Genomic DNA, 72,089 nt, shown 5'->3' on the forward strand with positions numbered 1-72,089 from the left:
AGTATCAGTCATTTTCAGTAAGAATTATATCCCTAAATCTCTCTTCATTTGCATGACTCTTCAAAATATATAAAGACATTTACAGCCTTTAATGTCTAAAATTTTATGTTGCTATTATTCATATTTGTTTGATGGTAAAAATTTAGATATTATTAGAGCATTGCAACTTAATTATTCTATTATTCCTTTGCCCACTAGATCTAGGGTCAAGGTTTTCTTCTACTTTTTTTTTTTTTAATTTTGGTTTTGGTGGGGTTTTTTTTTGTTTTGTTTAAAGTTTTTTGAAATTTTTAGTGTCTAAGACTGTATACTGCTCTCATTAATAGATCACCTTCATTGGCCATCTTCTCAAAATAAGCATGGTAGTGCACTGTGAAATACACCAGGTAATTTCAGTCTTCAGGATGTTCTTCCCTTCTTTCAGATAGGTTTTAGGTCCTGATCCATTACTTTCAATCTTAGGACTAACCTAAATTAAGAGCTTACTCCCTGTATAATTAATGGAAAGAGGCTGAAATATATATATTAACAATGAGCTGCATTTCAGATGTCTATTAACTCTTAGAGGTATTTATCTATGTCTAGTAAAGAGAGGAAGGGAGCGAATGGTGTCTTTTTTTCCTAATATAAATGCCTTGGATAATTGTCTGGGCAGGATGACCAAGTAATTCCTTTACTTTCAAGACAAGCAAAAAGTTAGACATTAATTAAAGGCACCCATTTCTCAGAAGATAGGTTCACTGCATATCTATCACATCAAGCAGAAATGCAATTATTTAAATCCACAGAACAAATATTATTTAAATTCATGGACAAAATTATTAATGCTTTTCCTGGTTGTAGTTTAATACTTGTTTGAAGTGTCTTTAAAATTCAGTTTGGAGGGGCAATATACATACATTGTTTTCTTGTGAATATAGGCTTTTGCTCTCCCCACCTCTAGACAATCTAATTTAAAAAAATTAAAGAGACTCAATACTAAGATCTGTGGAAATTATATACTTAATATATGTGTAATAAGTGGTAGGACTATAGTGTGTGGGTCTGTGCTGAACAGGATTCTGTGCATTCTTACAGAACTTGACTTCTCATCACCAGTAATGACAATTATGTAGCTCTGATAAGGAGAGGATATTCTAAATATGTAACAAGCTTAATTTATAAGCATTTTCATGTATGCTTAAAATAGACAAAATAATTGGAATGACATTTGTATAAATAAGAATGAGGATGAAGCCTTAGAAGGAAGTATTTATGGAATAAAATATAGATTAGAGAAGTAAGGTTTCAATATATATTCTATGGCGGTTATTACATACCATTAAAAATGAAGGTTATACAGATTCATTTTTTGCTCAACAAATATTGGAAGGTTAGTTTTAGCTCTACATTGAAACAAAAACTTTCCTATCTTTAGAAGAGGACCCTAATTCATGTTTCTACTTGCTTTGACCAAAACTCCCACATTCAAACAGCCAGCAAATTTAGAGTTAAGCCTCATCTGGAATGTGAAGCAGTCAAGATTCAAATCCTTACTTTTGTGTATAAACTCTCCTGCTCTACTCACTTCACCCTGAATAAATATGGTTTGGGAGTTTGGAAGTAAGTTACTACATCATCAGTGTTACTACAGTTCGTTTCCACTATTTCAATATTTTAAAGCTTTAAACTAACAACAATTTTAAAAAGAAAGAACATTTGCATGATGAAAATCTCTTCAATTTATCAACTCTGTGCTTCTAACCCATCCAGTTTGCAGGAATTCTGTCTGCCACAATGCTTTATATTTGTGCACGTATATTATATATACATTTCTATGTGCTACACAGATATACACATGTGCCTACACATGTGTGCAGCCATACAAACATATACATATGCACACACTGAGAGGTCTTGTGACCTTTCTGGATGGAGTTCGGCACCAGCAAAGAGGCATTGGGCAGCTGATGCTGAATGTTAGCTTATTTTATGGCCTAAGTTTTAGTGATAAAGGTGGAATAAAAATAAGCAGACTATTCTACATTTCAGTCATGAGTTTTAGTTGGCATTAATTAAATCAACTTCAAGACAGCACGTCATGTAGGGAACCCCCCCATTTAAATAATTATTCCATGTTTGTCAAACACATTAGTTCTGGTAGAAAGCCAAATTCACAAAGAGGAGATACAGACCAGGTAAGTGTCACTCTTAAGTGCTCCTAATTGTTTTGCAGTAATTATTGTGAGCTTTTATTATGCAAATGTTAATAGTAGTGCAGCTTTCTTCACTAAGAAGCAGTACCAACATGCTTCCAGAATGAACATGGCTTTTACACTAACAAATCTCCTAACGAAAACATGAAAAATATGTAGAAGTGTCCCGAAATGCTCTGGAGTCAATAAGTCTTCCTACACAACTTCAAAGTAAATGATTTTTCATTTAGTAAAGCCAGAAAGTAATTTTCTCTAAACGTTGTTTTGTTTATTACAGAAACAATAAACTTTTGTTATATTTTTGTTTCATTAGTTAGTGAAACATTGTGTGGAAACTGTAAAATATTGAGGCTTGGTATATTCTTGACAGACTTACATTTCCATAATAATGGAACTCCCTTCTTTTCCAGCTTGAGGCTTAGAAAATAAAAAAGCCTCTTGCATGCTCTTTTATTTCTGAAATTTTACTTCATATTGAAAAAGTATAGAGGATAGAAGATATATTCAACTGGGTTTTGTTACCAGGATCATGACTTCTACCACCCTGTGAAGTATTGCAACATCTTCATTTAAACAGCTTGCCAATGCACTGAAAAGGTACATGTTAAATTATTGCTTTCCCAGCTATTAGTCCAGGATTCCTACACAAAAAAGAAGTACTTTTAGGATCAAGAAGTTAGAACTGAAATTGTTGGATGCATGGAGACCTTTCATACCTGTAGATAACCAGTGAAACAATTTGGTCACAGCTTTCTGAGGGTTAAGATTTGGTAGGGTATGATGAATCCATTAGCCTAGGCATGTTCTATTTCAGCAATCTGGGGAATGCAATTCTTTTGGGCAACTAGAAGAAAACAGCTATGTTTTGTTTTGTTCCTTTAAATTAATGATGTGTTCTAGTCTTTCAGAACTGATCAGATATTTTAAAAATGGTAGAATCCTTCAATGCTAAAAGAGATTAAACCATTGCCATTTATCAAAACAAGGCTGTGACTCAGCAAAGAGATTAGCACAAAGAGAACACAATATTGATAGAAAATCTCTACTAAGTTTCAAGAGAATAGTGATTATTCAAATTCAATAACTTTTGAGCACAATTTGAATGAGTTATACCTAAGTTAAGATAGTATTAGTGTTCAGTGATTTTCTGTATTCAGTACAAGAGAGGAAAATGTGGCAGCCTAATGACTTGCCAGCATCTAGAGGGACTCATTTTCATGAGTTCCATAAATGATATTCAAAATTCAAGAATTTAAATCATGCTTAAATCAACCCAGGATAATTATGCTATTTTTCTTTTCTAGCAAAAGTCCTCATATAATTTAGCAGACATATTTTAATTTGTTTAACTGGTATTTACATTCAGATTTTTTTTCTTCAGTATCCTTTCTCCAAAAAATCTTGGTTTAAATCTTGGTTTAAAACAGCAGGGATTGGTAATTTCACTGGGAAAAGTTGCTGTGTAATACTGAACAAGTGCAGAAAGACTGCCAAAACATGTATTTCCCTAAAGTTGTATTATTCTACTTCAGAAATGTCTAGGTTTAACCTTTGTTGGCTTTGCAACCTCTGGTTTGTGGTAGTTAGGGGGCCACAGAGGCAGCTTCTGTGAGAAGCTCCTGGGAGCTTCCACCATGCCTGGCAGAGCCAATCCCTGATGGCTCTGAAGATGGACATGCTGCTAGCCAAAGCTGGACCAATGAGAGCGGTTGGTAACGCCTCTGTGATAACATATTTAAGAAAGAAATCAAAACAAAGTGCCCAGTTTTTTTTCTAGTCAGACAGGAGGAGGAGGTGAGAACATGTGAGGGAAGCAACCGAGACCCCAAGGTCAGTGGAGAAGGAGGGGAGGAGCTGCTCCCGGTGCCGCAGCCGAGATTCCTCTGCAGGCTGTGGTAAGACCATGGTGAAGCAGCTGTGCCCCTGCAGCCCGTGCTGATCCATGGGGGATGCAGAGATCCACGAGGGATGCAGAGATCCACCTGCAGCCCGTGGAGGAGGTGCTCACACCGGAGTGGGTGGATGCCTGGAGGAGGCTGTGACCCAGTGGGAGACCCATGGAGAGAGAGGGTTCCTGTCTCCAGGCTGGAGTAGCCTGTCCTTGGAGCACTGCACCCTGTGGAAGAGTGACCCACACCACAGCAACTTTAGGAGGCCTTTGTGCCCATGGGAGGGACTTATGTTGCAGCAATTTTGGGAGGTCTCCTGCTCGTGAGAGTGGACCTGCTCTGGAGAGGTTCACGGAGAACTCTCTCCTGTGGGAGAGACCCCATGGTGTAGCAGAGGGAGGACTCTCCCTGCGCAGGGGGAGAACACCTCGGGTGATGAACTGACCAAACCCCCATGCCCTGTCTCCCTGCACTGTCGGTGCGAAGGAGGAAGGGGTTGGGGGAAAAAGGTGTTTTTAAGAGCTTATGTTACTTCTGATTATCCTTCTCCGAATTTCTAAGTAATAAATTCACTTTTTACTTCTAAGTTGAACTTGTTTTGCCCTTGGAGTGTTTTCTCCCTGTCCTTATCTCACCTCATGAAGTCTTCATTAAATTTTTCTCTCCTCTGCCCAGCTGTGGCAGGGGTGGGGGGGGGGGATAGGTGAGTGAGCAGCTTTCATAGGTGCCTGGAGTTTGGCCAGTGTCAAACCATGAAACAACCTAAAGAAGGGTCTGTAACCCTTCTCTTTCAGTTCTGTAGCTCTTCCCATGGAGACTCTTCTCTCCTGGCATGCACTTTTGTCTGCTGCATGCAAAGAGACTCTTTGCAAGCCATGTACGTACACACAGTGTAAAAATACGGTAGTTCTGCATGTGTCTGATGTGTATAATAGATAGATGCAGTGACAGGTTAAGCATTAATGTACTTATCAGTTCTGAGACTCTTGTGTGATCTCTGCTGGCCAGTAAGTGGCCATTCATACCAGGAGTGTCACCTCCTGTAATCCTGGAAGCATCTGACCTTTGATCTTGCTGATTCATTGTGTTTGAATTTTCTGCTTTTTCCTTAAGGGGATATATTTTCCACATCTGTGTTTTTCCCTTGTGGTTCCCTGAGCTGCCAACTATTGTCATTGCAACAATTTCTCTTCTGCCTGTGATATTACTTATTTCATGTGGCTCGCATTCATGTACTCCCAAAGCTTAGCAGCAGCCTTGTTGTTAAGACTCAGCCAAGGTCACCCAGCTATGCTGCACCAAAGTAGTTCTGGGGTCAAAAAGCTCGACTCAGAGGCTGTGGTCTATCTATAGTGTAATTTATCTAACTGCTTACATTATAATAACATTTCAAGTAACTTACAAATCAGCTGTCTTAAATTAAAATTCTGTAAATATTTCATTCTGTAGTCTTTATCAGATATGACAAAGAATTTTATTTATAGGCTATACTCCTGAATTATAAATCTATCTCTGAGAAAGAGAAACCCTTATGATGCTTGGAATATATATGAATTTATATATATATATTTTTTTTTTTTTTTACAAATCCTTCTGATTTTGGAGGAAAGATTCAGTTACTTTCCTGACATCCACAGGAACAGAAAATTATATGCTTGTAGCACATCTTAAATGTAAACATATTTGAAGATTTTGGGAGCAAGTGTTACAGGACAGTACAATTGCTGTATTTGCTGAGCATTTTGCGCTTTACTGAGGGGGATGGGAAAGCACAAGGAGCACATTGCATTTTGTAACACTACTTGCTTTTCCTAATGGTGATTTATAGACCTGATTGGTCCAGACACTGTCTCTATCATAAGAGGAGGGGAAAAATTCCTAATGAAGACAGTGGAGGGAATCAACTGTTTCATACCCTTGAGGTCAATGTATAGGTGTAAAAATCAGGTGCACAGAAGAAAATAAAGAAAGAACAGAAGACTAGCCAGCTAAATTTTGGAATATGGAATAGAGAGGCATGCTGGAGTGTGAAAAGTAAAATGGACAGAGAAATAAACTTTGAACAGAGTGGAAACAGCAGCACTAAATCAACAGTATGAGTTATGCAATAACAATATTCTACTTTCCACAATGAGAAATCCTGTAAGTATTTATATCATGACAAAACATTGGATCTAAACCACTGTGTTCAGACACTTTTTCCTCTCTATGATATAATTCTTCAATGGGATTTAGCATGTGTCAGGCTGTGATTACATATGCTTGTTTATTTTCAGTGAGCACCAAACTTCCAGCCAAAGTTTTTTGTTTTATTCTGAAAATAAATGAGTCTCTGTGACATTGGTGTGAGTCTGGCACTTGTACCCATTCTGTCATAACAGACTGCACAGATTTCCATTTCAGCCCTTGGCAAAAGAATCTGTGTGCCCAGTTCTCACTGATCTGTATGCATGTCAGGCATTTAGGGATGTTTCATGGGCTGAGAAAGTTGAGAAATGAGAATGACAGATTTGTTTCTTTCATTTTTCAATAGTGTTTTCCTTTTGTTTCTGTGATGAACTTAGTAATAGGAACTCTGGGTTAGTACTTACTAACTTCTAATTATATTATGTAAAACCAACATGCAACACAGAAATGTCTTTATGAAGGAGGAAAGAGGATATCTGCAGTGGGAAAGATGCATGTCATTTATTGTTCAAAGAGCACTTTTCAAGTAGAAATTTGATTTTTCTCTCTTGGCATGGTGTAGAAATATATGAACAGGATTTGTCTTGATAGAAAATTGGATTGTGCTGCAGAGGTGCATTGCAATGATAGCACATGGGCAGTAGGTCATACTACAGCCAGTTTAAAACAAATGAAGCCCAGCAACAACTAAACGAAATCCTGGAATGTGTGCAGTGTTTGTCTCAGCACAGTCACCATTATTGGTCTGCACAACTAAATGTCTGTAGTCTCACAATTCCATCACATGCCAATGAATTAAGCCAAAACACACTTTACTTCAATTCAACCCAAGCCTCTAAGGGGCCAGTTGCCTTGGGTAGATGAAGCTGTTATCTAGAGTAAGAAAACAGCAGGAATTAAATCTTGTATCTGTCTTTTGTGTTTGTTTTCAAGAAAACTGACTTAACCTCCTTTTGTCACAGGTGATGAGCTGAACTGCACTCACTGAGGTGCAAGAAGAAACATTAATAATAATGTAGTGCCTGGCAGGGTCATAAGCCCGGTCTTAACCCCAAAAAAGAGCAAACAATGAACTTAATACTAGCAGTCCTTGACTGTAAACAGATATTCTTATGCTGTTAATTCAGGTATGTTCTCATTAGATCTCTCTATAAAATTCTATATAAAATTTAGGGTTATCTGTTCATTTGCCAGACACCTAAATTTACATCTTCATAAATAGTTTAAAAATTAATTCTGTTAAGAATACTCACATTGCACTTCCTGACTGCTGTAATCATTCCATAATGTCTTTCTGAGCATCTAATGAAAAGATTAGGACACTTTCCCTTCGATCTCTGTAAGTCACAGATTGCTCTCAATTTTTTTTTTGTGCTGTAGATTTTAACAAATAATTTGTAGCAAAAGGTCTTGTAAAAGTAATAAAATAAAAATCCTATGCTGATTTTTTTAATAATTACATCATACACAAAGAAAAGCTGTACATTTAGTCAGAGTATTTTTAAAAATATTCTTAATGAAAAAAATAACATTATGATCTGTGCATTTGGGAATACTTTTCATTATTCATTTAAGAAGACAGCATTAGGTTTATGAATGTCTCCGTAAAGAGAGACAATTACCTTTCCAGGTTTATTCTTCTCAGGTTCTGTTCAGCTTAAGTAATACAATTCAGTTATGACCAAAAAACCCAAACAAAAACTAAAAAATACCCAACCTAAAGAACATTTTGAATTGTTCACAAAAGTGCAGAGTAAATTTAAGAGAAGAGAAAGTATGGGACAGCTATTTTTTTCCCTATGGAATAGAAATATCTCCAGTGTCTAAAATTTGGGGTGAAAATATCAATTTTATTGTAATTGTATTAATCTATTTTTTTCAGTTTGTGGGATCTTTTAAAAGGCCAAAAATAAAATTAATATATAATAAGAACTAGATTTATAAAACAGAAATTTACAATCACAGTATACCTTTTGAATCCTTTTTCTGTAAGAAGCAATATCAGAATGGTTTTATGGGTCGCTTTGGATCTGTTTCCGCTCTGTGATTTCAGCTTGTGACTTCTGATTCATGAATGAATATATTTATGAATCCAATTATAGATCATGGAGAGCTGCAGCTCAGCAACTCAAAAAAAAAAAAAAAAAATTTGTCCCTGCAGATATGTAGGTATGAGATAAAGATATATAATGCTCATACAGATCTATAGTGGATTATGCAGAATTATTGCTCTGTAGGAGAAGCATTGTAGCAATAGATTTTTCATGTTCTGAATATTACAAGTTTCTTTGTCTCCTCAATTTTTTTTTCTGTTGTTCAATTCTCACTAGAATCTGCTTCTACTTTGCCCTGAGCTTCCCCCTGTCCATGACTACCTGTTGTTTATTCTACATTTATTTGTCTATAGAACATGTAGTAGAAAAATATTTTGTGTTGAATTACACAAAATGCAGTAATCACCATATAACAAGATCATTTTTTTTTTAATGAAGGAAGGTTTTGTCTTGGTAATTTCAATCGTGTATGATAAGTATTCATTATTTTAAAAGAGTAATTTCTTGACATCACTGAATAATGCCTGTGGCTATAACATTCTCTGACCTTGGAAACCAGTCATGCCCACTAAAAAGGTTACCACAGTCCTGTAAAAGGACTGTTCCTTTGACAGGTCAAATACATCACTTTGAAAGTCTGATTTGAAATAATTCAACAAAATTTATTAAATCAACCATTCAAATTTTTAAAAACGGTTTCTTAGCTTTAAAAAAATCCAAAGAGTGTTAAAATCCTGATGATCCATGAATTCCCTATTTTTTCAAAAATTTTAGTTCAGATGTTAAGTTCTTTTTTCCCTAAAATACCTAGTCATAAATGCCTCTTTCAGTATTATCAGACTGACATCCTTTTGGTTTGTTGCAGTTAGATATTCTTTGATCATGAAGGCTCTTATTGCATTATTAAACAAAAGTACTGGAGCCCTGAGGTAGGGACATGGGAAATTCAACTGGAAGCAGTTTCCATAAACTCCTACTTGATTAAGTTATTTCTGAACGATTTGTTAAAGCCCATTAAATGGAAACATTTGGGCATCACATACTTGTGTGATGTCTGACTTGGCTAATTATGTCTTCAGGCCTCAAAGGCTTAGCTCAGCGCAAGTGTGATGCTCCTCTGATGAACAAGTCAAAAGCAAAAGTGTAGAAAAAGGAATTCTGACTCTCTGCCTGCTCCTGCTCCTTTGCTCCCAGATTTCTTATTGTATCAGTCAGGGACAAGTTGTTTCTCAAAGGCTTTCTGTGTCCAAGTGGTCTCAATCAGCATTTTGTGATGAATGTACCTGTCAGTTTGATACCCACAGCCATCTTATCAAAACCAGTCATGCATGCATAAACCAAATGCAGGACGATGGCAATATTTTGAATTCACAACAAGAACCTATAGGCTTTTGTTGCAGTAAAGAAAATTAATTTTAAAGTATTTAATTACTATTTGTCCTCAATATTAATTAGAGAAATACAGATATCAAAGTTCACAGAATGTGTAGGTATGTGTGTGTATTACATATTGGGTAAAGTGTTGTATCTGTTAAAATAAAAAAAAAAACCCCAGCATAATCTTCATACAGGCAAAAATGCTGGGTCTCTGTGAGGTGACTATATATTTTCATGTAGCTAAAAAAAAATCTCATAATTTTAGTTGGTTTTGCAACAGTCATTTTGGCACTGACAAACATGCAAGCTTAAGAGGGAATTGAAAACACCAAGGCTGAGGTGTCAGAAAATAATTGCTTCATAAAACTGAAGTTTATTTCTCAGAGGTCCCAGCTTTTCTTAAAACAGACCTATCCTTGTTTGCTAGAGGAGACTTAATCTTTTAAGTTTTATTTTATGTACAAATAGAGGTGTTCTGCAGATTATGCCTTTCACCTATGACAGAGTATAAAAAGGTGGGGAAAAAAATAAAGGCAATGTGTTTGCCCTTAAGAAGTCATAAGCAAGACCATTAAAAATCTTTACATTGAAATAATGTAGCTCACTTGTTAGTATATATAGCTTTATGGTTTGTATTACAATAATCAATACCTTTGACAAAAGCCATGAGGAAAATAAATAAGTGCACTAGATGCTATACTATTTAAGCCATTTAAGAAACACTGTGAGCATTTAGGTCAGTTACCAGTGTATGCAAATATGTCCTGGAGTGCTGATTCGCCAACTCTATGTTTCGGTACTTTTTTATTTTTGTTTAGGGGATTTTATTTGTTTTTATTTCATTTCATTTCATTTCATTTCATTTCATTTCATTTCATTTCATTGTTGTTGTTTCTATGTACAGATTGTGAGTCTTAGTTCTTCACAGGAAAAGTTTGTTACTTGAGCTAGGTGACGTTTGGTAGCAATGGGTGTATTCAGTTTTTCCAGGGAATGAATGACTGGGTAGATGCATCAGCTGAACCTCTAGTGAACCATTGTAAACTGTCCTCCTACAACTCTAAATTTAATTTCTGAAATTTAATGCAGAGTGCTTGAAGTTCCAGTCTGCTTTCACAATTTTTTTACAGGAATGGCAGTTTTAAACTTTGCATGTACCAAAGATAACAATTGTCATATCAGAATATTATTGTTGCCAGTTAGGTTTTGAGGACCCTCACTAATCAAAAATGCACCTAAAATTGACTGGAGATAAGTGTGATTTGAAAGTGAACTAATAATATTTTTCTGAACATTTTGATTATAGTCTTTAAATGAATATTGTACATGAACATAAATATTCTTAAATCAGCAAACTTGAAATTAGCAGTTATTTTTAAAATTTTCTTCCATAATATGTTAGTTTTTCAAAATCCTTAATAACCAATTTCTCTGAAATTAACAGGTGTAAAATTGTGCAAAACACCCCTGAACTGTACATAAACAAAACCAAAATTAAGTAAATCATAACAGAACCATTAGCTAAATAGTTTGATACAAAAGAGGGTCTAAATCAGCAGTAGGAAGAGTGCCTCTAGCAACAGACAAGTTAAAACTCCCCAAACTAATTTTCATCCTCTATTTTGAAGCAGAAGCAGATACAGCAAGAATCTTTTCTTTAGGTTAACTGGTCAGAGCATTGATGCTATTTTTTATCAAACAATACAATGACATTAAGATGACAGTAAATAATTGAATTACACAATGAATCTGTTTGAGATTAATTTAAAAGTAGCAAAGAATAAACCTGTCTGTTTTGAGGCAAAAATATTTTTGGATTTATATCTAGGAGTATGCTGCAGGTAACTAATTAGCACCTCACATAAAACATGGACAAGATGGCACACATGCAACCATTTGGGACCTATGTTAGATCCTCAGAAAAAGCTTTCTATCCTGGCAAGTAATTATAGAGGTGAAGAGAGTGGGAAAAACACTTATACTGAAATTAGTCACACCAGTGAAGCCTTTACAATTGAATCAGCAATCAAGAAAAAACCATAGATGGACTAGAAAAATGAACACATTTGTTTTCTAGTCATAAAGCAGATATCAGAGTACTAGATGATCTGCAGAGTATTTAATTGCTGTTGTGGTGAGCATCTATCATACATTAGTGCTGTTACGGATGTTGCTTAGGGTTTCATTTTAGTCAAATCACATAGCTGTACTTGTATGAGTTGTACTGAAATAGATGACATTACTCACCTGACTAAGCTTAGCAATATTTTACCCATTAGCTCTTAATTTGTGGGTTAAATTTCTTTTCATAAATAGTTTATAGACATCATGTTGCTTCTTGCACATTCAGTTCCTTTATCAGAAATTGTCTTTGTGTTGGTTTATACTGAAAGCAAGTGGCCATTATAATTATTACTTGCATTTATGAAAAAAAATTACTGCGTAGCACTAATTCTGGTTTCCATGGTTAGAGGTTATCAATAAATTGTAAACATGAGAACAACTGACCTTGGGGAAAGATGATGGCTGTAAAGTATATTAAAAGTAATGGGTATTTTGAAAATAATTTTGAGCCATTTATGATTATAATTTCTGTAGATAGTGTGAAAGAGTTGATTTTCAGATTGGATGAATTTTTTTCCTGTTACATGCATGTTTTCTTTAATAATCAAATTTCATTGCTAGCATTGTGAGTCAAAGTCCACTAACTGATTTTTTCTTCTATGCCTCTGTGGTTTGGTTTTTTCCTCCACTAAATGATATTTTCTCCTAAAATAAAATATAGCATAACGGACTGTTCTCTTGTATAAATAAAATAACTATTTCTGTGTCTTCATTATGTATACATTCTATATGATCTTTTTTTGTATGCTTTCTCATTAAGTTGCATATGACACCTAGTTGGGTAAGAGTGTTGATCTGCTGGACAGTGGGAAAGGTCCAGAGGGATCTGGACAGGCTGGATCAATGGGCTGAGGACAACTGTATGAGCTTTAATAAGGTGAAATGTGGGGCCCTGCACATGGGTTTCAACAGTCCCATGCAGCACTACAGGCTGGGGAAGGATGGTTTGAGGGTTGTTCAATGGAAAAAAACCTTAGTGGTGCTGGTCAACAGCCAGTTGGATATGAGCCAGTGTGTGTCCAGGTGGCCAAGAAGGCCAGTGTATCAAGAATTGAGTGGCCAGCAGGACCAGGGCAGTGGTCATCCCTCTGTACTCAGCACTGGTGAACCTATGCCTCAAGTATTTTGTCCAGTTTTGAGTTCCTCACTTCAAAAAGGACATTGAGGTGCTGGAGGATGTCCAGAGAAGGGCAACAAAGCTGGTGAAGGATGTAAAGAGTATCTCAGAATCATAGAATATGATTTGGAGGGGACCCACAAGGATCAAGTCCAAACCCTAGCCCGTCACTGGACCACCCCAACAACCCTGCCATGTGCCTCAGAATGTTGTCCAAACATTTAAACTCTGTCAAGCTTGGTGCTGTGACCACTTCCCTGGGGAAACTCTTTCTAGCACCCAACAACCCTGTGTGTCAAGAACCTTTTCCTAAAATCCCAACATAACTTCCCCTGACCAAGCTTCATGCTGTTCCCTTGGGTTCCCTTGGGTCATTGCTCACCAGAGAGAAAAGTGCTCGTCCTTCTGCTTCCTCTCATGAGGAAGTTGGATATCTCCAGCTCCCCATCATCCCTTTTACAACTTCATCACTGTGCCCTCTTCATGCACTCCTCAAAATTCCTCACCTTTCTTCTATGTCCTGTGAGGAGTGGCTGAGGGAGTGAATCTGTGAGCCTGGAGAACAGGAGGCTCAGAGAAGACCTTTCTGCTCTCTACAATTGCCTGAAAGGAGGTTGTAACAATGTGGGAATCAGTCTCTTCTGCCATTTTTCATGTGAAAGGCTGAGAGAAAACAGTCTTAAATTGCACCAGCGAGGTTCAGATTAGATTGTGGGAGGCAGCCCAGGGGAAGATCCGACAGGGTTACCGTGGGATACTGCAATAGTATAATTGCTCTAGGATTCCCGCCTTTCCTTATGTCTGTCATCGGTTGTATCCTCCCCTGTTAGTGTCCATCAACCTGTTGTATCATCCCCAGTTCTAGAAAGTTCCCTGTTCTATTTGTCGTTATTGGTTCTCTGTTTGAAGCCACACCTCTCTCCTTCTCCCATTGGTTTTCCCCTGATCACCCCATCCTATCTTATTGGTCCTTTGTACCCTGACCCCGCCTCTCCTCCCTCAGATATAATGTCCGACTCCTCCTCTGGGGATGGGCTCTCAGAGTCAGGTCCCCTCTTGTGAGGTTGTCTCCCTGAGCCTTTCTTGCTTCCCTTTTCCCTCGCTTCACCTACAATAAACCCGCAAGAACAGAAGCGCTCTGAGTCTCCTCCCGTCAATTGGTGGGTAGGAATTCAAGCTATCTGGGCTACCACGGACTGGCCAGTAGGGGCTCCCCTACAGGACCAAGGTCCAGGGAGGAACGCCTTTACATTAGATATTAATAAAAAGGAGATTTCTCTGAAAGAGTGGGTAAACTTTGGAATAAATTGCTCAGGGAGGTTGTGCAGTCACTGTCTCTGGAAGTGTTCCAGAGGTGTCTGGATGTGGCACTTGGGGTTAGGTTTAGGGGTGATTATGGTCGTGATGGGTTGACAGTTGAATAGATGAAATTGAAGATCTCTTTCAACCTTGATGATTCTCTGGTTATGTGCTTATGTCCTTCGGAACGACAGAATAAGTACTTTGTCTGAGTTGTGCAGTAACCTGTAGCACCAAAAATGTTTTATCTTCCTTTTAAATAGGTACTACATAAATATTTCCAAAACTTCCATAGAGTATACTATGCTTGTATGCAAGAATCACAGTCTTTTACTTGAACCTCTTAGTTTCTTTAGTGAGATGTACTCTAAATCAGAGGACTAGTCCTATTTATTTAAGTGGTACTTCAGTGCAAGAGCATGTATAGGGTTTGTGTTCAGGTTGCATTTTGTCCTTTGGTTGCTGAGGTAACAGCACACCAAATGACTAAAATTTAATTTTGTTTTCATGAAGAAAGAAGGTGCTCCAGGAACAGATAAGCAGAAGGTTGAATTTTCTATCAGATTGTGAAGCTAGTTTTGAATACCTAATAATAGACCCTATAACTCAGTGCTGGTGGGTTTGGTCAAATGTTTCTTTAGGTTGCTTAATATATGAGCTATGCTGCTTTCCAAAGGCTTTTACATCATTTGTCTTTAACTCCTGCAATGATTCTTCCTTTCATTCGCTGTTTACTTTCATTTACCAGTCATTTTAGTAGCTTGGCTCATTTAGTTTATGTGATGGCACTTGTTTATCCATGACAACTCATGTTATTAATTTCACATATAAAATGCACCATTATGAAAAAAAAACTGCCAAAAAGCAGAAGCTGTAATCAAATACTTCATACAAAAAATGAGTTATGTCTCTGAATACCATAAGAAAGGATCCATTTTTCAGTACCCAAACCACATTAGAATTCATCATTCATTCTGTTTTCTCATGTACTGTGGATACCAAATTATTAGCTAACAGAAATCTTCTACATATCAAATGCAAGTTCCAACTGGTAAGATAATTTAACCATACTATTAAAAAGCCAAAGCCAACCAAACAAAAAACATCACCCCTTCAAAAAACCCAAACAAACAAACAAATCCCAACTCTCCAACTAGCAAAAAAAAAACCAAAAAAAACAACAAAATCAAAAACAAACAAACAAACAAAAAAAACCCAAAACCCAAACAACTCACCAGCATTTATTTCCATGTTTTGGTAGACTATATGAAATTCATATTTTTAATAGCCAACCTGGCAGTTGCTTATTTCTTTATGAATAAGTTCTGTTGCTTTTGCTCAGAAAGCACATAAGACATACATCTTGTAATTTTTTCAGAAGACAGTACTCTGTGATTTTAGGACTATCTTTTCCCAGAACATGCAGTGCCTTACTGGATATCCCCCTTTCTTTGTTCCAGATTTGGTGAATCTAATATACTGAATTATAGCCATTTCCTTATCATTGAAGGAGGGAAATGTGCACAAGTGGTAATAGTATATATTCCAATGGACACACATTTTCAGTGGAAACCTTTATTTTCAATTCTGCTTGATTTTAAGCACCCTGTTTTTCTTAATTTTGTTAATAGAACATCAGGATGAATCCTTGCTGCTTCTTAGTGTAACCCATCTATATACATATATATATATATCCATCTGAGTCTATGTGTGTAAATACACGCAAAGCAGAGGTCTAGACTTTTGTAAAATACCTGGATTTTCACCCACCCATAGAGGAAAAATCTGTATCTGAGTTCAAGGTAGAGAGAGAAAAGGAGCAATCAGACTGCTGAAGAAAAATGTCCAGGCAGCCTTGTTGCAAGGCATTTAGAATCACAGGATCCTTGAACAGTTTGGGTTGGAAGATGTTTTAGAGATAATCTAGTTCCAACCAGTCTGCCCTAGACTCCCACTAGATCAGGTTGCTCAAAGCCAGTCTGGATTTGAGTGCTTCTATGGATGAGGCACACACAGCTTGTATGGGCAACCTGTTTCAGGGCATCACCACCCTCACAATAAATGGATTTCTGCCCAATATCTAATCTAAACCTTCTCTCAGTTTGAACCCATTCTCCTGTGTCCCATTACTACATAACCTATAAAAAGTTCCTCTCTTGCTTTCTTGTAGGCCCCCTTTAAGTACTGGAAGGCTGCTCTAAGGTCTTGCAGCCTTCTCTCCTTCAGATTGAACAACCACAGCTCTCTCAGGCTATCTAGAAAAGGTGATCCAGTCCACTGAGTATCTTTTTAACCCTCCTCTGGATTTATTGGCCTTTTTACGCTGAGGCACCAGAGCTGTACAGACTTCTTTAGATGGGGTCTCATGAGAGTGCAATAGAGGAAGAGAATCAGCTCCCTAGGGCTGCTGGTACCAGTAACTTCAAAAAGAACTGTTTAGAAAGTAGAAGAGTACTGAGAAGAACTCATTTTACAATCAAAAGCCCTGACTATACTACTTGTAAAAGAATTACAGAATAACAGATTATGCTGAGTTAGAAGGGACCCACAAGGATCATCGAGTACAGTTCCTGACCATGCACAGGGCCATCCTTAATGCCTCTTGAGTTCCCGATGACACAAATCTTAATTGGAAAATATTTTCATGAAGTCACGAAACAGTAATAAACACTGTTTTAATAAAGAGCACCAGTAAAATAAAGGCATCCTCTTTAGCTAATGTCAGCTCAAGCTTCATTAATACTCATGAGAAGGAATTTTTTGTCAGAACTAGAGCTGTACATAGTTCAACCTTCATATTTGATTTTTTGTTTAAATTTTAACTGGCATTTAAAAAAAGATAATGTATTATGTCAGTATTTTTTTAGGTATGATTGGTGACTTTAACTTAAGTCTACCCTCCATTTAACTATCACTCCAGTCCTGTCATCAACAAAACTTTGAGTTTTGGGGGAAATCCATGACCAGATTAAACTATTGGCAGCTCTGACAAGGCAACATTGTTAATGTTGCCATGGTAGAAATTCCACATAATTTAGTACTAAATGCCTTTGTTGTTTTGGTGTTTCTTGCTTTTATGTATTGCCTGAGTCCTGTGTATGCAGAGATAACATTCATATGTATCGCATTGCAAGTCTTGCTTTACTTTGGATTTATAAGTGATTCACAACAAATTCAATCATACTGTATGTCTTCAAAAGTACGGTGCTCTATGAATAACCAAGTCCCTGGGGTAGGCAGAAAATTATTGCACATACATTTGAAATAACTTTCAGTATTATACAAGTGAGGATGATGGTGGAGTTGTATGTTCTAGCGTATAAGAATATGACAATGTCATATAGTAATTTGAACAAATGATAAATATGCTTCCACTATCTTAAAAAATGAAGCAATTTAAAATGTAAGTTGAACAACAATAATGGCTCAGGAGGGATAAGACAAAGCAGAAAATAAAACCAGAGCTAAGACAGCAACAAAAGACTTAAAACGCAATGAGCTCCAAAGGAAAAAAATGGAAAAAACCCCTAAGTGTCATATCTCAGTGTGGCCCTGTTCATGATTATGCCTACTGAACAGTGTTTATGGGTATTTAGAGCATTGTCCATAGCTCTGACATGATGAGTCAGAAGATATTATAAGTCGCAGAAGTTACTCGCACCCAGACACTTCTCTGCAAAATATGACTGACCAGTCACATATCAAGGTTAACAGTTCTTTGGAAGGATGCATAAGATTCTAGAAAAAAACAAAAGCTGTATTTAGTTATTGTTAGTATTAAAGTTTCACAGAATATGAATGTGTGTTCAAAATGGAACAAATACTGTGTATATATGTGAGAAATCCTTTTTTTTTCTGTAAACATAAGGGTCAATTCTAAAATTGTCAGACAAAAAATAAACATCTCAAGGAGTAAAAATGTGAAGAGTTTAATGTTCTTTGGATGATGAAATAAAACTCTCAAAGGTAAATCATCTTTTATAAGATTATGATTCTTTCTTTGCCATTAGACTAATTATCTCAGAGTTTACCAAACTCAACCAACTTCTAAGAATTAAACAATTTTTGGCTGAATCTTTCCAATGCACATTTATAATCCTTTGTTCACTTTTACTGTGAAGTTTTGACCCAGCTTTCATTTGAGCAAATCTTTGTTATGGTTCAATTATAAGAGATGTAATAAAGTAGCCAGATTAGCGGATTAGAAGGGAAGTGTAAGACCATACATCCAACGACAAAGCACATCTCTAGTGTCAGAAATTCTAACTTTGGGTATGCAACATTTAATGCTGCAGCTTTTAGTAAAGCCAAATTAGTTACAACTGTGGAAATTTTATTTTGTGTTGCAGAAAAACCCCAGTATTGTGATAGTGGATTATCTGGGTATTCTTTAGGGTTAAGATTAACAGATTTCCATTTCTCACATGGGAGCAGCAGATAATCCTTGCTTTGTTTACTCCAGTGATTTTAACTCTTTGCTACCCAGGAAGTATTACCCATACTCTTGGCATTCTACTGCTTTAATACTGACTGGATTTCAATCTTGGCTTATTTATGGCCAGATTTTGACATCTCAGTAGCTGCACAGGTCACCATTTTAGCAGAAGTTTGCTGAACTTGACAATTATTTATAGTTTCAATTTTAATTAAGGGTCATAATGTTACTTCCTTGTCATCAGATGCCAATGCAAATTATCTATCTTGCTCTTTATAAGAACAACAGATTCACTCACTGTCTATCTCTCAACTTCTCCACCTAAAATAAAAAATCTGAATCAGAAGACCACGGTTTGAGAATGTTACAGTTTCTACATCCTGCAATTCTTTCCCTAAGATTCTTCCACTCACATTCTAAAGCTCCATCTGAATCTTCTTAAAACAATCATGGTCAGCAGCAAGCAGCAACCTTTTTCTCATTCTTGTCATTTAGCTGAGAGTGCAATTCTTTCACCAAATCATGTAAAAATAGTATTATTTCATTTTCAAGTTTCTGGGAAGCTAATTGCTCTTTATCCCAATTTTCTTATGCCAACTCCCTTCCAGAGGAGGGGTGGAATTAATTGCCCCTCTGCCTCAGGTAGAGGGGAGACTAACAAATTTTCAGGGAAGAACAACAAAATATTTTCTTTACACTGTCCCTCCAGGATAACCATTTTCTCAGAAATTCCCACAGAGGGGACTACACAACCCACACACAAATTCCCTCAGGGGAAATTTGTCAGAAAACTTTCAAAAGTTAACACAACCCCCTCAGAACAAGGACTTGGCAGGGTTTCCAAATGTTAATACAGAAGAACAACATTCCCATTCTGACACCAAAATAATGTTCTGAACCAATTATAAGAAATGACACTGTTCAAATTAAGGTGCAAACAGGACCATGTGCCAAAGTCAATAGTACAGATTTTATTTAACAGGAAATATGAGGTAGAAAGAGAGAGAAAGAGCTAGGAAGAGAGATTGGAGAGATGAAGAAAAAGATATTACTACCACATGGATTCCTGTGGTATCCTGCTGGTCCTTCTTCACTTTGGCCTTTGTTGTTAGCGTCCCAAGTTGTTTTTCTGGAGGTACCACTGTAGATGCTGTTCTCATAATTAGAAATGGCATGTGCATAAGCACTTGCTTCCCTCCCCCCAGTTTTCCAGGTGGGAATTTTTTGTCCAGATGCTAACCAAACCTTTGCCTCAGTTAGGCCTGGAATTAGCTGTTTCCTGCAGTGCCATCTGCACTTATTTCAAATTCCATTGTTGTGGTCGCTTACCTTATGGGCCCAGAATTTTGAGAATGTGGCTACATTCTTTAAGTCTTCATAGTCCTAAATTACTTCAGCTGAAAAGACAATAGGTTTGCTGTGATGCCCATCATATTAATTTCAGGCCTACATATGAAGTAGTGACATTATTATCAAGCATTCATCTGTTATAGTTGTGTCCATGTGCCAGTGCACTTAATTTAAAAAAATATTTTATTTTATTTATAGGTTTATTTATAGGTTTCCCTGGCCTGAGAAACAGCTTTATAAAAATTTCCACTAGTTTCCCCCTTTTTTTCTCTTTGAAATTAATTTCTTCACATTCAGCTGCAGTCACACTTCCAAGAGCAATGCAATATAGCATTAGGTGACAGTTTCAGTACTGAGAGCCAATTCCTGAGGGGAGAAGGCTGCTGGTGTTTCTCTCCTTGTTCTTGTTATCTCCTTCACTGTTAGTGACCTTTGCTATTTTGACAAGTGCACAAGCACAGCCTTGTAACCCAGGGAGTATTGAGGTACAGCTGTAACAGGCTTACAGGATTCATGTTAAACTAACAACATAGACTTCAATCACACTGGTCTTGACCAGCTTGGAGCTGTGTTTCAGCTTGTAATAGCAACGATCAAATGACAAGGGATTATTACACCCTTGGTTTTAGCTTTTGCTTACTTCTGTTTAGCTTTGTGGTGAAATGTCATGTTATATATATTTTCTAATGAAGTGACAGTAATAGCAAGTATTTCCTCTTTGTAAACTATCTGTGACCCTAAATAATGCTACAGTATTGGCAAGTACAGCCATGGGGTGATTGGAGGAACTTAAAGTGTATAGGCACCAGCTAATGCTGGAAGCCCAAGGTTGTCACCAATAGACATTACTGGTCATCAAAAACATGCATCATTAAGGACCGAGTAAAACCAATTTAAAGATCACAAATAAATTTTTAAAAATCCACAACCCACACCGCCAAATAGGTAAATGCACCAAACACTGCAAATTCAGATACAATACAAACTTGCAAACCGAAAAAGAGCAAACCATAGAGCATATCAGCAACCATATGGAAGTGACTCCCAGCAATGCTAAAGTGAGGAAGAAGTTACTATCGACATGATATTTCTCTAGTGAATGAACTTGGAATTTTCACAGTTCACTCTACTCCCTTCCCAGACTATCAACTTTAAGACCCAAAAAGATATTAGAACAGCAAGCATAAAATCAGAGAAAACTATATTTTGAAATATCTTCTAGATTTAAATTAATATGAACTGAATTAACTAATTCCAATAAATGTTTGCATTTCCCAGACTAAATTTTCTTAATGTTTGAAGCTTTCCATTTACCATTCTGTCAATGCTGCTCTGCTGAGTTAAAAGACCTGATTGTCTGTGTATTTTCAACTTCTGTTTGAGTTTCTATTAAAACAGTCTCACTTGCTTTTGCATTCAGAGAAATTTCTTAAATTTTCCTTAAATAGCTGTCATTCTATCTCAAAAAAGATAGTATTTTTAGAGAACTTCTTTCATATCTTCTACCAACTTTTTTTCTTCAGTGAATTTAATATTTGTTAAGACTTGCCTGGAATTCCTGCAATCTCTAAACATTATTTACTACAGAAAAAAGCATTCTGTAACTTAATGTTTAGATTTTGTTACACTTAGATTTAGTTTCCCATAACAATGGCTGTGTAAATTAATTCCTTTTTTTGGCAGATATTCAAACATTAGCAATAAAGCAATTTATATATTTTATGTCTTTCTGTCATTCCTTATTCACAAAATATCTTACTGCATATGACAATACTGTGTACCTACTGTGCAATTTATACTGTGGGAAACTATTTTTCTTTTTTTAAGAATGAAACAGGTTTTAGAATGTGTTCTGACATTACATAGCAGCCCTTCCTGTTCCTGTAGCATCGCTATACTCAGTGATATACCAGGCATTTTTCTTGCAAAAAAGTACACCCGGGGATAAAAATGATGAGGAAAAAAAGTAAAACAGGGAAAAACTTTTTTACATAAAGTAGGTATTTTGATAGCCTGAAATTTCACGTTTTCCAGCTGATTATAACCGAAAGAAGAGTTGATGATGATAAGCATAGTAAGTTTTTTTCTTGATGTATCATTTTCTGCTATTTTACTGCCTTGAACTCTGTTAAATATTAATATCTTCAGACTGTCCAAATTTGTCACTAATTTTTATTCTGCTTTGTGGTACATATCTGATTTGTCTCTATTTCCATCTTTTCACCTTTTATCTTCTACAGAGACCTCTAACAGCAAACTCTGTAACTAGATTGCCCTTTACCTCTTGAAATCTGTAACTTAAACTCACTGTAAACACTTTTTTTCATTAATTCTTTTACTTGTGTAATTATACAAATAATGGCCTTTATTAAAAAATAAGAGAAAAGTTAGGTGAGGCAGTAAGTAACATACTGAAGTGATCCATACTTCTTAAATATACTGTTTAATGATGCCTCCTCCCATTTTTATCTGTCTGGTTATTTCTATTGCTTTTCTAAATTGTAAACTGAAACTGTACACTGTAAATTGAAGTGGATTTGCAAGCTGTCCTGGTTTAGGAATGCTGCTCTGGAATTTGGTGCTCCCACTGAAACTCTTCAAACCATGTGCTACTCACTTGTTCTCCCTCTTTCCCATCCCCATTTCCCCTGAGAGGGCCGGAGAGTAGAATGGGAGGCACAAAAGGTTGAGATAAAAATAATTTAATGGAAGCAGCAATAGGATAAGAAAATTAACAGTAACAGCAACAATACAAGAAAGTAATGATTCACATAAAATTCTCTAACAATAGCCAATAGCCCACTGTCTCCTCCACCACACATACTTGCCCTTAAAAGTACCCTTTCTTCCTGGAAGGGAGTGTTTTTCCCCCAGGCTCAGAAATTGTGTGAAGTGGTACAGAATCATCTCCAGGTCCTAGCCATGACCCTCCCAGCTACAGCAACAATAAAGCCTGTCTTGGCCAGAGTCAGGACACAGGCTTAACTTACTTGTGCAGTGTGACAGCAACTAGTTGCTTGTACTGCATTCAGTAAGAGGTCTCTAACTTTTTAGTGTGAACAAGATATGTTTTAACATTAAAGGTATGGTTGTAACTTGAAAAAAGAAAATCATACTTTAACATCATTTAGGGATTTTTTTAGAGTATCACTGTTTAACTTCTGGCAATTAGCCATTTTTCAATATTGGATAAAATACACTCTTTGAATGGTAGATACCGTGCCAGCACACATCCTATTTTTAAGAATTTCTTTCACTGCTATCCCAGGAAAAAGAAAACAAAGTGCAAGAATTCTAACTAGAGAAAAAAGTCAATCTACTTATGTCTTGAAAAATTAAGAGTCTGGCAGACTGTTAAACCAGATGTACAGTCTATTAAACATAAAGCAAGCATTAATTATCAGTATTTTTCAAAACCAACTGCAGTTAGGAAGTGTTGCTTCCAGCTAAGACATAGGATACTGACAGCTGTCTTTACAGGTACTTTGAAATAGAAGAAGCATTTCCTAAATATTAGCAGTGTTTGAAATACTGTGAAGGTTTTGCCAACAAAACAGTCTACTGAAAATTGGAAGAGTGCATATCTATCAGCATAAATATTGTTAATGTGTTTAGACTATGAGTTCTACTAACTTTGAACATTTGCAAAGCACTGTGTTTCGAAGAAGTTTCCTTTAGTTAAGTGAATTGAGTTGCTGGTACAGTGAAACATAAGACCATTAGCCAGAAAATACTCTTTATTTTTTTTTTTGCTGACAATTGCAGATGAAATGAAATGAAATGAAATGAAATGAAATGAAATGAAATGAAATGAAATACAAGATATTTTTCTAAAGTTTGAATTTTTGTTTTTTAGATTTTTGATTAGTAAGAAGTGGCAGTTAAGTTGTGATATCATAGGCTGGATAATACATTAAGAGTGGAACAAATTAATTTAAGTGGATATTTCATTTTGTAATAAAAATGGAAACTAATTAAATAGATACAAGTCATAATCAGATCCTAAGAAATAGAGCTAAAGGGAAATTTTGAAATATCAGCAGAGTCTGTCAGGATCTTGGGAATCTGACATGTATCATTTTATTGTAAATGGAGTATTAATAACAGGTATTTTTTTAAAAAATTGACAATAGGTAAAGAAAACTATGCTAGCTGCCATAATAAGCATCGTTTTGTCATAGCCAGATTGATATATTATATATTGACTTCTGCTTCCTCATCAGGTTAGTTTAAGTGGAAAATAGTCAGCAAATTTCCGCTTCAATTGCAATGGAATTCCCAAATAGCTTAAGGTCATTAAGTTCTTCATAGCTTCTACTTTATATTTCTACCCTTTCTTACTAATTAACTAATAGCTCTTTTTTTTTTTCTACATTTGTAATGAGGTTACTTCATAACCATATTACAAAAATAGTCTGTGCTTGATGACTCATTTTCATCAAATATCATGAATGGCCTTAAGAACACCAAGGTCATTTGAATTTAATGGAAAAATCAGATTTTTAGCATAATTCAAATTTTACTTTTTAAAGATGTATTGGCACTTATCACAGAGCACTTATTTTTTTGTTAGTATATAAACAATCCTATAAACATCACCAGTAATCTTGCTGCTTGTATTTTTTTCTTTCAGTGCATACCTCATCTCTATTTTAGTTGGGTCTTACCAAAATTTTGCTCTAATAAAATCATTCAGCCTTCAAGCCAAGCCTGAATATAAATGGTTTTCTTTCTTTTTCTTTTTCTTCTTCTTTTTCTTCTTTCTTCTTTTTCTTCTCCTTTTCCTTTTCCTTTTCCTTTTCCTTTTCCTTTTCCTTTTCCTTTTCCTTTTCCTTTTCCTTTTCCTTTTCCTTTTCCTTTTTCTTTCTTTTTCTTTTTTTTCTTTTCCTTTTTCTTTTTCTTTCTTTTTCTTTTTCTTTTTCTTTTTCTTTTTCTTTTTCTTTTTCTTTTTCTTTTTCTTTTTCTTTTTCTTTTTCTTTTTCTTTTTCTTTTTCTTTTTCTTTTTCTTTTTCTTTTTCTTTTTCTTTTTCTTTTTTTTTCTTTTTCTTTTTCTTTTTCTTTTTCTTTTTCTTTTTCTTTTTCTTTTTCTTTTTTCTTTTTCTTTTTTCTTTTTCTTTTTCTTTTTCTTTTTTTTTTTCTTTCTCTCTTTCTCTTTCTCTTTCTCTTTCTCTTTCTCTCTCTTTCTCTTTCTCTTTCTCTTTCTCTTTCTCTTTCTCTTTCTCTTTCTCTTTCTCTTTCTCTTTTCTTTTTCTCTTCTCATCTCTCTTTTTTTCCCTTCCCTCAGAAGAAACAGGGATCTAAACATAGTTGTCTGTCTTTTCACAAGGTTACAAACAGAATTTGCTGATCTAATATGTAGAAGCAGTTTTCTAAACTTTCAATGATAAAATGTATCAAATCAAGAAGTTTCATGTTTCATTGGTGCATTCTTTTTGTATCCTTGAACATGCATTTTCATGCCTTTGCTTCCAGGACTTTGTTTTGTTCTGGACTTCTATTCCAAACTGTCTCATTTTCCCAAACATAATTGCATTTGTTTTGCAACACTATATTTTATGATTTTAAATTACTGGTAATGCAATTCTTTCGGGTTCATAAGGCTTGTCAATTCAAATAATTTTTACTTTTAAAATGTTGCAGTGAATGTTATCTCCTACATGCAACTAACATTTTGTTCATTTCATTAAAACTGTTTCATTCAATAAAGTTTTCTCAAACAGTCTTTGCAATCTGTTTAGTTACTCCACCAATGGAAAATGTGATTTATTTCACTATGTTGATTCCAGATGGTTGCCAGTGAAGCATATGTAGCTATGAATCTTGTACAATCTTCTATATTGCTATAGTCAGTACTCTTCTGTATGCATTGTCTTTTCAACTATGAAATTTAAGAAACATTTATAGCATCTTGAATCTTATGATCTACACATTATTAGATGGAGAGTCAGAAATATTAGATATATAGCTGTAATTACTGGTGTTGAGCAGTTTTGATAATATAAGAGAGAACTTAAATCAGGAGATTTTTATACCAAATCTTTATCAGAGCACTGTTAGTTTCTCTACCTGTGTTTGTTTTCCTTGTGCTAATAAAAAGAAAAAAAAAAAATTATGCTATTATGAAATTGCAGCTTAAAAGCTGTTGAAGAAACACAGGGGATTGTAAGTAGCATCTCCAAAAGGACAAACATGAAATTATAGCATAAATTGAAAATGCAAGCATGGGGCAGTGTCAGAGGCTCCGTGGATATAAGTAAATAACAAATGATCAGTATTGTGTCATCAAAGAAATGCAACCTTGGGAGCTGTTCTGTTTTCGGGTTTTGGGGATTTTTTTGAGAGTAGGGATGTTGTATGCCGGGTTGGTTCAGTTAGGGTCTGGCAAGCACATTTCTCTCTCTCTCTCAGGATTTTTATAAAGGTGCACAGAGAGAAGTGAAAGAGAAAACAATTTCTATTTCTGCTCCTTGTTTTTCTCATGTGGAATGTGTTTGGAGAATTGTTTACCTAGAGTGAATGCCTGGTTAGAACACGGTGGATTGTTTGGGCCTGATGGCCAATCGGATCCACCTGTGTCTGGACTCTGGAGAACAGGGTCACAAGTTGTGAGAGAGTTAGATATGATAGTTAGAGAGAGTAGCATGTAGTTTTTAGTATTCTCTTTTATATAGTATATTAATGTATCATAACATAATAATAATAAAGAAATCATTCAGCCTTCTGAAATAAGTCAGACATCATCATTCTTCCCATTAGGTTCGCTGACATCTACAAAAGTTAGGGGTCTTAATAAATGCTAGTTAGGTTGGTTCTATGTACCCCTATTTTCCCCTCAAAATGGTTTGCTCCAAGATGTCTGCTATAGGAGCTTTCACCTGTCAATCTTGTAACCACTCCCTTCTTCCCCACAGAAAGTTCTGTGTCAATCACCCCACCTCTGCAATTCCATTTGTCCCAAAACGCTGTCCCCATATCTGTAATGTTCCCATAGGTTGCCGTGGTCTGCGTCACTCCCCTGTCGTCTGTCCCCATTGGGCAAGGGGGGCTTCCATCCCTGTCTTCCCACCCCCTGTTTGACCCCATGTTCCCTTTGTCCAAGTCACCGTTTTGCCCACACACGCACCTGGTAATGCTGCTGCGACCACCGTGGCAGTCATGCAGCAAATAAACAGTTCTCAGCCATGCGGGGCAAGATGTGCCTTCTCTCGTCCCTTTATCTCGTCTCCACGTGTGGCTACGAAAGCGGCCGACCCACGCGGAGGCTCAGCCCTAGAGCTCCGCACACGCGGCAGCCCCAGTCCCGCTGAAAAGCAGAGTGCCTAGCCGGGACCCCAGCTGCCTGGGACCGGGGCAAAGAAAAACCAATGCCACATGTGGAAGTCAGAGAGGGAGGGATTATTCTCTTTTTTCATAATGAAGACAGGAAAAAAAAGTCAACCATAACACATGAAAAAAATTAATATGCAACATGGCAATATCAAGTAATGAAATCAAAGCAACTATGCTAGCTGTTTTAGCAACTGTGAAAAGATGACCTAGTGACAGTGACTTCAAGAGTGAAAAGGAAGATATCACTGACATAAGCACTATATTCCTCCTGCAAAAAGAAAGTAGATGCCCCCCTAATCATAGCTAGCAGCAAACTCAGGACTTTGATTTGTTGCAGTTCCTTCTAGTACTCCCCCTCTGAAGTACTAAAAAGTTAAAATCATTGGAAAAAGGCTTCAAATTTGAAAGTATGTGTATTTCAGTATTTATTGAGCCACTATTGGGAATTATCTGAATAACTGAGCATTTTGAACTGCAAATACTAATACAATTGTACCAAAATTACTAATAACCATATGATTAGATTGCTAAGACTTAGACTAACTGTAAACTTTTGACTTTGTTTAGAATTGTGCAGGTGATTGATCTGGTAAGAGTGGCCCAGAGGGCAGGCTGTTAACATGAATGCAATGTCATTTTCTTAACAGGAATAATATTTCTAGCAGGCAGCTCATATATCTGCAAGAAAAAATGGTCAGGTGTGACCTTCTAGAAGCAGATAGCATAATTTTCAATAATAATGATGATTTCCAGGCTCGAGGTCCTCTCAAAATATTCATACTAAGAAATAACAATCAAATTTTACTGAAAACTGATAAATACTGGAGCCTATTGAGAAATATTGTGTTTATGTATGAAGAGATTATTACATTACACATATTTTTCTCATGCATAATTTTTGTCCATTCCTTGATATTGTAGTCAATGAAATTAAAAGATTATAGTTCTCTGTGATACACAACATTTGCCTTCTCTGAAAAGTCTGCAATAAGAGTGATTTCATTAATTATAATTTATTTGCTAGCATTCATAATACACTAAAGAAGAATTAGGTGGTTTTATTTTTGATTTTGCAGATTTTATTTCAAATAAAAAATTTGTAGACGGTGGTCACATAGCTCCTCAACAAATTAGGAGAAAGGTAAATGGCAGCTCTGTAGAGGTATGCTGGAAGGATGAAGTTCCCTCTCCTGTTTTGAAATGGGCAGTGCCACCTAGGACTCTTGGGTGCCTGGCGTTGGTGCTACTGCTGGATGCAATGCTCCAGGTGGGGTCTCACCAGGGCAGAGTGGAGGGGCAGACCTGCTGGCCATGCTTCTGTTGATGTAGGCCATCCTGTAGTGTCCAGTGCTGGAGAACCCCCAAGGTGGAACTGAGTCCTTACTGACAGTGTGTCAGCTCCTTAGGGAATATGACCGATGAAGCGAGAAGCACAACCTTCTGAAAAGTCTCAATAGAATTAGACCAGCTGTTTTCTATAAATGTTGAATAGCCTCCAATAAAAATAATTTCAGAATTTCATCTGGAGAGACAGTATGTAGAATTAAAGAGCAGGGTATCTATCTAGCAGGCAGTATATCACTGTACTGTTGTAAGGGAGCAGTAATGGCTGCCTCAGGAAGACACAGTGGGTAGGGTTCCTCTTAACGCTCTTTTGACCTCTGCTGATAGTGGATTATCTGAGACTTCCATTACAGTTAATTGAAAAAACCCAGCATCTTAAGTGACTTATCTGATTCTGAAACTGGTATTTAAAATCGCTTGTACTACAGAAGTAATTGTCTTCTCTTCTAACTGTAAAAGGATGAGTAGTAGAAAAAATAGTATGCTGTGATTTTTCTATCTCCCATTTGTGCAAGGTGTCAAGAAATTCAGTACTCCTTTTAAAGGTTTGCATATTTTTCTGTATGTATCAAAATGATATCTGGAAAAGTAATTTCCTATATATATAATGTAATCCTGGTAAGGGTAACTTCAGTCCTATAATATACTCTCTGTGTGCTGCAATCAGTCCTCTGAAAGATCAAACAAAAATGAAAGGCTTCTCATACATTGGAAAATATTTAGACAGCATTCAACAGCTACATTTCAGCCCATTTCTTTCTTTCTTTTTCTTTCTTTCTTTCTTTCTTTCTGAAATTGAAAATTTTAAGATACCTTTGTAATACAAACTTCTGCATTTCCTATTTTTTATACCTATTTAATTGGATGTGTATATCCCATTAAAATCATAATATAAGGACAGGTTCCTAGGTGTTTTTGTCAGCTCTCTTGCATTTCTAAGGACCTAAATGTAATAGCAATCCTTGTGTCTGTACCTGTATTGAAATAGGATGCCATTGGCTTTCTGGGCTGCAAGTGCACATTCCCAGGTCATGTCCAGCCTCTCTTCCACCAGCACCCCCAAGTCCTTCTCGGCAGAGCAGCTCTTGATCTGCTCCTCCCCCAGCCTGCATTAACACCAGGAGTTGCCCCAACCCAGATGCAGCACCTTGCACTTGGTCTTTTTAAACCTCATGACAATCCAATAGGGCCCACTTCTGGAGCTTATCCAGGTCCCTCTGGATGACATCACCTCCTTCAGAGTGTCAACAGCACCACTCAGCTTGAGGCCATCAGCAAATGTGCTTAGGGTGGACTCTATCCATTTGTCTATGCCATTAATGGAGATATTATTAAATAAGCCTGGTTTCAATACAGACCCCTGAAGGTCGCCACTTGCCATTGATGTTTGTTGTGACTGAGCTGTTGATCACTACCCTGTGGAGGCAACCATTCAAGCAATTCCTTATCCACTGAGTGGTTCACCCATCTCTCTCCAATTTAGAGAAGTATATTGTGGGACCATGTCAATGACTTTATGGAAGTATTGATCAATGAAGTCACTTCATAATAGAAGGCCGCTGGGTTAGGTATATAAAACTTGCCCCTGGTGAAGCCATGCTGTCTGTCTAGAATCTCATCCCTGTCCTCCATGTGCCTAAGCATAGCTTCTAGGAGAATCTGTTCTATGATCTTCCCAAGAACAGAGGGGAGGCTGACAGGTTGGTAGTTCCCAGAGACATTCTTTCTACCCTTTAAGTAAATGGGTCCAACACTCTTTAAGTATGTGGGTACATTTTCCAGTCACCTGGGACTTCACCTGCCTGCCATGACTTGTAAAATACCATGGAGACTGGCTTGGCAACTACATCATCCAATTCCCTCAGGACTCTGGGATGCATCTCATTGGGTTCCATAGACTTACACACATTCAGGTTCCTCAGGTGGTCATAAACCTGATATTTACATACAGTGGGAAGCAATTTTTGCACCCTGGTCCCTGCTGTCCTACTGTCCATCCAATCAAGAGGTGTGGAAAAAGAAGTTGCTACTGGAGACTAAGGAAAAAATTCTTGAGCACCTCAGACTTCTACTCATCTGTAGTTCACGTCTTCTTAGCTGTCAGTCTTATTGCCTTCATGGTAGGAGGTTCCTTAATTCCTGTGAAATATTCCCCTGATATTTCCCTGGTATTTTCCTGGTTAGTCTGCAGTGTTTATTTTAACTTATAAATATTTAGTTTTTAATAAAAAATATCATATCAATTCATTGAGATAACTGTCAATAAATTTTAAGGTTTGTCAATCATCAGCTCATCATCTCTCTAGCTAATGATTAGCTTTTTTCAATTCAGCTATTTGAAAAAGCTTTGTAGAAGAAGATTAAATAGGTTTCCATTCTTAAATCTCGGTTAACTGAATCTCAGTTCCTTTTTTTAACCACTTTACCTCAGACTTGATGAAAGAGTAGCAGCTTGCGTTTACAAGGGTCACTTCCCTTATTATTTAAGTGGCTATATAATTACATCAGTCTTCAGTCTGCAGGAAATTCCATCATATTCCAAAATTTATTAAAAATGTATATCATATTTAGATGTTTACAACATGTAGATATTGTTTTATACCTCTTTGCTCACTAATGAATTGGAAAGTATTTTATCTTCCTTGCGTGATAAGAGGATTCATCATGCTGTTTCCTTCTGTATAAAGAATAGAAACATAAATTTCTCTTCAATCTTCTCCCATCATTAACTGCATTACCATTGTATTCTAGCATTTAGATTTTTTTCATGTATTTTTGCTTTCACATTTTTCACAAACTTATTTCTGTTTTCTCTGGTCCCACAGTCCATTGATTTCTCTTTGGTAGTACATACTCCCTTAATCAATTTTCTGAAGTGATAGCTGCATTTTCTTTGGTAACTCTTGTATGTTTCTTTTTTAATTAGTTGTAGCATTTACCCTCCACAGAAACAGGCTATTTAGATAAGTCATATGGCAGGATGAACAAGATGTCTTGTTTAGATGCCTGGTAAAAGATCTGACCTTCCACAGCTAGTAATATGATTTTATTTTCCCGTTCCCATATGAGCTCAGGAATGTAGCATATTCAAGGAATATTTAAGGGATTGGTTATTTACAGTTGAAAGTACACATAACCTCCATTTAAAACCAATTGCCTTAATTTAACATTTTAATTTTTTTTTTGTTTTTGGAGCTGCAAAGTATTAAGGATATAAAACTGTAGTTTTCAGTATTCTGTATGTGCAATAATCTGGATTATTGAATGCAGTGAAACTCACAGAATCGATCACAGAATCATTTAGATTGGAAAAGAACTCCAAGATAAAATACAACCTTTAATCACCACCTTGTCAATTATACCAGACCACTAAGTGCCACATCCAGCTGTTTCTTGAACACCTCCAGGGATGGTGACTCCACCACTTCCCTGGGCAGCCTGTTCCAGTCCTTAACAACCCTTTTCATGAAGAAATTCTTCCTCATGTCCAACCTGAACCTCCCCGGAGACAACCTGAGTCCATTTCCCATTCTCCTGTTGCTGGTTGCCTGCGAGAAGATGCTGATGCCCACTCACTGAAGCCTCTTTTCAGGCAGTTGTAGAGGGCAACAAGGTTTCCCGCAAGCTTCTTTTTCTGCAGGCTCAACAATCCCAGCTCCCTCAGCCACTCCTCAAATGATTTACAGAAGAAGATTGACTACTGCCATGTTACAGGCTAATGCAAATTCGTAGCAGTGCAATCTTCTTTCCCAATTCCTTTGCATAGTCCCAGAATGTAGTGAATACACAGCCATCATGACAATCTTCCTTCGTACTTTATTGAGTGAGATTCTAGTATTGTATGCAGGATAAAAAGAACCACTCCTAATTAAATCATGGGCAGTTAAAATTCTATTTAGTATTGATCATGCATTTAACAGCAAAGACTCCAGGATACCAGATCACTATCTATTGACATCCTAGCCCCTTGAGAAGTAATTAACAATGAAGCCAGCAGTATCGGATTAAACATTTTGCCTGTGGTTTATCCTCTGTGTGGGATTTTCTTCTGGCCTTCTTTGCAAAGACTCCATTTGGGAATAAACCAACAGTTTTAAGTTAAGGTGCCATAACTCTCATATCAAATAAAACAGAATGTAATTTTTTTTTGCACTGATTAAATTATTTTTAAAATTTAAAAGTATTTTTAAAAGTATTTTGACGGTTTTTACTAAATATCTTGAAAAAATAACCATTTGTGTATCTTCTAAACATTTACATCTAAAAGTTACTTTAGTGAGAAGAAATAAGTTTTGTATTTAAGAAATCTATTAACATTATTTAATAATCACAATGCAAAATTTTAAAGTAGTACTGTCAAGATAAGTATATGTTGTGGGTTGGGTTGAAGCCACAAGCATGTATATTCAATATATAAATATATTCAATTATTTATTTATTATTTTTAAGTAAGCAATGAAGTGTTTAAAAGAGGCAACATATTCTTGTGATTTCATTTATCTAAATTTTGACCTGGATTGTTTTGAGGTTGATTAAAATACAGAAAAAGAGGAGCAAATATTAGAAAAGTGAGAAAATATTACATACTTGCTTCATGACACAAGAATGATATGCAATTCAAAGTTTTATTTAGACTTATAGTGTATTTAAAACAAATAGTTTATTAAGCTTTAAAATTAGTAGTTTAGTAGTAACATATATTTTAACATTTTCAATCATACCTCACAGAATAATTTGCCTGTCAAAAACTGGAATTTTTTAATAGTTGCAAAATCCTTATTGTAATATTTAGGAGTGAATGAAATAGGAGAATAGAAAACATTATGTCACTAAATAAATTCATAGTTGAAGCTTGACTACTGTCTGATGTATTGAAACATGAAGAAGGAATAATAGGAAGAAAAAGAAAGGAAAAGGAACAGGAAAAGATAAACATTATCGAAAGCAGCGAGCTATCTGTGACAAACAAATAAATAGATTGAGATTCTTTAATATGGAGAAAGAGATGATTCATGGGTGGGCATGTTAGAAAACTAGAAACTCATGAAAGCTCTGGGGACAGAGAACCGTAAAGAAGTATTCATTGACTCTTCTACACAGAACTAGGTGGCAATAAACACCATTAGCGAGGGATAAATTCAAAATAAACAACACAAGGGAGTTCTTCCAGCAAAATGTGATCATCTGCATTCTAGCCATCTACAGAGTTTAAAATCATGAAAGAAGATTTTATCAAGATTTAAAAAATAGCAATGATGTGTTCAGAATCACCAAAATGTGAATTGTGGTAGGCTGAGAAAATATTCTGGGGAAATATCATTACATGCTTGTCCTGTTTCACTTTTTCCTATACATCACTCAATGGCTAACATAATATTATGGGCCATATAAATTCCTAGTCTGATGTGGACATTCTTGTCGTTTTGATTTAAAAGATTTACTGATCAGAGATGTAATTATCACTGCCCAAGTCTTTAAAAAGAAAAATCACTCGATGGGCTTTTAACTGAATTCCTGTAGGATCTTATCTGTTTGCAAAATTCAGGTAAAATAGATTCAATGAACTCTATAATAACTCTTCAAAAAGACCATAATCACACTTCTTCCCTAAAAAGCTCATAAAATTTTAATTCATAATTTTAAAGACCATTGTTAAAGACTGGAGAAAATTATACTGTCTCAAACCAGCTAAAGTGTGTATGTGTGTAGGGGAGGGCAGGACAAGTTCTGCATGAGTGGAATAGTGCATTGCTTCACACCCCACCCCCCTGAAGCCTCTAGCCCAGGCAAAGAGTGGCTATTAGCCAGTGGCACACCAGAGGTGTAGCTGAAAGGGAGGGTCACAGACAACAAGGATTTTATAGCAGGTGAGATCATGCTGGAATTCAAGCAGCTAGTATTTATCTCTCTCTCTCTCCACCTCTCTGCCCTAACCTCTTCCCATCTCCCCTTCTTTCTCAGAATCTCGGTAACTTAATATTGAGTGGGTTAGAATTTGCTAAGTCAGTATTTTTTAAAGAACTTCTTTATTTTGATTGAATGTTGCTGTAAAATTTGCCAAGTACATTATCCTGTAATGCTTGCTAATAAAAGTTTGTTTAACCTCCTGAGAACTTTGCTGTGTTCTCCCTTGTGCCCACCTTAGGGAGTCAGAGTACCTAAGCTCCTTTTGAGAAACTTACCAAGTGAGTTTGAGGCTTTACAAGTTTCAGCCAAAATCATGTAAAACTTTTGAAATGTTGCATTGCCTTCCCAATTATATTCCATTTATGTGAGTTCAGAAAGTATTTCTTCAGCCGAACAGTTGTGAGGTTTTGGTCCTATGCTTCTTTGGCCTCATGCTCACCTTCTTTGTGGCTTATCTTTTTTTCTCCTGAAGAAATGAACAAGTGTAGCGGTTTCAGTTTGCCAATCCCAGGTTTCCTGGCCAATGTACCAATTAATGTAGTGGGTTGAGCACTAGCCAAACACCAGTGCACCCACTAAAATTATTTGCTCATTTTTTGCTGTGAGATAAGGATTATAAGAAGAGCAAAAGTAAGCTCAAATCTTTAAAGGGCATAAATAATAAAGCTTTATTAATAGAACTGAAAGAAAAACATAATAAGAAATTAGAATAAACTTTAAGAACACTTCTCCTCAACTCTCTTTGGAGAGAACACATCTCTCCTGAAGAAAGGACCAAAATAATGTAGAAAAAACCCAGAAATACGCCAAAACACCATCAGAAAATATCCTTGACATGTGGTTTTATTTCTCACTGGAAAGAGAAAAATGAGGAAAAAAATTGGAACAGAAAATGTGGAAGGGTCTACTGAAGATTATATTTAAACAGGTGAGCTGCTACATTTGAAAACAGTTTGATATATTTTAAAGTAAAGATTATTTAATGAAAAAAAGGGTCACCATTCCTAACAATGTGTATTTTTGCCTCTCCTTTCAGATCAATCTAAAAATCAGTATTGCAGAGACTATATAGTGGTGTTTGGAAATAAACAAAGCTTTAGGTATAAGGAAAAATTTCTTTATGGCAATAATTTCAAATTAATTTTTGGTCACCTAGCTGAATTGTTGCTTCATAAAATAGGAATGAGTATTTCCCTATACAACAAAAATAGTATAATTATTTAAAAATTTTTAACCTTTTATATGTTTGGGTTGTTGAAAGAGAGATTCTTATGTGGTGCCAATTTACTGGTTATATCTTACTCTGTTGCTCTGTTTCTTCCACTATTTATACCATAGATGTTTTCCATTTTCTACCACATGTTTTTGGAAATGAGAGGCCAGTTTTATCAGTCTGGAACTGTCCTGATTAATCCAGAGGACATCCTCAGTTTCCATGGAACTTCTGCATCTACAGCAGCGTATGCAGCAACACCGAATTTTAGCTCATTCTTAAATCCAAAATATTCTTCTTTCCAAACTAAGATGACCATAGAAAAAGAAATCTATTAATTATGGGCTATATTGCATTTGACATTCATATTTGAGGAGTCTTATTGATTTCCAAAGGAATGTCCTCTTGTGTGAATAGAAAAAGTAGATTTTGCCCCAGTCGAGCATGTTTTTAATTTTTTTTTCTTTGTAGGGAAACATTTAAATAACATTCTTAAGACAGCCATATAAAAGAGAGGGTATTCTAAATAAAGACTTCCTATTGAGATTGAATTCTATTGTTCCGAGACATTGCAGCACATTTTATCTCTTCCTACTGAGATCCACTCTCCCTCCTACTGCATTTCCTAATTGGAACCTATTTGTGAGAAAAAGTGACAATTCTGCACTAGGCTGGTAACTTTAAATGTCAGCAAATTATGTCAGTAAGCAACCTTCAGAAGGGCATTTGCATTATTAATTGAAAGTTTCCTATAAATAGAAATATGTGTAAGTATTCATCTGTAATTCCACTGGATTATCAAACTTGGCATTTCTGGGATAAACACCATTCTCAGAATCTGAGGAGAACTGGCTGAGAAGCAGTTTATGGAATTCTAAAGTTTGGCATTTTTGGGCTGTGACTGCATGTTGACCAAGATGTTATTTGGGACATGCTATTCACAAAACTTTCAATGGCTATCCCATGCAACAGTATTTTGATCAAAAATGCAAACAAAAGCAAGTGTAGTTCTAAAGTATCTGAATGCAAAACTATGTCCTATGCAGAGAAACAGTGGTCCTGCTTTCAGAGAGGAAGCCAACATACATAAGCATTAGGGGGTGGCAAGGACATCCAACATTTTGTGTTTTGCACTTTGTGTGCCACATCACATGGATATAGCCTAATGCAATCCCCAGATGTAAAAACATGGGATGGCACTAGGAAGACAATCACCTGATCTTATCCCTAAATATTTATACATACATATTTGGCGTATATTGGCTTACTATGCATTTATAGTATAGATCAGGCAAGTATTGGAATCTGTTTGCGATGATCGCCATTAAATCAACAAATAAGGTAAATAAGGAGGCATACAGACATTAGTTTCTTGGATTTGGAGAGATTGAAAAGACCCCATCTATTAATTTTGTCAAAATGAAGAGGTGATTTGATTACAGTCCATAAATATTTTCTCAGGCTCAAAATATAAGATTAATTAATTTGGCAGCAAAGGGCAAAACAGACAACTAGCAAAAAGATGAAGCCAGACAAATTCAAGTACAAAAAGAGAAAATTAATTGGGAGTATAGATAATTCTCTAATAGAATACATGGGGAAGGAGTACTTCCTGTATCTCTCCCATTTCAATGAGAACAGTACCTCTTCTAAAGATAGATTTTTATTGCTGTGTTTTGTGGAAATCACTGTACTCGTGATGTTTTAAAGTATTAATTTCAGGATAAATAAATTACTTTTCTTTGGGTTTTTTTTTTCTTTTGTTTTTTCTTAAGTAAAATAATCTACTTGTAGTAGAAGAAAATACTATATAAAGCAAACTTAATTTTTAATATTTAGAATCAATATAATTTTTACTTTATATTTAATTATTTTAATTTTGTACTGTATTGTTCTTCTTGTATTTTATTTCATTTTAAATTTCATTTCATTATTTTTTAATAATGATCTCAAAATACATTATTTTTTATTTAAAGATTTAAAAAAAAATTTTAAAGAAATTAAACAATGCTGAGATTATTTCCCTTTGCTCTTTTCTTTCCTCTTTCTTAATCACAAACATAACTGAAAAAGTGAAGAACAAAATAAAGATGATTGAAATATTCTTATTTCTTCTGAGAAGGAGATTTGGTCAAAATGTTTTTCCTACTCTGGATTTTTTAAAGTTTTAATTTAGTTTTCAAATTGTGGAATTCAAGCTAGACAGAAATTTAACTGCAAGTCAAGCTAGTCAAGCTTTAAGACTCTCTTTGGAAAGTGTAAGAGTTTGTACTGGAGATATTACTAAACCCAAAAGAATAAGGGATTCCATTTCCAGGGATTACAAGTTGTTTTCAGTACGGTCTAGTGTTCTGTTCCTCCTCTGTTAGTCCAGGCTGGAAAAGGCTACAAGTCTGCTTGTGGAGGGGCCTAGACAGTATGCATACAAATAGTATTTCTTCAATAGTTAACCAGCCTTTCTGCTCATATTTTTACCAGAAATCTCAGATACATTGGCTTTTATTTTACCCTCTTCTGAGTTTCAGATCAATACAACTGAGGGTTTTGTTTATAAAGCTACTGGTCAGTTGGGCTTTAGATAATGCTGTGGCACTAATGCCTTTTTAAAATTCTGCTGTGTTGTACTTAGTTAATAAAGCTGTTTAGTTTACAATCAATAGAGATGAAGGACTGTTTCTATGATGCTTGTCAAGTGTTATGAAAGAAAGATGCTGAGTGAGACAAAGGAATGGGTATTTGCTACTTGTGTCTTTCAGAAATAACTTAGGCCAAAGCAACTTCCATCTGTAGAGATCAAGTTCATATTTCTTTTTCACTGTAATTCATTATAATCCTTTTAAAAATGAGGCCAAGAGAATTCTTCTAAAGAACTCTCTTACTAGTTCCCAAACCCATCACAGTGGAAGAAATATTGCACAGGGTTTGCAAAAAGACTCAGAAAAGAGAAGTTTATAGGAAAAAAAAATTACTAGGTCTTAGATGGGTTTTTTTTTTAATGGAAGAAAGAAAAGTCATATTTTCAGTGAAGTATCTGTATTCTTCTCAATTCATATACAGTTGTGGTCTCTGCTCCCAGTATTTCACCAACTCTGTGGACAATATTTGAATTTATGTGAAAGAGAGTTAAGAGGAGGAATTAAGTGTTCCTGAGGGAATTTTCTAAGATAATAGGTATTCTCTAAGTAGACATAGGAAAACATTAACAAAAATTATAACTGAGTATAATATACTTCAGCAAATGTTAGTTATTAAATTGATAGGTCAATCAAGGTCTTCCAGGTTTATGCCAACATAACTTCATACACTCCTGCGACAATAATTTGGGTCATTAATATATTATCTTAGATGATTCCTTAATGCAAACACTCAAATTGCTAACGCTGGACTGCATTAATTAAACTATGTTTTATTAATTACCTGTAGACTTCTAAAATGTCACAGATACCAGTTTATAATCTTTAATGATGCCCTGTTATAGGAAATCCTATTATGCTGCCATGATATCCTCTATAAATTGAATGCTTAATTTAATTGGCACAGCAGTATTACAGATTCTGTTCTGAATGGATGCTGTTCTGAATTTGCGTTCTTTAGAAAATTTATACAGTCTGAAATGAGTGTTCATGATGAAAAATCTTTTTGACTTGAGGGAGATTCTCTATGAAAAAGATGAAGATGTCATGGCATTACATACTTCAGTTTCAGCCCACTATAGCTAATCCTATCTCTTTTTGCCAATCTGCAAGTATCCAAAATAAGAAGTTAATGCTAGCACTACTGAAGACCTATTAATGTGGTATTTCCATAGTGTCCTTTGAGACCCCTACTCTTCTTTAACCTAGGGCATTTTACTATATTGTGCTATTAATGAGAAGGACCTCTTTTCTCCCAAACATTTTTCAATATAGTCATGAGAATAATTTTAAATTCCTAGCCTGCAATTTCTGAGTACTTGAAGCTTCATGTTCCTTTCCACTCAACAGATTCTCTCTATACAAATATGCAGTTATAAATTTTGCCATGTTTAATTTAGTGTGCAACTTCCACATGACAGAGATCTGTCACTTTTTTTATATGTGAAAGAGACAACACACACCTGGGATATAGTGAGATTAATATTAAGGTATATTCCCAGGTGTCAGAGACTGAAATGGCTCATGCCTTAAACATTGTCATGGAGGAGTTTTGCCCATTACAACAGAAACTGTATGAAGAAGCTACAAGCACAAAAGCCCACCACTCCTTGAAGATGCCTGACTGGGACTTTGGACTGTGAGTTAAGCTGCCTAAGTAAGATAAAGGGAACACTATTGTTCAATCATCTTAGGTCTAGGGAGATGTAAACAAGGCTGAAGGAAAAGAATGCATCCATAAGAAAGCCAAATGCAGCAAAAAGGAGGAGGTTTCGGGTGTGTGGCGTAACCTCTGGCCAGAGGCAGTGAACACCCATCCCCATCCTCCCTTACACAAACTGGCCCAGCTGTGGAACTCCTAACCCCACAAGCCACATCCATGGAACATTCATGTGGGAGGCAGCTGAGGGAGTGTCATAATCCATTAAAGACCTGCTGAAGTTCTTCCCAGACTCATTCCCGAGGCCTTGCACCCCAGCATCAGACATGATACAAAGTGGTGCAACAGATCCAGAGACTGCTGCAAGAGACTGTCAGAGTCCTCCCTGCAGGGGAGGTACCTGGGCATTCCCACCTGGCCGTGTATTAATGTGGCCGTGTATACTCCACCTGGAGTGAGTATTAATCCATTGGATTCTATGCTTTTTGGGGGAACCCTTACCACCAAGAAAGGGTGATATTTTCTGTGATCTGTCTCAGTCACTGTCTTTCTGTTTCCCCACCTCTTTTCTATGTCTTTCTCTCTCTTTTTTTTTTTTTCTCTCTCTCTCTCTCATGTTCACTATTAAATAAAATCCATACTATTGACTTGGCCTATGCTCTCATTTGCCCCTTCATTCAGGCAGAGGCATTTCTAATAACTTTAAAAACTGGGTTGCAACACCAGGCTAAGCTCTGTGTTCCAAGATGTTTTTTGCTTTTTAGCCTTGAACAAAAAAAGCAAATATTGAGATTACTTTGTATATATATTTTGAAATGAAAAAGTACATTCAATTTAATAGCAGTTATTTCCTTTTGCTTACCTTGTAATTCTGAAACAAAGGCTAGCAATAGATAGAGGTGATAATCACATGACAGAGTGTGAGAGAGGAAGGTGTCCAAAATAAAATTTATTAGGTTTTGTGGGAGATTATAATAGAAGCTTTTTTAGATAGTAAAAAAGAATGGCTTTCAATGGTCTCCTTTTTCTTCTAAGTTTGAAGGGAAATGAGCACAGAAAAGAGTTTTGATTAGGTGGAGAAAAGGATGACATATTAAACTACATTTTCCTGACACAGTGGGACATAAAAATCCCATTTATATAATAGTCATTAAAATTATTATTTATAATGAATTCATAATAGAATAGGATGTGAAAAAAGAGAAAAGTTAAATTTTGATTGAATTTTGTATTGAAAATTTAACAGAAATCTTGATGTTGTGAAATTCCTATTTTTAGAACTTAAACCGTCACCAAATTTTCCAGAGTTCTGTGAGGAATGACTGCAGTCACCTCAGCTGGTAGTCATTTTGGGCCTTACAAAGGTAAGGTAACCATGTAACTCTGTTACACAGTGCTGCCATGGCTTGAGATGGCTCACGAGGTTTGCACAGAGTTTATAAGACTTCAGGACTGGGTTTGTCATTCTTGCTCATTGTGAACTTTTTTTGACCTGCCTGCAGCTTTGTTTTCCTTGCTTTAGCTGTGACAGCAATTTCTTTAATTGACCAGATGCCTAAGGCTAGCTTCTTTTACTTTTTATCTGTTTATGTTACAGCCATACACAGTTTTATTGAGCTAGCAGTGCATAAAGTTAGTTTTTTGCAGGCAGCAATAATGAGTGGCTGCTGTAGGAAGAATAAGGTATTTACCACTCTAATACAGTAATGTACTGCAGAGACATACCAGCCTCATATTATATCAGGGCTTTTGAGGAGACACAGGGTTTGGCAGGGAAGAATACTGGCACCAGGGACATAACAGCAGGAAAAAGAGTAGAAACTCAAAAATGTGTATATATCAATTTAAACGGCATCACTATTCTTTCTTTTTCTGTTACAATTATATCAGGACTAATGATTATTAGACTAGATTTCAGTCATTCTGACAATAGCTTTGGCTTATAGGGTGTGCTGCTGCTTTGCTGTTTTTAGCTTAACAATTTCTCTGAGATCTGATCTTGTAAATCACACTGAGAAGCATAACTGATCTCATAAATACATGACTATGCCACATGTGGTATACTTTTATCAATTATTTTAAGATATAACCTAGTACTTTTAAAAACTTAATTTTTAGAGATAAAGAATATTAAGTTCCAATTTTTTTTCTTACCATAATGGAAAAAGCTTAATTTTAGTCTTTCTTAAGTCACTGAAAACTCTTCCTGATCATAGTTAAGTTCTAAAGTAACAACAAGGAGGAAATATTTTTCAAGGTCTCACTATATCAACTAGTTCTGTTTTCAAATATTTGCATTTCTTTCTTCTGTTGCTGGTGACTTCCCCTGAAAGCGCTATGAAAACTTTAAATTTGATAAATGCAAGACTAGAACATTAACTTCCACTGTGCCATAAGCATTTCCCATATATGCACTGAAAACCACTTATATACACTTAAAATCACTGACTAGATCGCATTAAATTTTTTTCTGGGAAACACAATGAACACTACTTTCTGACATGGTCTCTTTCTAGGGCTTGCTGGAGTACCATACAAGTGTCTCTCTGAGTAAAAAGACTATGATGATTTTCTGTTCCCTTTTTTCAGTAGGAAAAGAGGTAGTTTATGAATAACTTAAAAGAAAATAATGCATTTGAACATGGTATGCTTGAAATAATTTATAAATTTCTCTCATGTGCTCTGGTGGTCACTGTACTTTATGGAAACTTGAAGCTTCGAATATAGACAGAAATGCCAGGAGGCTATTTTAACAGATTTGGGTAAAAAACTGGTGCATTTCTTAAAGGCTGTAATTAAGCAGGTGAAACCCAAAGTTTTTGCCTTTTTCTGAATGCTGATGGAAGGAGGATGAAAGTTTATCCCAAATGGAAATTTCCAAATTCTCATATTATTTGCTTAACAGCAGTACCCATAAAAAAACAACCAACCAACCAACCAAAAGCAAAGCAACAAAAAAATAATTAAAAAAACCACAAAAAACCCAAACTAAACCAAACAAACAAAAAACAAAAAAACAAACAAACAAGCAAACAAACCAAAAAACACCACAAGGGTCCAAATCTCTTTAAGGTGTTTTTCATTAGTGTGGTAGCACGAATTTCTCTAAAGATATAGAGAGGTATTATTATCTCCATTTTATAATGGGATAAAAGAAAAACTGACATTTTACTGAAATTATTATTAAAACCCTGACATCACATAAAACAAAAATAAAGTCTTTTGCATTCTCCATTAGCTCCTGTAGTGCCACTTGGAACTACTTTTCAGATCAGTATGCTGAGTTGCATTGATTTTAGCGTCAGATTACATTGTCTCCAGAATCAAAATCAAGGGCCAAAAAAAACCCCACCTAGTTATATGGCTTGTGAAGAATCACAAACTTGATGCAGGGTACAGAAGAACTGTTTCCTCTGCTGAGCTGCAAATACAAATCCAAACTTACCAGTGCACTGTCGATCCAGTAAAAAAAAACATTTAGTTCCATGTAAGTGTTGACTGAGATATGTCTGTACTGTTTTGTGGAATTTTCAAACTGTGCAGTTTCAAGGAAGAATGGATTGTCCTTGTGCTTTCCAGGGAGTGCCTGGTTTGTGGCACTATAAACAGATTTTGCTAAGCTCTGGTGTTGTTTCTCATCATGCAGAAAAGATTATTCTATCATGTAAAAAAAATTTAAAAATCAGAAGAAAGGTTCAGTATTAATAAGTTAGACATGTGTCACCAGAGGACACAAGGAAAAATGATGCACCACAGCTTTGGTCACCATGAAGAGACTAATTTATTTTTTCTGACTCCAATCATTTATAGTTCTCAAAAGGTGCCAGTGGATTGGAAGGTGAACGTGCCACCTCTCCAATGACACTGGACAAACTACCAGTCAAATTTCTCCGCCTCTATGAAAGAATGCAAAACAATAGGTTGTTTACAGAAAGTTGTGTGAGAAAGTTCTCTACAAGAATTGAAATTCAGAAGGCTTTAGAAAATCCTAAGAAATCAGGGCGACAGACATGGAGAAATATTTTTACCATCCCTTCATCTGGAGATGATTCGCTTATGTGTAAATGGTTTACAGTTCACCTCTTCTATGGATTTTTGGCCCACTACACTATTCTCATTGGTTGGCTGACAGGCTGTTGCAAGCTATAAAAAGTGGTCTAGAGAAAAGGATCTCTGTATCCAGGCTTCTATTTAAGTTACCTGGAATTCATAATTTTCTTTTCATTTGCCATTTTTCTATTGTTATTAAGAAAACAGGATTGGATAATTTATATAATCCATATTTTATTCTGTTTGTTTTTCTTTGATTTTGTCCAAACCCCCAAATGCTGGGTTATTTCCTAATTACTTCCTTTTGTTGCCTTTTACTTTGAGTTATTGATTTGTGGTGTTTTTTTGGTGTTTTTTTTTTGCTTGTTTGTTAGTTTTGTTTTTGTGTGTGTGTGTGTGTGGTGTTTTTTTTTGTTTGTTCGTTTTGTTTTGTTGTGATTTTTTCTAGTATGCATTTTATATAATGAGGTTTGGGAAAAACTTTTGGTGGAATTTGAAGTCTATCAAACATTTTGATTTAAAATCACCCCTTGTGTGATTTCACTGCATTCCTTAGTGTTATGCCAGAAATTAATTTAGCCTCCTGAGTTCTTATTTTGGCAATGAAAATAAATTATTAAGATCTATATTCCTGGAACTGTTTCTTCGTGAAATAGGGGAAAAAAAAGAAGATTTAGTAATAACTTTGCAAATTAGATTCTTTCAGCACTATTGTTTCTTCAGACTACTATTTAAGGGGCCATTACAGAGAAGGTCATAGAATCAGCAGGATTTTTCACCTGTGCCTTCACTTTCCTTTCTTTTCCCACCTGATGTAACCATCCCACATCTCTCCCATGAAACACGAATAACATTATTTCCCCTCTTTTTCAAACATCAGAAAACATATTGAACTTCTTCAGAGAAGTTCACACTAGAGAAATATGAGAAACAACAATGTTTTCTTTGACATTCTGTCCAATGATAAAATCATGTCATTTATCATTTTCCTTTCTTTAAGTGAACTATATCAGGATTTTTAATCGATAGTTGCCACCTCTAATTGCATCCTTTGTTTTTCCCATCTCTATAGATTCCTAATAAATCATTCAAAAGTCATATGCTATACCATTACTCATAAGACTACTGTGAAAATAGTGAAACCCTTAGGTATCTTGTAAACAGATGGATAGAGACATAAAAGAGTGGCACATTTTCTAGGTTTTGGTACAAGTATATTCATTAATTTTTTTTTTAAGGTTAAGGATTATTTTAGCCTTACACTAAAAGCACTAACAATGTGTAGTACATGCTGATAATGATCTCTGGGAGAAGGGACTTCAGGAAGGGAGATGTTTGCTCAAAATGTGACAGTATAAATCTAACAAGCACAGCTGCATGTATTTCTACTTGTTGAATATTTTTTCTTGAAAATTAACCTTTTAAAATAACATAGCTTTGAAAAGGTAGAAGAACTTTATTTTTTGCTATGGTTGTTGCTTGTTAGGTAAGCATTAATCCCATCAGGGTGGAAATTAAGTGTTTGGTTTTTTCTCCCTCTAATTTGATGCTAAACTTTCACCAGTGAAGCATGATCATAAAATGGTCAGTTGTGCTGTCACAAAATTGTGGGTTTGATCCTCACAATCAGTCAAACACAAACTCTTGTATATCATAAAAAATATATTGATGTCTGTGAATTAATTACCTTCTTTTCCTGCTAATTCACCAAGTATTATTTATAAAGCTAACTAGTGTATGCCAAATGTTAATATAATTAGATGATAATCAAGTAAATTTACTAGCTAGTGATTTTATTAATTTTTTATTCTGGATAAAAACGTAGTTGAGTATTTTTTTTCTTATGAAAGGGATATGCCTACATCTAAAGACAAGTTGCAATAATATGTGGCAATGTTAAGTCCACAAGATCATGAGAACTTTGGACAAAATTATTTTTAAAGTCAGTGTTGTGCCATGGTGGTAGTCTTGCAAAGTTTAAATATATTAAGATACATTACATTTTAGCCATAGATTAAACAATAATATTTTTATTCTCTGTAAAGCCTTTATGTAAAAATCTATAACTTTATTATCAGTATTGTATCAACCTGCATTAATTTACCATATGCTGGCAGTTGTATTTTACACTTTAAATAACATACTGATTCTATATACTGCCTGTGGTTGATGCTGGCTGAACAGCAGGTGCCCACCAAAGCTACTTTATCACTCCCCTTCTCAGCTGGACAGGGGAGACAAAACAGAATGAAAGGCTTGTGGATCAAAACAAGAGCAAGGAGACATCACTCAGCAGTCACCATCAACCAAAACAGACTCGGGAAAATTAGTTTAATTTACTATTAAGGTAAAGTAAGTAAGGTAATGTAAGTAAGGTAATGAGATATAAAACCAAAGGTAAGTAAGGTAATGAGATATAAAACCAAATCTTAACACTTTTCCCCCATGCCTCCGTACTTCCAGGGCTTAACTTAACTCACAAATTATTTACCTCCTTCTCAGCAGCAATGCAGGGAGATGGGGAATAGGGGCTATGATCAATACATCACATGTCATTTCTGCTGCTCCTTCCTCTTTAGAGGGAGGATTCTTCAAACTCTTCTCCTAGTCCAATGTGGGCCCCTTCTGGAGGCTGCAGTTCTTCAGAAGCAGACTGCTCCAATGCAGGTCCCTTGCAGGGTCACAAATCCTGGCAGCAAACCTACTCCAGGGTAGGCTCCTCTTGCCACAGTGCCACTGCCAGGATTCTGCTCCAGCATGGGCTTCTCATGGAGTCCTAACCTCTTCTCAGTATCCATCTGCTCCAGCACTACATCCTCCATGGGCTGCAGGTGGATATCTGTTCCACAGTGGACATCCATGTGCTGCGGGGATGTCTTCACCATGAATCTCCTTCAGCACCTGAAGCACCTCCTTCTCCTCCTCCTTCTTCACAGACCATGAGCTGTCACTCTCACACATTGTCTCTCCTCTCTCCAGCTGCAATTTGCTCTAGGACAGTAAATTTTCCCCCTCCTTTAACTCTGTTATCCCAAAAACATTAACACCATCACTGATGGGCTCAGCCTTGGCCAGTGGTGATACTGAGGCATCTGGCACTGGCTCCATCAGAAACAGGGGAATCTTCGGGCAACTGCTCACTGAAACTGTGCCTTTCGTCCTCCTGTTACCAAAAATCTGCCATACAAATAAATACTGTCCCATCAGAATCATAAATGAGAAGGTGTTTCTTCACTCGATTATTGTAGAATAACTAAAAACAAAGACATGTCGCTAGTCTGATTTTGACAGCATTTTAAATTAGAAATAGGTAATAGATTCTGTATATCATGTGTGAATGTCACTGTCCTAGTTTAAATTTCACATTGAATCTAGTTAAATAGACAAAATTAATACACTGTAAAAAATAATATTGCTTTATGACAGATTAGGCTAGAGGTAGAGTTAACTATTTCCTAAATTTACACATTATCAATGAAATTCATAACATGATGCAAAACTTTCAAGTTCATCTAGAGCAGTTTCTTTTAAACATCCAGTGAAATCCTAATGTACCCAGATAGATCCATCAATTTACAAGAGCAGAAAATTAACGAAAAATGCAACCATTTTTTGGTGTTCTTTTTTAATCATATATGTGACAGCTGCTTTTCAAAAAGTTGTTTAAGGCCTTCATTGGCATAGTGATGTTAAGACTGTCATCTAGATGCAGATAATTCTTCATAAAATTTGGTATACATTTATTTATTTTGAGTAGGAGAGTGGGAGGAATTAGCTGCCCTTAAGACTATTCTTTTAATCTAGAATAAAATTAGAGTTGTAGCTATAATCTTTGTTGTCAAAGTGTATTTTTCCTTTTCATAAAATAAAGAGTGGATGGATCACATAGCTAGAACTGTGTCAGGCATGGAATCTGTACCTGTTTCCTCCACAACTGAGTGTTCTTCAGCCAATGTGAGTTCAAGATGACTATGTCCAAGAGTTTAGAGCAATTAAGTCAATAATCCTTTCAGATTGCTCAAAGAGTTTTTTGAACTATAGCTTCAATATGTTCATCTGTCCAGTCTGGGAGATACTGCATTTATCTGTGTTCAGAAAAAAACATCTTTCTAAGCAGAAAGAGTATGATTCTTTCTAAATACTACAGTTCCACTGTGAAAAAGAGAAAGTACTATTAAAATATATATTTCTTTTACTGTAATAAACTATAAAACAGTGCTATCATTAATGAAATATTTATCTGTGCTGTGTTTACAAAAAAAAATTGTGCTGATTCAATGGGTATTTTGGTTTGTTTCAGAATTCTGTCTTCTATACTGTTTTAGACTTTAATAAAGTCACTTCAGTAAAAACAATCAGTACTTATCTATTATTTTTTGAAAAACACTTAGTTCTACTTTTTTTCCTTTTTCTTTTCAAGAAAAAAAAAGAAAAAAACAAGCTTCATATACTTCAGTCTTTTTAGAACATCACATTTACACTGGTGACTCCCTGAAAGCAGATAATTATGAGTTATGGAATCCCATAAAATTTGGAAGGGGCATCTAGAGGAATGCCCCTCTATCTATTTCCGACTACGTCCTGAAGTGGGGGCAGTGGCAGGTAAGCTGGAGCTTCATGTACATGACTACTGAAAAACTGCTGGGCAGGAGATTTCACAGACTGTCTGGGAAGCCTAGCCATGCTGCAGTACTCTTGAAGTGAAAAGTACATTCCTAATGGTTAGCAAAGATCAAGCCAACAGTAGGACTGACTCCTTAACTGCAGGCACCAACATGTCTTGTTTTATGGTGCCCAGTCCTATGGAAACTGTTTAAATAAGACTCAACAGTGGAAGAACAGCCTGCAGTATTCTCTCCAGTTGTTAATTTGAAGCGTTTCCACATGATTTCTGAAGAAATCTAAAGCACAATTTTTCCATCCAATGGACCCTGGTCCAGCTGAGCTGCTTGTACAGAACTGAATGGTCAACTCATTGGTAGACTGCTTCAGTTCTATGAGCAGTCAAACAATTTTTCATAGAGAGATTATTCTTTTTGTCCTTTGGAACAGAAACTGTGCCCATTACAATGTGCAGAAGGTTGGCAATTCACTCATATTGCTAATAACTGTAAGCCCGTGAGAAAGAACACAATTTTTCTCTGTAAGGTAGGCACAAAGTAGTACAACTAAATAGAATTCATAAATTATTTGTAAAGTGGAGAAGAAAAAATATTATCTCAGTCAAGCCATCTTGCTAGCAGTGTCAAGGAAAAATAGTGTTTTAAATGCAGTTAGTCTTTCATACCTTCTTAAATATTCTCATCCTGCCAGCTATAGTATTTAGCACTTCAGGCATCACAACAAAGCATGTATAGTCACAAGGGTTGATAAATTTTTTTGTAAAAAGCCAATGAAATATATTTCTGTGCTTATGCTTTGAAATTTGTATTTATTTGATGTATTCTTTCCCCCCCACCCCAGCTTTTTTTTTTTTTTTTCAGAATAAGGCATATGTGGAAAATACTGAAATGAGCATATAAGTAAGATCATGTCTTTTATAAGCACATTCATACACATTTTAGAAAGATTTAGAATGCAAGAAAGGTGTATCAGTGAATTACTGAGTTTCTTCTTGGTTCAGGATGCATGTTAGTCTGGAGTCAATTTTATAGCTGAGTTAAAAATCCCAATTAAATAATAATGACAATCTCATTCCACCATGGAATTTATTGTAAATTGAGAAGAATTTTTTACCTTCACCTCTTCTGTTCTGATTAAAGTTTTTTGACATTAGAGCTGAAATTCCCTTCTTTTTCACAGGACTGTCTGACATGAATCTGTGCAGTCCTATAGCTAAACTTTATCTAGTAGCTAAATTAGTTTAATTGCAATGCTAGAAGCTGCTTGAATTTTCTAACACTACATTGCAGCCAAATATACAGGCATGTCTGCACTGAGATTTCTGATACTCATTCAGCTCAGAGAAGCATTAGTACAATTATCTATAAAATTCCTTGTTCTCAATAGATAGGTGTGAATCAAGTCTTATAAATGTCTCGGAAGTTAATTTTTTTTTGTTGTAAGCTATCTCTCTTCATTTATAGAGAGATGTGGTTTACCATTTTGGGCACTGTTACATGCTTGTAAATCTAATCAACTTCTGGTTGAGAGGTTACTTGCATTTGAAGGGTTTAGAATATATAAGATGACTGGCAGCTTGCACTAGATCCATTATTCAGACAATTCATAGTTTTCTCTCTTACTGGCAGGTGTATGAAGAAAATACATTCTAATGTCATAGAACAAATTTCATTGAATTTAGGTCCTGGAACTATGTTTTTTGTTAAATTAAAAAAAAAAAAAAAAAAAAACAAAAAAACAAAAGATGGGACAGTGTTTGGTTTTATGAGCATTGACTGTTATATCTTTTTACTTGGTAGAGCACATAGAAAAAAAATATTCAATATAGATGTACCATAAACACATTATGTAATTGGAGCACCTGTCTCTTACCATATGCAGTAAAGGAAAACAAGACTTATTAATATATTACGTATAATGACAGAGAAGTTAAATATTTAAAAAATACAAAGGTGTGGAAATGTATTACAAAATGTTGACTGTTTGATGACTAAAGTGTGAAATAGGCAGGCTTAAGTAATTTTATAGTACTTAGAATGAAATGGCTTTGAAAAGGGACATTCTCTCAAAACTTCTTTCACATTGTGCCTCATATCACATCATTGTCTTTCTATGTTTATGCTACTAAAATAAAAATTTGCAGATAGAAAAGCTTTTTTGAGGTTAAGAATCTGAAAGCATTTTTAAAGCTGAGCAAAATAACTACAGCTTAACAGTATTTTCAAGTTTCTGAAGTAAGAAAATGCTGAATTAAGGAATGTAGATTTCAGAGATAGGCTAATAAGACCATCTCCCTGTTTATATCACATTGCTCCTTATAGTGAATTAGGTGGCTCATTTTGCTGATATTTGGGACAGACCACACAAAATGAAGCTTAAACCACTGAAAACTTTATGAATCAGTCAAGACAAGGCCTTATGGGGACCTATATTCTTATAATAATGACACTTTATCTTTCATGGTAATGTGCAAAAACCAGAACTAAGTAGATGGATAAAAACATGATATCTGCTGGAGATTAACTGTTCAAAGAAGGAAAGCAGATTTCTGAAGCTGTTGGAAAGGTACATCTTTGTTATTTGTGTCTCTGACTCAGATTTGTTTTCATGTTTGCTGCTCACTGCTACCCCTAAATCTCTTAAGAGTGTGCCAGCTTTCATAGTTCTCCCCAGTTGTACTGTCCTGGTTCTGGTTTATTTTTCCCCAGATGCATCAGCCAGTTCTTTACTTTGTCTATTTTGTTATTTCCTACTTGTGCTTCTCTGACTTCTCATGTCCCTGCTGTTGTCCTCAGCTGAGTGTATAGTACTTCCCAATTTAATACTATGTGTGAACGTAATTCTCCTTATCTTCAAATAAGTAATAAAAATGTTAAATAACAACAGACCTAATATTACACTTTACACAAAAAATACCTGGCAAATTTCAGATGACCCTTCATGATTTATTATCAATATAAACCATTTATGTTAGTATGAAATTTTTGTTTCAGTTACAAAAATATGTGCAGGTGTAAAGTTGTACAGATGCTATAAATGCTTATATTAAAGACACACAAATATTAAAACTCTTCTGTTTCTGCTTCTTAAGAAAAAATTACCTGCTTCTGGATGGTTAATTGAGCTAGTAATTACTTTTGAACATGTGGGTTGGTTGTTTCCTACTTGAAATAATTACCCAATGAAGCTTATACCAGGGCTACCAGCAGGAAGCTAACAACTGGTGTATTGGTGAAAAGAGTTTATAAAGCATTCCTATACTTCTTTTTCTTAATTTTCTTTTTTTTTTTTTTCTTTGCCAGATGGAGGAACAGATGGATCCGTAATGCACACAAAATCTAAGTACATGATCTCAGCTCTCAACCAGCAGCCACAGTGAAATGTACAAAAATCAGGTGTAGCTACTCTGCAGTTCTTGGCTGCAAAGGAATTGACCCTTTGCCTTAAAACAAAATTTCTAAGATTAGTATTTCGGTTTTCATTTTCCAAAAGTTTAATTAGAAAATTTATTTCTGAGCAATAAAGGTGTCATCATCATTACTGGGATTTATGATTGCAAATCGTCAGATAAATGATAGCATGCTACTTCATTAATTCTTTAAGGTTCTTTTTGTGGCTTTCCATAGGTGTTCTGCACTTGTACTATGCTTTCATATTTCTCAAATATACATCTTTAGCTTTTATTTGTTCTCAGTGGTCATATGCACTATGTTTAGAGTGCTGATTTTCAGTAACAACAGTTTAACTTTCAAGTATAATCATATAGTTAATTTTTTTTCTTCTATACGTGCACTATTCCCTCGTTCCCAATATATTTGACATTTCAGTCTCAGCATGGTAAGAGCACAATCATAGTTGTAAATGCATTGTCAGATTGTGCTTTGGTTTGCCAAAACTGTTCCTATATTAATTTGGGGTCATTGACTGTTAACAATATGAAATGTCATGAATATGAACTAAATCAATGTGATTACCACAGTGGAAAAATTAATCACCTAGCTTGTCTTTATCGTTTGACTACCAACAGATAGGAATCTATAAACATAAAGGCAACTAAAAAGCAGCCAGGTATGCTCTTGCATATTTATACTCTTGATAATAATATCTTTGAAAAGAAGGCTGTAAAGGATATATTCAACTTTTTTATGCAAAAATACTGAGAAGTGAAAATATATTAGATAAATGAACACAATTTACAATCCATTTTCAAGCTCATAATAAATATTCATTATTTTAAGTCATAAAATACATCAATAAAAAGTCAAGAAATAAGTAGTGAAGGTGAAAGAGAATAAACAAAAAGAAAGGCAGAAGGTTTTTATGCTAGTAAAATGGTGCCTTTTTTGTTTCTGTGATCACCTGGAGAAAGAACTTAAATATGCACTACAAGGCATGATAAGCTTTTAAGGGGATTTTATTTGGAAAACAATGCTTTTAGTAGTTGTGTTACAATGTCTGTTTAAAAAAATAAAAAAACTATGATAATATATTTGGATTGTTTACTGAATGGTAAAGCCAAGATAATAACATAGAAGGATGATTCTGTATTAAAAATAAAGCAAAGAGATTTTGAAAAATAAATCTAAAAATGTCTAAAAGTAGATAGGTACTAGATTCATCATAGGTGCACAATGGTTCATAAATAAATTCTCTTATTTGTATATGAAATGTTACATTGTTGTACACATTACTCAGTGATCATTTTTGTGTTTGGCTTTAATTACTATAAAATGAGCATGTGCTACCTTTCAGAGTGACCAGATGAAGACCTATGAATACTGCCTAAACCAAAATCATAGGCATGACTAGCTATAAGAACATGTGATTATATTTGACAACAGGTATTTCCTGCCAGAATTGCTATCAACTTTTAAATACTATAAAAAAGGAACACTGGAACTTGACATCTGAAAATGAAATAACTTATAAATACAGTTTATAAACTCTATAAACTGTAGAGTTTATATAACAATATCAGGGATACCTACTGAATTCTTTAGAAATACAAAATGAATGTGCTACATCATAAAAAAGGAAAATTGAGAAAGGAATCAATATAATTTTAATATATAATTAATATCTTAATTTTATATTTCATATATTAAATGAGCTGGTAACATTTTCATATCTTAGTCATTAAAGAATTGTTGGCAAATAATAACATTTTTTTAAGAATCAAAAGATGGGAAAATTAAATATGACTTGTTATCTCTTCCGTATTTCTAAATCAGAAGTTGGGCAGAGTTTGGTCTCTCTTTTTGAGCAAAGTTTGGGACACCGATGTTTCAATTTGTTGTGGCATCTTGCGCACAACTTGATAATCATATTTTACACAATATATATTTTAAACACTGTGGGAACTGGTGGAAGGAAAATGCTGCATATATTGTTTTTCTGTGGTGCAATACATTCAAATATTTAAATTTTAAGTATTATATTGATAGATTTGGTTAAAAAAGAACTATGAATTGTATACATTAAAGTTTTTCTTTTTTTCTGGTGACTATTTGACCTAAAAAAAAAATCAGAATCTCTTTCTTGAAAATTATAATATCATTGATTACTCTGAGAAAAGCTAGTTTAACAGCTATACATATTCAGACAAGCCATTTCACAGACTAAATATGTTCTCATATGCTTTTTTCCTATCTAGTAAATTCAAAAAATAGTTTGTACAACTTTTTTGCAGCATCAAAGATCCTGTCCTAAATTGGTCTTTTTTATTAATTGAAAAATTATAATAAAAATACTTATTTTATTCATAATTTGCTTCAGAATTGCTGTAAGACTCCCCTAATTCAATTATATGAAAGTGCTTTGATGTTTTTGTTGCCTGGAATCAAAAGACAAACTTTCCAAACAATATTAATGGTGGTAATGTAAAAAATAGTTCTTTAATTAAACTTTTCAGGTGCACAAAATATGGGTATGTGTACTCATGGCATCGGATTACTACACTTTTTATAAATGTAATTAATTAGTCTATCTAGCAAGTAAAACCAATAGGAAACTGGTTGTCCTGGTAACCCAGGCCTGGGCTTGCCCCTTGAAGTCCCTGGAAGGGCTCCTAACTTTATATTTTTTTATGCGTCCCATCTGCTAGTGCAAAACAGGGTGTCCTTGTTAGACATTCTTTTTTTGAAAACGAAACTAAGCAGAATTTTAAGATGGCACTATGTATGAGAAAGGGTAATCTACTATTCTAAAGTGTGAGAAGTGGTTTAAACTATACAACTATATATCAAAAACCTGAAAAGTTATGAAGATTTAAAGAAGGTATAAAAAGCAAAGTGTCTTTAGGCATCAATTTAATATTAATCTATTTTTCTACAGTCTCTCATTAAACCTAATCAAAATACCAGAATAATATGAGCAAATGAATTGGCATATTACTGGCAAGAGTATGTAATTGCTATACTTTCTTTAGAGCTTTTCCTCTTCCTTTTACTTTTTTTTTTTTATTTTCATGCACCAAATTTTTCGTTCAGGGTTTCAGAAATTCTATGTGTGATAATATTTAATACCATCAACACTCCTGAGAATAGAAAATTGTTGTAAATATTATGGATAATTGCAGTGAATTAAAAAAAAAAACATTTGGAAATGGACAAATGCTATTTAATATCTGTGATTTATTGAATATGTATCTGAATATAAATTTCCTTCATACTTCCTCTAGAACATTTACCACTAACAGCATCTACTCCTTTCATTGTCCTTGTACTCTGCATGTAGTTTATCTTTACTTACCAAGGTTCAGTTTAGTGAAACTCCTTTTTTAACAATTCTCACTCTTCTTAACTTTCAGTAGTTTTAATAGTCTATATATACAACTTACATTGATAACTGGGGACTAGGAAGAGGCTAAAAAAATTAAAATCGATATTTTGCCATCCACAAATTCCTCTTTCATTCAGGGACCTGTATGTTTGCTTTTTGTTTAAAATGTTCTCAATTATTGTTTTAGTTGGTTTAGAATGTTTTCTCTATTAATGCAACTTCTGATATCTTGTCTCTTTTATAATTGTTGGAAGATTCAAAATTACTACTTAGCATTACTTTTACTGTCAGTCCCCAATGCTGCATTGACTCTGAGAAGTTGAACTAATTGCTCCCTAGATCAATTCGCAGCCATGTGAACACATATTCACAGATCACCTCTGTAAGACAGACATGATTTGAAAACTGGATTAACATTGGTGGGGAAAAAAAGAGAAATTTTTTTTTTTTTTTTGTTCAGCACTATGACTAATTTAGGGTCTGACCATGAATTAGTACACATTTTTATAATGAATTGGTAAACTGTGGAATCCAACATATTCTGAGTTTCCTGCAGCAGTGGAGCATTTTGATTTCCCCACCTAAAGGATACAAATTAAAAATAACCTGCTTAAAAATAACTCTAACATTAATAAATAAGCGACATGCAGTTTAAGATTGAAGGAGTATTATTGTACAATATTCTACTATCAGAGAGAATATAGGAAGATTAGGGATCAAATATGAGAAGACACCAATGCAATTTGGATGTTTCTAGTGGAAGTCTGCATGTCGGAAGAAATTGTTAAAATCCAGTACTATTTTAACTAAATGACAAAGTAGGGAAATTTGGCAGTTATAGATACTTAGATATGTCACTGTTTTCACTGAAGTCTAAGTCAGTGAATATTCATTAAGGGTTACATTAAAAAATATGCCTACATGTAATTTTTCAAAATATGCTCCTGGAACCTGTATTCCCAGTAGGAAGGTTCTGCATCCAGAAAACTTGATATGAACTGGGAGTTTTACTCACATTTTTGTAGTTTGAAAGTATTTGTATGCTAACCATGTACAGCTTGTTCCATTTACTCTGGCGAGTTTTTGACTGTCCTTTACACAGACTGTGTTCCAGTAGGTACCAACATGAATCAAGAGCAGAGACTGAAATGAGACAGAATTCGAGCAGTATCCCTTTACCAAGGTAACTTTTTCTCCACTGATCTGTTCAGGATAGAAATGCAGGGGGCCAGGGTGTTTTGTTGAAGCCAAAGAGAAATGTAGGGGAAATGCATTTGGGCTAGAACATGGAAGGAAAGTGCAAAGGGGCAATTTTCCATAGAGCAGGATTATGTACACAGTGTGCTACATTTTCAGCCTCAACATGGAAAATTATTTATAGGAAATACTAACTACCCTCTACAGATTTATTCTTAGAGTAAAGAGTTCTAACTCATATTCATGAAATCAGGCCAATTGCATTAAAGTAACAAATTAGGGCTGTTATTCTGTGCATTCAGATATTTCATTAAAAGGAAGTGAACAAGAAAGGTTCGTTCCTGTTTGAACGCTTCTCCTTTTGTACAGTGCATTGAAAATTTTTTCTTAAATTTCCAGAGGATTTTCTGCAATCAACATCATTTGGATATCTCCTGTTGGAATGTGTTTTGTTCAGTATGAAGGTCTTATACAGTAGTATTGGAAAAAAACCAGGTACATCAAGGACCAAGAAAGCACCTACAGAACTCAGCCAGCACCAAAACCAGTGACAAAAATTACCAAACCAAAACAGCCAACCAACCAAACAAACAACCCAAAGAAATAATTTTAAATAAAGAAGGAAGCCAGGGCAGTCCAAATATTTGCCAGAATGTGCTTTTCTTTTGTGCAAGGTATATGATTTTCATCAGTCATTCTATCACACGCTGGACTAGAAAGACAAGAGAACCTGTGTAATAACTTTCATTTAGAATAGAAAAATTCTTATTCTGTTATTTACCCATACAACATAAATGTAAAAATTTGTAGTCACAATTGTGTTGTAGTCATTAAAATTATTTACAGATTTGACTCTTGTCTGTGCATTTGGGCATATAAAAATAGATACAATGGTATTATATATTCTCTTATTAACAATGAATATCCATGTCAAGTCTTTTACTGCTACTACTAAGTACTTATACTCAAATAGAACATTTCTCAAAAAATATCATAAGTAAATTTCTGCCATTGTATGGAGTTCTTCTTGACTATTTCAAACTGATGTTTTTGATAAACTCAAATTCCATTTTAAAAGTGTAATTCAAATATACACAAAGTTAAAGCAAAAATCTACATACATTACGATGTGTGGAAGCTGGTAACTAAGGAATAAAATCCATTTTCCCATCAAGACACGCTTCACCATGCTCATTCACTCACTTCTGTACCTGGGAGGATCACAGAGCAGATCCTCATGGAAGCAATGTTAAAGCAAGTTCAGGAGGTGATCTGAGACAGCCAAAAGAAAATCATGTCTGACCAGTCTGGTGGCCTTCTATGATAACAGAGCAGTCAACAAGGGAAAACTTCTACAAGACAGTGACATATGATATCCTTATCTCCAAATTGGAGAGACATGGATTTGAAGGGTGGACTTTTCAATGGATAAACCACTGGCTGGACGGACTCATCCAGAGAGTTGCAGCCATGGCTCTGCATTCAGGTGAAGGCAAGTGACAAGTGGTGTCCCTCAGATCTCTGTGTGGGGACTGGTACTCTTTGATATCTTTATCAATGTCATAGTGATATTGGGTGCAGATGATATGGAAGAACCCCAGAACCCCATCCAGGGACATGTGAACAAAGACGAGAAGTGGGCCCATGAGTACCTCATGAAGTTCAACAAGTCCAAGTGCAAAGTGCTGTGCCTGGATGATGGCAATCCCAGACATGAATACAGAATTGGAGAAGGACTCATTGAGAACAGCCATGATGAGAAGGACTTGGGGGTTATCATGGATGAAAAGCTAGACACGAGTCACTTCCATGTGCTCAGAGCCTAGAAGGCCAGCTGTGATCTGGGCTGTAAGAAAAGGCTGGGCTGTATGGAAAGAGGAGTGGCCAGGAGGTCAAGGAAGGTAATTCTTCCTCTCTACTCTGCTCTTGTGTGACTCCACTTGGAGTACTTTGTCCAGCTCTGGGTTCCTCAGCACAAGACATCCTCAGAAATAGACTGGGTTCAGAGGAGAGCCATGAAGAGTCTCAGAGGGCTGGAGAGCTTTTGCAATGAAGGCACACTGAGACAGCTGGGGTTGTTCAGTCTGAAGTAGACAAGTTTGTACAGAGAGCTCATTGAGGCCTTGCCATGCTTAAAGGGGGCTTACAGAAAGGAAAGTGACTTTTTACAAAAGCAGAGAGTGCTAGGACAAGAGGGAATGGTTTTAAATTCAAAGGAGATTAAGAGTAGGTGTTAGTAAGAAGTTTTTTACTGTGAGGGTAATGACATACTGAGACCCATTGCCCAGAAAATTTGTGGGTTCACTATCCTTGGAGGTATGCAAAGACAGGTTGTATGGGATCTCTGACCAACCTGGTCAAATATCCCTGCCCATGATGGAGGTCTTTGTTATTAAGAACCCAAAACATTGTATGATTCACAATTGTCTATCCTGTTGAAGACAAACATATTTTGAAGACTACAGTAGTGGAGCTCCAAGGAAGCCATTTGTCCATGCTAATTTGGAAATAGTGATATTTTTCTTTTTTTACATCTTCTAAAACTTTTATTTTGAACAGTTCAGCTGGATCTATGTTAAAAATTGATTGTGAAACAGTGTGTTATAAAGGATTATGTGCTGAAAGTAGGATCTATAACCTCTCACTTCTGTAATACCTTAATATTCTGCTGCCTTTTTAGAAAAGCTGCATAATATTTTTGAAAAGCACAGTATTTTTTCTGTTGCCAGTTGGGTCCAATAAACAGGCTTTCTGGCTTTTCTTATATGGAGTTCCATATTAGCATATATATATATTAAATTGTTGGGCGATAACTGCATCAAATTCACCATATAATTACTAGAACTCTTAGAACAGAAGGAGCTAAGACAATGGAAAAAATGGCGATTTTCTGGCAGTAACACAAAACTAACAAGAAGTGCTTTTCAGAACTGAATATATAGAGAAGCAAGTAAATATAATGATATTCAGGGAAAATAGATAACGGGTCATTTCTGCAATGAATTTGAAATTACATATCTGTAGAAAAAGACTACATTTACCTTTTAAAATCATAGGTAGTGTAATGTATTTAGTTAAAGTAGGATTTTCATCAAAGCAGTAGTCAATACTACTTTATTCATATTTCTCAGTTAAAAGATTGTAACATGGTATTTTGACTATCAACAACTTTAAACATAGAGTTAATTTCTTATTTAGAAGCTAGTGAAAATTTTGAAGATTATTATAGTGTAGAGCATTTAGTCATACAGGGTTTTTAATGTAATTTTTCTTCATATTTTCATTAAAAGTATAACTGTAGGTACATATACTGAGTTTTTATAAACAGTGCATTTCATATAAAATGGATTTCAATCCCTGAGTCAGAATCACACCTCTTACATAAAATCTTTAATGATGTAAATTTGCTTGTATGAATAAAAACTGAATTAGAATAAAAAGCAGATAAAGTTCATGTTTCTATAGTACTTATTTTCCCTCCTTTTAAACAAAGCCAAAATAGAGCTCTCCTTCCTCAAACTGATGTTACTAGCTACTGCTGAATTCTGTAAGATCAACAGAGAGAGGTGCACAAAGTATGATTTATATTTATGATTTATGATTTATATTTACCTTTCAATTATTATAACAGACTTACCTTTTGTGACAAAATTTTCTGTGGAAAAAATCCAACACCTTGTTTTGAAATCTTCTTACATATTCTACATGACGTGGGATAAAAATATATATAAAATATGGCTCATGTAGATATAGTATTTTTGTCTAGTATTAATACTGAAAACTTATTTGTTTAGTCTATTTAAAAAAAATAACAACGAACCAATCATACTTCTTCATATGACTTTGCAGAACAAATTATTCTGTTCTTCTCATGGTTTCAGATGTGCATCTTAAAGGCAAGATACTGGTTAATCTTGTAGTATTATCACCTGTATTTGGAAGTATATAAGTTCCTCATAGTGTTTCTAGAAAATTTTTGAATCTACAATCCCTGAATACAGTATTATGCAATTTATCAGGAGGAATTTCCATTAAATATTTTCGCCATCAAGCAGGAGTTCAATGGGTTTCACAAATACTGATATAAAAAACATTGTCAGTTGTCCTCTGCAAATACACTCATTTTGTTCCCTCTAAAAATTAATTGTACATATATTTTTCTGGTAAATTTTATGAACAGTTTTAAAATGTATGCATTTCTCCTTTGTTTTTTTAACTCCTAACTTTCTGGAAGGCAGCCAGAAGTATTGTTAACAAACAAACAAAAAAGTTTAACATTTAAAAAGTTTTAACACCTGAAACCTAGGACTTCTTCCCAGGAGACACTGATTAAAGAAAAAATTATGGAAATCATTTAAGAATTGAAGTGATGCTTCCTTTAAGTCTACAGAATATGTAATTTTTTAGGAACCATAAACTGCATGAATGAGGTTTCATAGAAGTTAATATACATTACTATTCCATACCTAAGATGTTAACTTGAAAAAGGTTACACTTTTACTTCTGTGAGGTGCCTTTCAAATGAAAAGTTATTTAAAGGCTAAAATCAATTGGCTACGGAGTACCATGTTTTCTGATGGGAATAATAGAGAAAAGATGACTGAAAGGTGTTTTTTACAATGATAGAATTTTTACCTCTGGTTATTATCAGCTCATACATTCATCATTACATAATGCTCTTTTTTTATTATATTGATTTATTTTACTGCCTCATAAGTTTGTACTTGTATGAAATTCAGAAAACATTGATTTACTTAAATTATTCAATGCTTTATTACATGGCTATTATGTAATTTAACACTTTAGACAAATCAATACACAAAAATTGCTTTCCTTATTCAGAAGATTTACACATGTACTTTTCTGGACTCACTAATTTGCTATAGTGATGATTTTTTATGCATAATCTATTTTTAGACTATAAGAGGTTATATATATATACATATATATATATAAATATATAAATAGCACAAGTCAAATGAATAATTTAAGCTTGCTTTAAACAAGATGCAATGTAGAATATGCCTTTACATTTATGACATTATTCTCAGATGTATCATGATATGGCCATATAAAGCCATTTTTTTTAACTTGCAATCATTGCTGGATGTTAAAGTTGTTTCTTCCAGTATTTTAAAGACCAGAAATTTTTACTTTTGACAGGGAACAACCTTCAGTTATCTGGAAAGTTCTATAGCGGTAGATAAGTCTTGAGCACTAATAGATTTTTGCAGTTGAGTTACAGATGAGAAATGTGTGATCAAATAGGACAAGTGAAAACATCACCTACAGGTTGGTAATTCCATCATAAAGAAAAAAATCCATGCCATGTTCTTACTGAAATACACAGTCCTGAGACAATGCTTTTGTACACTAAGGCCACTGATCCCTTATTCCACGTACACACTCCTGGTGCCTAAAAAAAAAGTTATTTTATAAAATAAAATTTTCCTGTGACTAAAAGAGGCATTGATTCACATCAAAAGAATTCATATTTTAACCAAATGTATACTATAATAAAGAAGATATTGAACAAGCAGCTTGTACAGCACCATTTGTCTGCAAAAAAATGCTTTTCACCTGCTAAATGAGGACCTTAGGTTTAATCCTGAGAGGATTTGTTATTTAAATTACATTTATGTTAAGAAATGTATTGACAACAGTATGCAAGCTTTCATATCTGAATAGAAATTTAGTATTTCATTAGGTCAGCTGGTTAGACCATGGTGCTAATAACACCAAGGTAGGTGTTATACCCACATATGGGCCATTCACTTTAAAACTGGATTTGGTGATCCTCGTGGGTCCCTTCCAATTCAGAATATTCTGTGGTCTGTGAACATTACTATTATCTCCTCCACTGCAAAAATACCCAGGAAAAACCAAAATCCTATATTTGCATTCTTTATTGCTTATTTACTTCTTTAAAATTAAAGTGCCTGATGAATGTTTTGATTGGATAGTTCAGTTTTTTATTCTTATGTTGGAAAAGCCGATGGATTAGCAGAATATTATTTTTTCTTCTTGTTTAAAGTTCCTTTTTTTTACCTATTTCAATCACAAGGAAAAATCCTCTTTGCCAATCAACAGTTTTACTTCCTTTGTCTCATTCCTTAGCAATGTTAGCTCCCACAGACTTGTGTTAAATCACATTAATGTCTGGAGCTATCTTTATATCAATAACAGTATAGAAAATTATTTCTAAAGCTTAAAACTGTACATGCAATCCATATGCATAATTTATTTCCACAGAGGTTTAAAGTTCAAGCTTTCTGCAGTGCAAGATTCCTTCTGTTTTGCTCCAGGCTCCATGAAACTGTTTTAGATCTTGAAAATAAAAGTACTCTGTAGGTAGAACTACAGACCAGTTTATTCAATAAGCATCCTACCTGAAACTGTATAATATGGCCATTAAGAAACACCTTTAAGAATATTAAACAACCCCATTTCTAGAGGTCAGGATGCAGTTACATTGAAATAATATTGCTTTAATTCTGAAGGAATTGTCTAGAGTTTTCTGCAGTAACATATATATTTTCTGCAGTATTTGCCATATTATTGATATTTTTTCAGATGTAGAAATATTTTTACTGGAAGGGTGGGAGAGCTTATACTTGGGAATTATTCAGCTCTCATGCAGAATCATATCTCTTTATCCTGTAGAGGTGCTGTAAGGAAGTACCCTATTATTTCAAGTATCAGAAAAAAAAGTGACTATTTATAGGCTCTTACTGTGCAATGGGTGTATACACAGTAATGAGTGAAAGATGACTCTGCCCATGGCAAGTGGAACAGACTATCTTTAAAAGTCCATTTCAACCCAGACCATTCCATGATTCTGTGATGTCACTTCTGGCCATGCAGAAGTTTTTCCTGACTTGGGAGGACATAGAGAGGAAGTGCCAACGTGAAATTTCCTCTGCCTTCTTGTTCTACTGAAGGATGGTCCTAAAAGGACACAAGAATCATGATTAGAAGACCTCCTCTTCCAAGAGATATAAGGTGTAAGCTACAAAATGGGTATATCATTAATTCTGTGAATTATATGCTTATATAAGGAATTGAAATTTAATAATAATAATTATCAGTCTAACTGAGAACACACTGCCAGTTAAACAGTGCTACGGAAGAGACACACAGATTTTTTGCATCTTTGCTGGGCATGTCCTTCAAACTATCATAGAATATATAACAATATAAGTTAAAATATTCATGGGCTCTTAAGGAGATTTTACTTTTTGCTTGCTGAATGAATGGTTTCAGTAGGAGATTCTACACACAGAGTAACAATGGTCTTGACTGATTAAAACAGAAAAACCCACTGACATGTCATGGTGAGAAAGCCATGAAGATATGAGAAAGAAAGTGGAAACTATAATTCTACCCCATAGTGGTGTGCCTAGTGTAATATAGATTTAATAACAAGATCAGAATAGAAGGGTCATCCAAACCTTTTAGTAAAGGAGTGGAATAATTACCTGGATTTCTAACACTGAGAGACATTGACTGGGCAATTCAAACAAGGACACTTCCTATTTCTTAAAAATCCTTTACTTATAACTGGAGCATTCCAGTGGACTGAGCCTCCAGCAGCCTGGTTCATTCCATATGTAACAATCAGGACCTAGTGCACCTAATTAATAAACAGATGGCAATAACCCTGTGGGTCTTTAAGTCAGTAAGGGCTTTTGTGCTCCACTGGTTATGTCACAATATCCTTTCTTAAGGGATGTATATGCCAAGACTGTATAATGGCACAACAGATGCTTCATCTTGGTTTCAGCAAGGCAGGAAGCCTGCCAAGATCCCAAGGTAGTGTCCAGACAGTTATGGAATGAGCTTAATCTTGTTACAGCAGGAGGCAGAGTCTGCCCCAGCAGCAATGAGGAGAATAATTCAGCATGAAAGTGATTTTGCAATTCAGAGAATAAGTAGGATTGTAGTGGAGTGACCTCTTTAGGTAACACAATGCATGACCAGCTTTCTAGTGAAAGGCTTGGCATCCTCCACTCTGATAAGTGTGCAGCGGATCCTTTCTAGTTTAGTTCTGTTTTGTGGCATCCCCAGATACTTTTTGGGGACAGCAATTCAAAACCAGCTAGGAAGTTTTTGTCCTATGACATGGGCACAAGAAAGAGGTAAGTGTCATTCTGCAATAGTGAATATATAGCTAAACATGCATTAGCATCAAGACTGCTACCTCTGCCTATGGTGGAAAATATTGTTATTATTTAATTTTGGATTTATGATGCCAATTTTTGGCACACTCAACACATATGCTTTCCAAATTATCGGCAAATAATATTTTGGTTGAAATTGTGAAAGTCAATATTATTCTGTGCACAACAATGGAAAAACTGATCATATATATAAAAACCTAGCAGGTTGAGGGTTATTAGCATGCCTATTTGGATGACTTCTGTACCATTCTAATATTAAAAAAACTGGGGACAATAGCTGTCAAGTAGCACACTGTAAGAGAACCCCTCTTTTCTGATTTCAGTTTCCACCAAGAAGAAATATTTGCAAGTGTTAATATCACTTATAATGTCATCATGAATTCATTCTGAAGAACTAGGTATGTCAGTTCCTTGCTGTTTATTCACAAGGGATCCGGCTTGTTGGAATGGCTATCCAGGTGCTACAGGACAGGCATTTTATCTGTAATGATGCCTGCTTGTAGCAGTCCATGAGAACTGAGACACAGTCTTGTTTCTGACCACTCTGTAACTGCAGGAACTTCTAAAGCAATGATTGCTAGCCACAAACATGACCAAAGGTATCTGCAATTATTTAACCCAGTATAGTACCAGGATGGACTAGATTTTGGGGGGTTCCCTACAATATAAATTCGACATGGTTTTTCTCAGACAAGTAGAAAAGCCATTTATTTCTGGTTTTGCCATTTACAGATGTAGTTCATGTTTTACAATCACTTTTATTCAATTTTTTGAGTAGTTGCAAAGGGACAGAAATTAACCCAAAATGTGATTATTTGAGCAGCTACTGTGCTTTGTGGCAAGCTGAATTAGGCTGGATAGAGAAATCTTTCACTGAAGAAGACTTGTTACCTGCAATGTCTGCTATGATTTCCCTGTTATAGAATGGTAGCAAATAAGGAAGACAAGCAGAGAAGCCTTATCCTTTTCTACCACATCCTAAAGAATCCACTACTTCACTAGCCTCTTGCCTATGACTGAATAACATCATCAATAGACTACTGAGTTTACTTGATACAAGTACCACCTGCAGAGCCATAAGTGACAAGTACTGTTAATGCCATAAAGCTCTAGAAACAGAGTGTGTGCGCCTAGTTCCTTCCTTTGCTATTCAGGGAGAAAATTCCACTGACTCATGTTAAACATCCTTTTATAGGCATGAAAATTTCTACCTTGGTTCTCATAATCTTTCTGCTTTAATTTAAATTAATACTGTTGCCTGATTCTCTTTAAGAATCCTATGCAAAATTATGCTTACAATTCAGCTTTTAAGATCTGAAAATTGCTTAATGTAGCATTTGGACACAACTGTCTTTGGAATAGTCCTGTAATTACAGGGGAGGATAGAGTCCATCAGTTCCCTGTACTAGAAGGAATGCTCTCTTTTTTTTTTTTTTTTTTTTTTTTTTTTTTTTTTTTTTTTTTTTCCTTTTCTACAGATGTATTAAAATCAGAAAAGGAGCTAACCTAATGGGTAGTGCTTCAGCAGTCCTGGGAGTGTATCTACACTAATGCTTTAGCTGAGATCAGTAATGCAGTTATGAAGCAGCTGTCCCCACCATCCCACTTAACTGTATACTTGGTCTCACATTACCTTGCAGCTGCAGAGCACATGCACAGAATCCTTCTGGGAAGAAACTAAACTGGAAGACATGTTCCAGGAACACGCCTAATGCTTTTTACAGGCAGTTTGTACACAAGACCAGGCTGGCATTAGTCTGAAGTGATTGATTTGATTCTATTTTTGTTATAATGTCTTTACTGACTTAAATTTCTCCTCTCTGGTGTCATAATCATATGGTAAAATCTGTTGCTTAAGCATCTTTTTGGCATACCTCTCTGAAATTCCATTGTGTCTTTCCCTATTGCCTTTTTTCAGACAGTATGCCATGATGGCAAAACTGAAATCCCTTCCCCAGTTGGACAAGCTAATCGCAGAGTCATCATCAAATGTCACAACTTCCACATACTCTTTCACTTTGTTTGAACAATAACCTCAGCTCCCTAAATTGCAGGCTCTTTTGGCTGTCCTTTAGAGTGAATGAACACATTAAATTCTATGGAATTTGGCTTATAAAAAAGGTACCATCTCCTCTCTATTCTTTACTATTGCCACCCTGTGTTGCTTTTATTAACTACATTTTCTTTCATTTGGTGATTTCTAAAACTTTCCATTTTTAAGTAGTACCAAAAATGTTCTCTGATCAAGTAGGCATCAGAGGACCTAAGATAAGGTTATTTCAAAGGCAGGGTGACAACATCTTAACTTTTGAATGGGATGTCTAATATCAGTGGGATGTCAAATGTCCTGCTTGCCAATGCTGCCTCTGCCTGCCTTGGGAAGAGAAGAGCGTCTGTGGTAACTGGCAGGAAGACAAGAACAAGAAATGGGATTCTGCATCCTAAGAATGAAAATATTTTGTTAGCTATTGGACTTTGGCTATGTGATACAGGTCATCTATACAATACAGATCACTTCAATGCTTAGGTTTAATTTCTTCAAAACCAGGTTAAACGATATTTCAAATTCTTCAAATGGAGGAGAAATTCACCCACTTGTTGGGTGTCTCTATTATCAGTAGAAAAAAGGTTGCCAGTACCAACATATTAGATCACTCTGACAGAAATAGAATAGGGAGAGAATAAGCTTTAACCAACAAGGAAGAAATGCTCTTGTGTAGTTATTTAATGAAAAATAACACTGCTATCAAACACTTCTCAGTAAGGGAAAACTGGAGGTGAGTCAAGATATTCACAGTATGCTGGCTTCTGCCTTTATGCCAATTAAATGCATCACTGAATTTTGTTACAGAAAATTTGCAAGATATGACTTGTGCTGTGTCTCCTAATGACTATTGGGCTTATCAATGAGATAAATACAAGATCTTCACAATACCCCTACCATAGTGTGTCTGATAGCCTCTAATAGCACAACAATCAAGTGGCTAAAAGAGGCTTCTTATAGCCAAGTTCATTTTTCCTAGGAAACCAGACAAAGATAAAAGGTTTAAACCAGCAATGACTCTTATTTGTTCCCCCTTACCTCCAATTTATACTTCCATTTTAAAGCTCCCAACTACCTCTATTTCTGATTGACAGAGCTGAATGCAACCTCTCATTGCAATGAGCTTTTTTAATACTTTCTCTTCTCCTTATTTGTCTTTCTTTCAGGATGAGAAATCATTTTCCCTTGCTCTTTCTCTCCAACTCAGAAGATCCAATACTAAATTTAAGAATTCTCTTTGATTCTTGTACCTGTGTCTGGTATGGGGCTCCAGCAAGGGGCTGATTTCTCATTAATTATTTGATTATTATTTTCAAAGGACATGTGATACACAGATAATACACCATACTTGGCAACATTTTATTTCCTGTGTGTCTCCTTGTTCTTTGCCTCCTCTGGCTCAATGCAATACTTTATTATATTCATATTGGCGTGGTCCTAAGAGGGATAGTGAAATGCTTCAAACCTATTAATGCTTTGAATGCTATTAACCTTAAAATTTCTTTAAAACACTCCAGTTCTGCATTCTTGCATTGTAAATGTATATAATTCATTAATTTAACTTGTAAAGGGGTTGCTTCAGAATAATCTCATTAGAGGTGATCATATTACCAGATTAACTTACATAAGACAACTTCATTAACTGCGCCCCAGGATGTCGCTTCAGATATCTCTATTGTACCCCTGATATAAATTCACTACATGCTTCAAATTGGCTTCAAACCTTAAACTGACAAGTGTTCTGTATGATGTCTGTTAACCCGGTTTAGTACATTTGGGTTTGCAATTTGTGAATATAGATGTTTCCAGTAAAATTTTTAATAATTTAATTGCAAGTAGGGATTTAAAGTACTGCACAACCATATACTGGAATTCCTTTCTATCTTGCTTAACATATGCAATCCATACCTTCAGGTACTTAGGATGTTGTTGCTCAGATTTAGTTTTTCATCCACTTTTTTATATTGCTGCAGGTATCTAATATAGGCTAGCTGAAACAAGTAATAGACTATGCCTGTTGATTTAGAGAGGATTTAAAATTAGCCCTTCCTGTTCCTGGTTTTACAAAGAACATTCTAAACCAAATCAGACCAAAGAACCCCCAACATCTCTGCTTATTGTAGGAGGAACAGATTTCTAGTCCAAAATATATGGGTGAGGAAAGAACTGTGTTATGAATAACTAGGAGCAGTTTCAGAAAAATGACCCTTCGAATTAAAACAAAAAAATTTATGTAATTATCAATCCTTTTTCTTTACATCGGATTTTAAATGCAAAAATGCAGCTGTCTTCTAGATATTCTTCTAGAATAAAGAAGAGTAATATTTGGATTTGAGCTGTTAGAAAAAGAAGGTTGATACTAAACTAAGGAAACACGAAGAATTCATCCACATTCCTTGGTTATGACTTTTTAAAGCCTTAAAAATATTTCCCTCAGCATACTGTAAAGCTGCCAGTGAACTATAGAGTTAAACTGCTCTGCAAGTTTTTGGTGGCAACTGAATCTTTGGTGCCAATCTTTCTACTTCACTGAGCAATCTGGAAAGGTTTGTCAAACAGTTATTTCAGTTCCCTAAACTAGCAATCAAATAGACTGGCTTCATTTCCCCTTCAAACATTTAACCCAAAAGGGTGGTGGTTTTCATTTTTCTTTTTTCAGCACAAACTAATATATACATCGAGGATGTGCTATTTATTTTTGGTTAATTGCCACAAGATATCAATTTTAAATTTATTGTAAGAGTAAACTTATATAAGAACATATAATATGGTATAATGTCACAATTTTAGGTTATCACAGATGATTTACACTTCAGAATTTTGTTCAAATTGTACTTCTGACATGTATGAAAGGAAAATATTACAGAGCAATGTGAGCCTTGCTTCCCTAGAGGAGGGCAGTGCAAGTATGAGAAATTGCATATCTACCACAAGACTCTTCTGCAGGACTCTGAAGTGAGATCTATGATTTTAGGCTGCGTACTGAAAGTCTGCATGCAGGCAATGTTAGAAGTGTTCCAGTGACATACAGGCAAGTGCCCACATTATAATGATAACATATAGCTCTGCTTTGTCTTTATCTCACAGAAGACTGCCACTACCACAAGAATGCTTAAAAGTGCTTGAAAAGCTGTTCTTGATGAAGAATGGCAGACTGAAGCACAACCACAGCAAGACAGTGATTATAGTGGAAAACAAAGGAAATAAAAATTGCAGAAATGTTCCAATACCCTGTTTGGAAAGCACAAAGAGCTGCTCATTAATTTAGTTTAAGGTTTACATAAGGCAAAGATGAATTCCAAAGCATTACATTCTATCAGTTCTGGTTGGCTGGGAGATGCTGCTGCATTCTGGAAACTGGGCTTGTTTTGCCATATTTATATTTGTTATTTTGTCAATTCTTGGCAGGGCCAAAGTAATGCAATGTGATGAAATTCTAAGCTAACATGCTGGAGTTTATCCAGCCATCCCAGAAGTGTGTGAGAACAGGGCAGCAGAAGCTATCTTTGTAAAATATTCTATCCAGTGAGGCCGGTACTTGAAATTTGTAATATCTAGTCACCAAAACTGACTTTCTTAATTTATTTAGTGGTATGATATTATGGAAAATTATTTTACTAAAGAATTACTTAAGTCTTTATTTTCTCATGAACATATTTCAAACAACTCTGCTTATGTTAGCTCCAGCAGCATCGTGGTGGGAAAGACACAACTCTCAAGCCACATACATTTGTGTAACTCCAAACAGCATTCTAAATCTACACTGAATACACAATAGACAAAAAACTTAGCAGTAATTTCAGAAATGAGTGTGATGTAGTACAAAGCTATGTAACATGCTAGCTCTATTCGCCTCTAATTTTAGACTCTGTGTGGATATATAGTGTGCAGCCTTATAACCTTGATGCAAAAATGGCACAGGAAGATCAATACTGGAAGAAAAGACTGTAATTTATTACTAGAGCTATGGAGAGAGCTTAGTGAAAGACGATGACCTAAAAGCAGGAATAATTAAACATTGGTGACTGATAGCAGATGAATTCCACTAAAGCCGTGTAGCTGAAATTATCACCTGTGTTCATGTTCATAGAGTTCCCCTATTTTCATTGAATTAACTAATTTCAAATTGTAAGATTATCTGTAAAATGCTAAAAATGCGTGAGAAATATTATTTTGGACAAATCTCTACATCTGGCTGAATACCAAGGTGGAGACAAAACAACTGTGTGTATATGTCAGTCCCCACATAAACACAGAAATGCTTTTTTTCCCTCTCTCACACTTATTGGGGAAATGCATGCTCACATTTGAGAGCATGTTAGGAACATCTGCCTCTTTATATGTGGGAAGGCATCTCTGCTCTGTAATTTTTTTTTCTAATATACACTAATAATCTGTGTCATGAGTGAATAAGATGTTTGATTTTGAAGTACAGTTCACTAAATGAGACTCAGAATTACATGCTCTGTTCAACCATATGATGCTGGAACTTTATCTGAAATCTAAGAAAGTTTAATATCAAGTTTTATGGTACAGGAAATGACAATCCCATTACTTCAGAGAAATAATTATGGCAAATTGACAGTTCTATAAAATTCTTGAAAGAAGGTTTACAAGAGAAATTCAGTTAGGCTTTTAATTATGATAGTATTAATGACGAGTGTTAAATCGAAAAGAATTGGGGTCAGGAAGCTAGACTTCCTAGTGAGCTATGTTGAAGGAAGTGGCTTTTAGCCTTTTTGAGATGATGATTATTAACTCTTGAAGAAAAAACGTCACTGAAGCTGATAAAACAGAAGCAGGAAAACCCCATAGTACTTACCCTTGGTGCTGTGCAGTCACATAGTGAAGTGTAAGCTGCTCCATGAAATGTAGCATGTGTTTTGAGGGGAAATACCATCAGCACAGGTCATCCAAGGAACAAATGGCATGTTTTTGTTGCTCTGGTTTAGGTCAGTTTATTAGAGATATTCTTCCTAGTACAGTACTGCCCTATGTATTGAGTCACATGTATTAACACTGGCCTTTTATGTCATGATACAGCATTTGATTCTTTTACATAACAGAACTGAAATTAGGACTCAGTCCTGTCACTCATGCTC

The 72,089-nt window shown here is 35.3% G+C and overlaps 2 long non-coding RNA genes across 4 annotated transcripts; both read left to right on the forward strand.

Moving 5' to 3' along the window:
- Positions 1 to 30,182: 30,182 nt before the first annotated feature.
- LOC137473347 (uncharacterized) lies at positions 30,183 to 40,525 on the forward strand. The gene is made up of 3 exons (XR_010998700.1): positions 30,183 to 30,400; positions 39,956 to 40,110; positions 40,301 to 40,525. It is a non-coding gene; the product is annotated as an uncharacterized lncRNA (long non-coding RNA).
- A 23,934-nt stretch (positions 40,526 to 64,459) lies between these two features.
- LOC137473348 (uncharacterized) lies at positions 64,460 to 66,063 on the forward strand. Of its 3 annotated transcripts, none has more exons than XR_010998702.1 (4): positions 64,582 to 64,723; positions 64,831 to 64,905; positions 65,373 to 65,542; positions 65,867 to 66,063. It is a non-coding gene; the product is annotated as an uncharacterized lncRNA (long non-coding RNA). The 3 variants fall into 3 exon arrangements; XR_010998703.1 differs by having other exon boundaries at positions 64,623 to 64,723; positions 64,809 to 64,905; XR_010998701.1 differs by lacking the exons at positions 64,582 to 64,723; positions 64,831 to 64,905 and adding an exon at positions 64,460 to 64,575.
- The last annotated feature ends 6,026 nt before the right edge of the window (positions 66,064 to 72,089 follow it).

The sequence above is a fragment of the Anomalospiza imberbis genome, chromosome 4 (assembly GCF_031753505.1).
Source record: "Anomalospiza imberbis isolate Cuckoo-Finch-1a 21T00152 chromosome 4, ASM3175350v1, whole genome shotgun sequence".
Classification (NCBI taxonomy): domain Eukaryota; kingdom Metazoa; phylum Chordata; class Aves; order Passeriformes; family Viduidae; genus Anomalospiza; species Anomalospiza imberbis.